At 37.3% G+C, this 61,423-nt stretch overlaps 2 protein-coding genes across 4 annotated transcripts; one reads left to right on the top strand and one right to left on the bottom strand.

The window, feature by feature from the left end:
- The first annotated feature begins 1,583 nt into the window (after window positions 1-1,583).
- On the top strand, window positions 1,584-47,222 carry tspan2a (tetraspanin 2a). The gene is made up of 8 exons (XM_088640061.1): window positions 1,584-1,810; window positions 22,027-22,129; window positions 37,837-37,934; window positions 38,445-38,519; window positions 39,478-39,564; window positions 40,851-40,919; window positions 43,190-43,273; window positions 44,244-47,222. Exons 1-8 carry the CDS (start codon window positions 1,742-1,744, stop codon window positions 44,307-44,309), a joined length of 651 nt encoding a protein of 216 aa, XP_088496187.1. The 5' UTR covers window positions 1,584-1,741; the 3' UTR covers window positions 44,310-47,222.
- Window positions 47,223-49,378: 2,156 nt separating this feature from the next.
- slc25a55a (solute carrier family 25 member 55a) lies at window positions 49,379-57,527 on the bottom strand. 3 transcript variants are annotated; one of them, XM_088640058.1, is made up of 10 exons: window positions 57,368-57,527; window positions 55,159-55,282; window positions 54,701-54,826; window positions 54,209-54,264; window positions 52,543-52,633; window positions 52,160-52,278; window positions 51,847-52,039; window positions 51,602-51,756; window positions 51,188-51,263; window positions 49,379-51,075 (listed from the first exon to the last, which is right to left on the bottom strand). In XM_088640058.1, the coding sequence occupies exons 2-10, from the start codon at window positions 55,176-55,178 to the stop codon at window positions 50,916-50,918; spliced, it is 996 nt and encodes a 331-aa protein (XP_088496184.1). In that variant the 5' UTR covers window positions 55,179-55,282; window positions 57,368-57,527; the 3' UTR covers window positions 49,379-50,915. The 3 variants fall into 3 exon arrangements, with proteins under 3 accessions (XP_088496184.1, XP_088496185.1, XP_088496186.1); XM_088640059.1 differs by lacking the exons at window positions 55,159-55,282; window positions 57,368-57,527 and adding an exon at window positions 53,251-53,341 and having other exon boundaries at window positions 54,701-54,785; XM_088640060.1 differs by lacking the exons at window positions 54,209-54,264; window positions 54,701-54,826; window positions 55,159-55,282; window positions 57,368-57,527 and adding an exon at window positions 53,251-53,425.
- Between the last annotated feature and the right edge of the window lie 3,896 nt (window positions 57,528-61,423).

Below are 61,423 nucleotides of genomic sequence, written 5' to 3' on the forward strand. Positions count from 1 at the left end.
CAAAAAGAAAACAAATCCACAAAACACCAAGGTAACTTCCAATAATACTATCGGGCTGTCATTTATTAGTGTGGTGACTGTATACTGTTCTGTAACACAAGTGCACCTTTGTTTTGACCAAAATACAGATTCCTGCAGGTGGGGGGAAGTCAGGGAGTTTCCAGGAGCCATACTACAAATACAAATACGGTATAGGAGAACTATTTTAAATAACTGAGCAGAAAATTACTAAAAAAAAAATCTTTCTTTACTTGCTATACAATATTTGATATAGAAATGTACAGATAATTGTAATTATCAGACATGCATCTTTGTCCCCTTTGACTAACAGGACTTGGGCACACTTGGGAAAGCGGTGCTTCTATAATTCCACTTTGTGACCAAGGCCTCATTTTCTCAGAGTTATATAAGCCACCACTAGCCAAAACATCTGATTCTACAAGGTTCTTAAAATGTTTTTTTCCAGTAATTGATGGAATGGAATTATTTGGCTCTGACTATGCAAAAGAATACAGTACATGGCACAGAGTTGCTCTGCACATAACGTCTACTTTCTATTACCCTGAGAACCAAAACTCAGGACAGTCCAGAACTGTCCCACATAAACTGGAAGAGGGGAATGAGGTTTCTCTTGCACAAACAATCTGGGTCTAAAGGCCAGCAGAACAGAGTTCAGCTTGTTTCGTGTGCTGGAAACCATACACATTATCATTATTAATTCTGCAGTTTTTTTTTGTAGTTGTTTGTAGTTGTTGAAGCATTTTGAAGCAAATAAAGATAAATGTTACAAGGTTTACCCAGTGTTTATTAGTTGATATAAGGGTAGGAAAATACATTTAAAAGGTACACTGTGAATATTCTCTTGGCTGCAGTATGTTGTGAAACGTCAGTATAATGAGGAACTATTTTCCCGTAACCTCTTCTGACATCTTAATTTTGTTCTTATCATAATTTTACTACCATAATTTTATGCAATTTTCTATTGCATAATTTTACTACAGTACATTGTTTATCCTAAAGTATTGTTTTTAATTTCTTTGAAACACCATGAATATTATGGTACTCATGTGCTCAATAGAACTCAATATAAACACGTCAAACCGTATACGGTATAACTATGGTAAAAGTGAGAAAATTCAAAGGGAATTTTCACAAAGCTGTGAAAAACCAAATCCTGTTGCCCCCAATATTATCTGAATAATGGCTATCGTGATGTGTTCATTATCATTTTACGAAAATAAAAATCTTAGTGGAGATGAGAGGTTTCATTAGGTCAAAATAATTAAAACACACGCATGAAACAAGAGGCTTAGATTGATGTTTCTTAAAAAAACTCAATGTGTGGTCATTTTGTGAAATAGTAGCCACTAAATTGAACCCTACAGTAGCAATGTAATAAAGAATGTTTTCTTTGTTAAAGCTAAACAAACTCATATGACATTTATTTTATGTCGCGTAGTCCACACTCGCAAGCATTTGTACACGAAGACACGAGTAATGCATGTAGTCCATTTGCGCTGTACGTCTGAAACCCCCCAGACAGACTCCTTTACAAATGGGCGGTCTGGAAATACTCTGTAAAAATCCTTAGGTCGTTCCTATTGCAGAAATTAGCCGTGCTAGGTCCCTGTGCTTTCCTTTACTGTGCTGTATTTCCAAAGGGGACCTGGGAGAGTGCAAAAACTGAAAATATACATTTTTCTTTTCAAGCGTATAGCCTCTGAGAAGGAAAACATACAAAATGGGCAAAGTAAAAGGCGGAATGATATGTGTCAAATATCTGCTCTTTATGTTCAACTTTACGTTTTGGGTAAGTGATTGCCTTCATTGTGTGCGTTTTAGTCAGTATCAGTACTAGTTAAACACCTGTGTTTACTGAACTGCCAGATTTGCCTTTTTTTGGAAACGCATCTTTTTGAGTCTGGGAGGCAAGTGCATGCTTACGTAAGTTGAAAGCGCAAAGTATTTTATTTTCCATTTAGTTATATACAGTGTAGTCTCATCTGTTTTACGGGCTATGTTTTTATTCACCATATTTCAATTTTTCACATTTTCCGTAATTAAAATGTAAGACATTTTCAGCTTCTCTTGGGGCTGATTCGTCCGCAGTGTAAAGGGTGGATGGGATGGAGGTTGTGTTTTGGCTGTGCGGGCTCAAATCAGATTTTCCACTGAGGAACATCCGCCCCCTTTTCCCTCTTGTAGCGTGTTTTCAAAAGAAGGGTTGTTTCAGTCTGTAGCATGAAAAGAAGTCTCGGCTCTTGGCTGGTTACTTTCTGCACTGCCACAATACGTTTGCAGCTTTTCTGTCTAATGCCACTCGCTGTGAGCATTTGGATTGAAACTGTACGGGTGATTAAAACCGTACACAAGGCTATCCTGGAAACACACACCTGAAACTGAGTGCAACATTTTCGCTTTAAAAAACCCTCAACTTAAAGTATGTCATTTGGAATGTAATGGTAACAGGTGGTTGAAAAATGGAACTTTTGTTTTTATTATTTACACCATTGAATAATAATTAATAATAAACCAATTTAATAGTTAAGTGCACGAAACGTTTTGTAGCTAATGCCCCTTTTAACTATGAATCGAGTAGTTGTTGATCCTTAGGAGATTAACGGTGTAGCCTATGCCTTCATGTTCGAAGTCGAACTACTCATTGCTTGTCTTCATGTTGAAGTGCACACTCTGTACTTCCTGAGTAAGAAGACTTTGAAATCGTTTTATCTTGATGTCAAAGGGCCCCTCGCTTATCAGCGGTTATATCACGCAACAGTTTGGAAGGTGTCCCATGTTCTCGAAGCTTATAAAAATAACTTTTCAAGTTTGACCAGTTTTGTGTACACGAGGTACCAGTCAAAAGCAGGAAATTAGGTTCATACATTCTATAAATTGTTCTCAGTGTGCTTTTTAAATACACATGATTAATTCAGAATAATAGCAGGGTCCTAGGGATTTGCCTAAGGTTGTCTTTATGCGCTTTATTATGTTTAACGCACTGGGAGCTGTGTCGAAGTTCATTGACAAGAATACCGTAAGAGAAAGCAGTGGACTTGTTACAAATAAGCGTTAAATAAACAATAAATAAGACAAAACATGCAATTTTAAGAATTACACAATTGTCCCTTTGTGCTTTGACCATTGGCGTATATAAATACAGTAAGTGAAAGCATTTTTGTTCTTGAGCTACAGTGTGGTACAGAAGTAGTTTTTGTGTGTAGGAGGCGAGCATTTGTCCACGGTGATGCAATTTTGCTTCAAAAAGAGATTGCATCCCCAAATTTCTAAAATCTGTTTAGTTATGAGCCATTAGTAGGATTGATGTTTCTAAATTTGATGCATCTAATGGAATCTAATATGTTATATTGCAACTGAGTTGAATGAAAGGTCTGAAATAATGAACCTTTGGATTTTAGAAGGCTCTTTTATCTTGGTCAAGGGGCCTGTGCTGATGCTTGCTTTTCTTGGGTGACTGCTCCTTTTTGGGACAGAAATGTAGCTTTACATTCTCTGCCCTGCCTCTGCTGTGCATCCTTAGAGAACTGGAATCTTCCTCATAGGCTTCAGCAAATGATTCCCCTTGACTTTGGTTGCAGTCTGCGTTTATGTGACACTGCCATATTGTATCTGGTATGGAAGCCATGAGGTGGTTTCAAGTACATGCAATGGTTTTATGGAACCGGAAACAGCATTGGAGCAGCTGTGCAGATACTGTCATTATGTACTGTACTTAGATCTTGTATATCTGTGGTTTTCATGTGAATACTTATTCATCATTTACGTATGAGACCACATACACAGATGTAGTGATATTTTAAAGGACTTAATATCATGAAGTTTCCAGAACTGTTCAAACTGCTGCTGAATTGTACTGCAAATACAGCATATAGCATTCTTTATATGACACAAAAAACATGTACAGTAATATGTTAGATGAAATCTCTTTAAATATGAATTGTTGCTCTTTGTGGATGACGGGTTATGGATGTAATTTACAAAAGTTATTTTGTGCTCAAATAGCATTAGGCAGTTCAAGATTTCTATTCCACAAGAATATGAAGGCAAAGATAAATATAAATGTGCCATATACATAAAAAGTGTTCATCATTTGTGAAAATGAAAATTCCCCCTGGGAGCATTTTGTACAGCAAGGCATCTTTGTTATGAATCAGCCTAGACGCTTAAAGCATTAGTTTAAGACGAGTCATAGAAAAATAAATCTTACTCAGCTGTGTAACCCAGTGTCTGGTGTTTTGCCTGCAGTTCTGTGGCTCCTGATTAGTGGCCAGTAGCAGACAGCAGTCATTTTTCCACTCCGGTTCACAAAAACTGTTTAAGAGCTGCGTGGGCTGAAGGAGGCTGATATGGGCTCTGCATGACTTGGCCCTGGCACCCCAGAGAGAGACAACAGCTGGCAGAGCACAGCAGAAATGAAGTGCTGGGATGATCCTGACCTAGATGTATGAAGATCAGGATTGCTGTCTATGACAATGATCGTTGTATGACGTCTTGCTTGTAGGATTATCATGCCTCTGCACACACATGCCAGATTGCTGTCACGTTGTTTGGTTTGTGATCTGAAATATATCAACCCTTTACTTCTGTTGCTCTTTGAAGCTTCTCTGTCATAGCCACTGTTTTTTTTTAGCTCAGGTTGCCAATACACTGTAATAACTCTGTCTGTTTTTAATATATGTCCCTGTTTTTTTCTCATTTTTCATCCCTCAATGTGTTTCACTTATCCATCTTGCATACAGGGCTGGAGACTCATTCATTAACTCCTCCTGTCACCTCTGGTGATACAGTACGAGTTCAGACCCAATCTAGTTCGCAAGTGGCAACAGTCCACATCAGTAAAGTAGGGTGTCTGACCTCGTTGCTGTGCTCTGATTTTGAATATAATGCACAGTGCTTCAGAAACCCAGCACATTAGGAGCTTGTCAGTAATCTTTTAGCTGGAGTTGTGGTATACCACAAAGTGGCTCACTTCCATCATTGGGTGTCTTATTTCATTTTTCCAACCTACATCTCAGTACTCAGCTTTCTTACGATCTCCTGAGAAAAGCAGCTATTAGGAGACTTTTTAAAATGGTGTCTTGGTCTTCTGAAGCCTTCATTAGCAGACTCCCATAGGGCCCCTAACTGTCTGATCACTAATTGCAGTGGGAGGCAGAGTGAGTGTGCTGAATGCTAGAGGCGTTGCTGTGGAATACAAGAGGATGTGTTTCATCATCTGCTTCCATTAGAGCTATCTCATACCTAGCCTACATTAAAACATTAATGTCAAAAGTCAGAAGTGAAGATGATTTTTGTTTTCTATTCAGACTTGACAATCCCATTTGATCAATTCCAAGGCAGCTAATAGTAAATTTGACAGTGCAGGCAAAAATTGAATCTTTACATGTCATTTCTGTACTTGTGACTAATCTGATAGTCAAGTTCACAACCTGAAACATTGAGGGACCTCTGTATAAATCTGATTCTATGATAAGATTGTAAGATACAGTACAGTAAATAAATGTCAGCCGATAAAACAATGTTCTGAAATTCATCTTCTAACAGTTACTTGAGTAAGAATTCATACATTTTTTGTGTTTGAGATTAATTCCTTATTATGGAGTGTCTTGATTACAAAGATGATTCATATGAGGTGGGCATGTACTGTACCAAACCTCCTTCCCTCAGAGCTGTGTACAGACTGAGAAGCTTACCACTTTTACCACAAAGCTAAATTATAACAGGGAATCTTGATAAAAAATCACATTCTTTTCTTCCCGTGCTGTACTGTTAAATTATTTTTAATAGTATATGCTACACAGATTAAACTAAATATGGCTCTAAAATGGTTTTGTTACACAACAGTTCAGTTCTGAGCGCACAGCTTCAGTCTGCATCAGGTCTGAGCTTCTCATTCTCAGCCCTCGCTGTTTCCAATGCCCAAACGTCATTGTCCCAGACTTTCAGTGCCCCGGCTTTCTTCCTCAATCTTTTCCAAACACACTCTGGTCTCGGGCGTTCTTCCCTAGTGCCCAGGATGACGGGACTCTGCCCAGCTCCTGTCTTCACCATGGCTGTCTCCCACCTACATCGTAGAGCCATCACTCCCCTCTCGGTGTCACGATTATAGTCCCCCCTCCTTAAGGGTGCTCCAGCCCTTTCACTTTAGACTTAATTCTGTGCACCTGACCCCTTTTCCCAGCCCACCTTAAAAGCCAGGCGCTGACGTTCATCCTGGCTCTGCATCTGGTTTCCGCACCGTGCGAGTCTGGGACCTGGAAGCGCCTGGTCCCGTTAAGGTTTTAACCTCTGTTCCTGTTCCTTGTCCACCGGTTCTGACCCGGTTCGTGTTTTTAATTCCTTGTTTGGATGGATCACCTGGCTATGGACTTTCTTGTTTTTGGATTCTTTCTGGATTACTTTTGGATTGTTTGCCTCGGCCACACCTCCCCCGTGCACCAGCGCACTTTGGACACGCCCCCCTGTTTTCAGCCCCGTATTCCTGCATGACTTTTTCCTAGTGTTTCCCCACTTCTTCGGATTGTGTCGTCCGCATAGGGTCCGGAAAGAACTGTTTGTTACACTCGGTTCCCGTTCTGCAGCTCCAGCTTTTGTCTCAGGCCAGTGCCCATCTGAATCACTGGATCCATTACACACCTCTTGAGCTCTGTCGAATTGTCAACTGCAAAATTAGATTTCCTTTTTGTTTAACCCATATGTTAGATGTATACTGTATGTGATTTATTATATTGTCATATCATCAAAACAACATAAGCTAAGACATTGTTCTGTCCTTACAGTCTGATAAAATCATATGCTTTTCTTATGCTAAATAAATAGGTTTACAAAACGTTATCAGTTTCAGTATTTGCTTTGTGGAATGATTTTTTTAAAATCTAATTCGCAGAAGTTATTCAATTCAGATTTTCATAATGTGGTAATTATGCACATTTGTAGTAGTTAAATGATGAAATACAAACTGCTGTGGGAGTCTGGAATAAGATACCTGGCTATTTTATTGAAGCTGATGCTCTGGTATACTTCAAAAAGTGGTTGGATGGCATTGTTGGCTTAATAATCTACTACCAAATAAAGGTGCAACAGGTCCCCCCCTCTAAATATAGAAACCGTTATTTTCTCAAGTTAAAAAATGCAGGAAATTGTATATTGTAGTTAATTGGATGTTGTTTTCAAACAGGTGCCTTTCTGACAAGAGTAATCCCTTGATTTAATTAAACTATGGTAATATAACTAAGAAAGAGGAACTATGTTAACGTGTGCAGTCATTTATAAATTTAAGACTTCCTGTGTATGTGTGCAGAGATAGACAGCTTGGTAGACGTTTTCGTCTGCTGTAAATTGAAGACTGGGTTTTGGTATTGACTGTGAGTCGATCATAATTCTCTTTGTCTTGACAAAAGTCCCTTCTTACTTATTCTAGTTCACTTGTTTTTCATTGAGTGTGAAAAGAAAATAAAAATTGATTAATTTGAGTGTAGAGTAAGATTTTGCCCATACCTATACCCAGAATATTACAAATGTCCAAGTTGTTTATGAAACAATGTTATCTTTTGTCTGAAACACAGTGCTTTGCAATGACAGGTCGAGATCGGTAAATAGTGGGAAAAATATCAGCCAAAATTTACTAGCCAATGTCCAGATCTACAGCCCTACAACAGAGGCTGATTATGTTGGGCACTCATTTCACACCACAAGACTCACAAACAATGAGTAATTCAAAGCATGGGCTCTGACCTAGTTAACTGACTCACACTTATCTTCTTTTATTGAGTTAAAAATGTTATTTTCTACTTGCTCTAAAAGACGCGAATACATTCCCTTTCAATATAAATTGCTCACTCTTCTTGTCATATTGAGACCTTATGCCAGATCTGTGCCGCTCTGTGCCTTTGTTTACCTCAGTGCTGATGGGACCACTTTATCTTTAAAATTCTTTATGCCTTCATGTCATACTGCTGTAACCTCACCCGAGCTCTGCTGAGAGCTCGATTTCTTCCCTTCTCCTTATCTGGTTGGGTGGCCTTCCTCGCCGTTTTAATTCTCCATTTTTCGTCTCTACTTTCCTGTGCAAACAAATATATTTTCCTCAGCTTGTACTACCCCATCTCATGCAACAAATTAGAAATCAACCTCATCCTCAGTGCTGAGGGGTGCTGTTTGTGCCCTAGCTTGTTTAGCAAACTGCACGATGAATTACATGCCACATACAGCAATACTACCATTTTAAAGTGATATTTGCAGACGAATGACAGGAGGGGTCGTGGAATAATTGGGACTGCATAGAAAAACAAAGCAGCACCCTACAGCAGTCTTGCAGAGAAGGCCACCTTTCCCATAGCACCGAAGGAGGCCCGACCAGCATTGCTTTGACTTCTATAACCAAATAAGGGTGTAAAAATCACAAAGTGTGACTGCACTTGGCACATGCATATCCTGCTGTTCGCAAGTTAGCTCTTGTAAAACCAAGCGATGCCACAAATAACATTTCAGCCAGCAGTTTAAAAATAATGCTAAAAGCAAAGGGTCAGTTCTGTTTAACTGAAAGCTGTATCCTAATTGGGAAAGATTTATGGTTAGTATACAGCTCTACATTATAGACAAATATGCTATGACGCTTGGCGGCTGAATTTAGTCCCCAGCTCTGTCCCAAAAATGTTCTCAGTTATGACAAACCCAGTCTAACACCTGATGTGCTCTAAAGTACTGGACTACATTGGACTGGCTCTTGCTATAGATGAAGAATATTAGTACTGTGCTTAGTGGAAGAATGAATTGGATTGAAAAGCTCCCAAATGCACTGTTCCAAAATAGTAATCTTACTATTGCTGAACTAATATTATCACTACATAATTTAAATATCCTCCTTCTGTAAATTCTAATATGCAGTTAAAAGCTTTATTAAACTACAATACAAAAAGTTCAGGTGGGTAGCAATAAAATACAATACAATAAGTTTACAGTATGTCTCATGTATTCATAATTAAGGAAGGTGTCATCAATATTATAAAGAGTAGTATGCAATAGTATGTTTTGAGATACCATGCTCACCAGTATTGTATAAGAGAGATTAACAGATTGGATAATTTATTATATTGTAAATGTAATAATATTTCACACAGCAAAGTCATATTTTTCATAAATAACTAAAGTCCAGAAAACATCTGTAGATTGGATGGGTACTACCTTGTGAGTTCTATTAACAGTGTACCGTATGAATAACATCCCTTGTTCACTTTACAAGAAACTGGATTTGTCCAGCATTTGGACACAGGGCCTCTTGCAAGTGGGAATCAGATTTCATGTGTTCAAATTGGAAAACCGAAAATAATTTCATTTTCTTTTAAAATGTTTTTATTCATGAGAAAATACAGTTGATTTTTCCATCCATATGGGATAACAGCTATTTTCTTAGAGGGTTGCAGTGATCTAGAGCCCAGCCTGGCAGGCACAGGCTGTAAGGCAGGATGACAGGTGGCATACACATGAATAGGAAAGCAATATAGTGATGCCAGGTAACTGGGATGGCATGTTTTTGGACTAAGGGAAGAAACCAGGTACCCGGAGAATGTCCAGACAAACACGAGAGAACATGCAGACTTCAAACAAAGTCAAATTCAGATCCAGGTCCCTGGAGCTGGCCACATTACCTGTGTTCTTGTTTTCTGGTATTCAGTTTCGAAATTAAAACTTTTGGTGGAATCACACAGCCAAAACAGTTACAATGGACAATCTGAGATGCGAATGATGGAGTGGTGAAATAGTGAAATTGACACCACAGACTGTGAGTGTCTGGTGGCTACTGGATATTTAGTCTCACAAATGCACAATGCAGAAGTGACTGTGATATTATGGAAGGAAAACCATTGGCATTAAATGAATTCTTGCTTCTAATCTAATTGACAATTCCTGAAAAACATTTTTAAAAAGGGAGACTCTGTGGGGTTTTTTTCACCTACCCATAAATCTGTCTGATCAGGTATTGTTTCTGGCATGATCAAAAGAGAACTGGACACGCAGGTTTTTAAAGTACAGTAAAAAACCCATTGACTTTCACATGTTGATTATTGCTGCAAAAAAGGGAATTAGCTCTAAATATTTGAAAATGCAGAACACATCTGACCTGTTTTGCATTTACAAATATTTCAAACTTGCCATTTATTTGCGTTTCCGTGGGGGAAAAAAAGCTCACTAATCTGCCATTTCTAACCAATCAGAGCAGTCTTGAGTGGGCAATGATAACCATCAGGCAATGATGGTGAAACAGCTGACTGGTGGGAATTTTAGTTGTTCTCTGTAATTAGTCACTATGTTGTATATTGCAGTTAAGAGTCTGTCTGTTCCTGTGCAGCAGGGCAATCACCACTGCTACTGTGGTAAACACTCAAGAGCACAAAAGAGTTAGATTTCCCATACATTCCACTTCTCTTTGCTCACATTTGTTAAACGTTTTTTTAGGAAAGAAAGAAAATTATTCCACGTTAAGCTGGGGGCATTTTGTATGGTGTACATTTGGGTTCTGACAGTTGTTTTTCATGTTGGCTATCAGTGCCATGCCCCAAATAGTTTAAGACCTACTGTACAATGACTCGGAATGCCACAGTGGTTTATTTTTAAATGAAACATTTTGCATACAACTACTTTCTGCACTGAATTTGTTAGGGAACAAATGATGGCACATCTATTGAACCAAACCTAGAGAGTAGAAAATGTATCATCCATGCCTGTGAATCAGTGCACTGTCAACTATAACTGACCCTTTAAAACCCAAATTAAACTAAGATTAAACAAAGAACTCATATAACAGTAAATAGAAAAGTCAATTATTAATAGTAGCCCTCTTGCTGATAATGGAAAAAAACCATTTCAAAGTGTTTTTTTATGAAAGGTAATAATTAAAAGAAAAGGTAGAAATATTTTGTTCACAGATACATTTCAGAGCTACACTGTGAGGAAAACCCTGCACTCTTAAATATGTTTAAAAAGGAATGACAATTGTTATAAATCCTCTGTACAGAAAACAATACATGTCTTTTTGTAAAAGAAATAATTGTAATGCAACAATACTCCACCAAAATTACTACAGTACATCTTATAATATTTAATTATATGTATAACATATAGGTTTTCAAGACTGTAAATTAAGGGCAATTTGCTGTTGTGTATGTTAATATTAACATACACAACATATCTATTGACATAAATAGGGTTAACCCAAGGGGATTTTTTAAAACTCATCAGCAAGGATGGTCTCACAAATAGAAACTAAAAGGGAGTACATTTAAGACATATAGTAGGAAATGCTTCTTCACACAAAAAGTTGTTGATTCTGTATTTGTTAAAGGCTTGCCAACCAGGTTGAGACCCAAACTAACCATTTTAAGACACAGGATTTTAGTTTACCTTAGCTACTAATGCACTAAAAAACAAGAAGGGTTGAATGGCCTTCTCTCATTTCCCTCTTTTCTGTTTTTATATAATGTTACAGAAACCATAGTACTGAAAACCAAACTAAAGGATCCGTTCTGTGGCAGTGAGATTTAGAAAAGACATCTGTGTCGGCATCCTTGTTTCTTTATCTTGAGGTGTTTACTTTGAAAGGAATGAATGAGTAGTCACTGAGGACGTATGTGAAAATGTGCGTGAATAGCAAGACGGATGCGTGCACGGATGTCCGTATTATAGATTACAATGTGTGTAAACATCTCTGCCCACTTTAGATTGTGTGAGTGCGACAGCTCAGTAGTGGCTGCTTTTGTTATCATGGCCACTGAAAAAAAACGTGGTATTTTTCTGCGTAAACCACACATTTCTTTTGAAAGAGAGTTGGGAAACGTTGCTTGAATAAACTCCCAAGTTCCGTGAAAACAGAAACGTTTCAAAGCATTGATTAAATCACCCTGGTTTCAAAATGACTTCTGCGGGTGCCTGAGAATCATGTTATCTTAGGCTGCCTACAGCCAATCTGCGATGGAGTTCAAATGAATTGTGCACTCAATCAAGTTCATCTTGTTTGTGTGCTTTGCAGTAGCCTTATCCAGAGTTTTTTTTAAAGGCACCGATTGTGCCACCTTATGTGATGTGGCTAAAGAGATCGTCTCAGACCCCTATGCAAAAGAGATTCCCCTGTGTTCTCCTCAGTACTCATAATTAAAACTTTACTTGTCCTTCTGGTAACTTGAAGTTGATTTTGAAAATGTTGCTTAGATTAGCTTTGTTACTAACTTTTAGGATTTTGAATACTTGAGTCAACACATAATCAGACTCTGTTCTGGTTGAAATAATTAATTTCCTGTAAAGATCTGTGTATGAATAATAATAATAATAATAATAATAATAATAATAATAATAATAATAATAATAATAATAATAATGGCCTCCTAATAACCCCCATCTATGATGGCTTCATCACTCTGTTCTCCTCCCCACTAATAGCTGATGTGTGGTGAGCGTTCTGGCGCACTATGGCTGCCATCGCATCATCCAGGTGGGGCTGCATATTGGTGGTGGTGGAGGGGAGTCCCCATTACCTATGAAGCACTTCATAGTGGAGTGTCCAGAAAAGTGCTATAAAAGTGTAAGCAATTATTATTATTATTATTAATTATTATAATTAGTTTGGTGCTGCTGTCCTCTTTACTGCCCCTGAAGTAGCATTATTTCTGTGAAAGAATTATTTCTTTCACAACATGGTAACCAACATACAACCAAATATTCCAAATGACAGTAGGTGCAGTGAAAACGATAATTTTAACATAATTTCTGAGCTCTTAAGTATGTATCTAAGCATTCCTCTGGCATTACTATTGTTTTTCCATACATATTAAAGGGATGGATCAACATAAACTCCTAGATCATACCCCGGTATGTCTTTATCTAGCTAATTGTAGCACCTGCATGTACTGTAATACACTTTATTTGTCAGTGTTAAATGTAATGTCCCAGGAGTCTGCTTTTGTTTGAAAAGTTATTTTTTGTGAGTGCTCTTAAAGAGAAGAAAGATTTTCCCTTAATCCTATATATTGATTACATTGACCATTACATTTACATTACATCTGTTAAGTTTAATAATGTATTGTAACTCTAATAATATTTTGTAAGTAGTTACAATATTATCAGACTCCCTGTAGAACTGACATAACAAGAAAGGAAACAATTCATAATATGCTGTATTAGCCCATTAAAACTATATATTTACTGCAGCTGCATTTAATTTAATCTTTTTATTGTATTTTGTCTGCTGTATCATGTAAATTCCAAATTTATTGACATAATTTTTACATTGTGGTACATTTTAAAGCAACCACAGATTTATGAGTTACTGTTCACAATCCTTCGAATTTCTCCACTATTGAGTCATTCATTTAATTAATACTAACAGGAATGCTGATACCTGTAGATACAAAGAGAACTGAAGCGTTTGCTGCATGTACAATCATCATGATTGGATGGTAAGAAAGAGTGCTGTTGCTTTGTGCAGTGTAGTGCAGAGTTTAATGTGATCGATAAGCATGGGAGTCCCAGCTGTGTCTCTCCACTACAGAAGAGCTTAAACGCCAATTCAGGGTCTCAGGACATCGATAATCTTACACAAAGGGCTGGGTACAGCAGGTGGCATGCACCGACTCGACGAAGCTTCCTGCTGCGTATCGCATTTTGTACCACATGGACACCATAGGACTGCCCCTCACCCCCTCATGGAACTTGTTTGTCCTCTCCTGCCATCCCATGGGGCTATGAACAGACATGTTTGTGCTTCAGGCAGAGTATTTGATTTCATTCCCTCTGTGTTCTGCTGTCTGCATTAATCCCCTGGTCCCTGCGTAGAGTCTGCGTCCATTCCTTGCTAAACTACCTTCGTATAAGAAGTAAATACTGTAGTTGCAAATCACACTTTATTACGTACTGGGTTTGTTGGAACTTATTTTTTTTAAAAAACAATGGATTTTTATTGTCTGCTGATTGGTATTTATTTTTCATTTATCGCTAACCACAATGTTTCAGCATTCAACAGCAGCTGGTTTTCAGATTTCCAAGGAGAAACAGACTTTGTAGATGAGATTTATCTTTGAGTTAGACTTAAAATCGGCCTGTGAAGTCTTGCAGTGATTTATCTAGCTGTTTAAAGTTCTTTGTGGTATTCTGTGTCAATTGTCCGTCAGTGAAGAAAACAAGATAAAACGCTTTAAAACCCGAGTCCTTCAGTGCAACAGTACTTGTCTGTGTGTTGTGGGACATTCACCACAGGAGCAGGAAAAGTCAGTTTCAGTGTTAGTACTACCCCTTGATATGTGATTACTTCTGCTGTTAACACTTTGTAGAAGGAAATTAGTTGCTGCAGCTGTTAAAGCAAGTCAGCTTTTATTTGTCTAAACATACAGTTTGATAAAAACTAAAATAACATATCCCACCAACAACTCAAATACCTTCCACACTGTGGTTAAGCAGTAATATTGTAGTGCTGCATATGTGCAATATCTACAACATATACTGTACAGTATATGTCCTACTTCAAACGCAATCCAAATAGTGCGCTGCAGGTTTAGGTCAGATTGTGCTGCGGAGCTGTGATGGCTTTCTTTGGCTAGTTGCTCCTTTCTTCCTCCATCTGAAATTCTATACCGGCAGGAGAACTATTTTTTTGAGGTGTGGGGAAACAATGGGAAAAACAGAAACCTGACAGTCTGTGAAAAGAAGGATTTTTTTTTTCTTTATGAAAGGCTCATAAAACTCCTGCTTGTTTCCTGTTTCCCACTGTAAAACCCATAATCGTCAGACCCGGCTTCCTCTGCACCGGGTTTTGCAGTTTTCTTCAGAAGCCACCCACCCATGCCAGAGCTATAACTTACCCATTCAACAGCCCATACAGCAGATGAGCATTGTTGGAGGAAAAGGGTGTGACAGTAATGATGGATGATAAGAAACAGGCTGGTGATTATTTTTTGCAGAATATTTCCTTCATTATCTTGTATCTGTCTTCCTGAAAGATTGTTTTGGTATAATATTTTTCCAGTGTAGCTGTATTTTTTCAGTCAGCATTTCCTGTTTTTTTTTCTACAAAAGAGATCTTTATTTGTCAGATGTGATTTATAAGAACAAAAATACATTATACATTTTGTAGGTTTTTGGTAAATAGAAACAAGATATCTGGCTTTAGTTATGCTGCATTCAGATTGTCACCTCCTCTATACTATATACAGTACAGTACCTCCTAATATGTAATAAAATTCGCCTCTTAGAGCCTCAGTGAAAAGCAGTATTGTACCACCCTGAAACTAAACAAAACTCAAAAGGGTTTAGTATTTTTTTAGTTTTTTAGTTTTGGTCGTTGGAAAAAACATTTTGGTTTCAGGCAGAGACTTCTGAGTGAAACTCATATTGCCTTATGTTTTATAAATAATGCATTGTCGAATAGAAACCCTCAATAAATGTAAAACTCAATCTGGTGGCAAAAGGTATTTTTTTCCATGAATGTAATGGAATAAATAAGGTAATAAAAAACCCACAAACTACTTAAGAACCATTGTAATTACCATGAGTGTTCTGGGTTGCTTATTACTAGTTTTATTGCTATGCAAGGCTATATTTCTTTCATGAAATCAAAGGCATATAAAGTGATTTATTGGACATTCAACATATTTTATGATTAAAGTACTCCATTACGTAAACAATGAACTTCTCTACCGTAGTTCAAATCACATCAGAAGGGGCATTTGGGCTATCTGACTTGTTTGTTGCGATTAACCAATTGATCTTAGTGTTTCATCTAGGATCATCTACAGCAACATGCTTGCTTGTTCCAAACCCTAGAACTCTTTGGTGAAAGAACTACCTCTTGTTCTAAATGTGTTCCAAAAATAAAGTTTAATGCTCTTCCATGAAGTCTGGACTGTGTCCTCTGGTTCATGTTTCACTGTTGATTCTTAAGAAGTCCATTGGTTTGACGAAGAGCGTTTGAGAGTTTTGAATACTTGAATTAGGTTCCCTTGCAGATTTCTCTGTTCAAAACGAAAATAGTTCAGTTCTTTTAGTCAGAACATTTCTTTAAGCCCATTTATTCTTTTAATTTTTTTTTTCTTTAAGGATCTGTTTTCTTTAGAGTGATGCTAGAGCAGTAATATCTTTTATTCAGCCATTTGTTTGGTTTTTAGTAGCTAATCGATCCAAGTTTAATTATACTTAATTATACAAATATGCTATTTGTTTGCCTTTTTTATTACTTTCACACATTATCTTAAGGAGGGAAATGTGCCATCTTAAATAGCTTTTTAAGCTCACTTTCCCTTATCATCCATGATCTTGACTATATTACTGATAATAATTACATCTAGACCATTGCCATAATTAATAAACTCAAAAGGTCCTATTTGGTTCCTGGGGTACACCACTAATCGCATCATCTTAATTTTAAATATTCACCCCTTATCTGTACTCTGTGTTTGCTGTCTACTAAACAGATATCAATGCAAATACCTTTATTACTTTGGATGCCTACTGAACTGAAGCTTCAAGTTAAGTTCATTTTCATGTGGAACTTTATATTTCACTAACAGTCTCAATCCCTCAATCCCAAAGCATTTTTGTGATTATTCCAATGTGTAAAAGAAATCATTTTAAAAAATCAAAGACAAAAGTTAACCATGTAAAGGACATTTTTTGTTATAAAAAGTCTTATTAAACTTTGTTTTTGTAAGTTTTGATTTTATGCAGATCACTAATAAGTGAAACTTTATCAAAGGCCTTTCAGATTGAGACCATAAACTCATTGCTGTTTAAATTCATTACTGCTGTTACTTGTTGAAAGAACTCAGAGCACGTTTTGTAATGCACATGCACGTCTAACACACTTTTCTCCTGGATTCTTATTACCATATAGATAAAACATTGAAAGTAATTATGGGTAATCCACTAGTATAATATTAACTGTTGCTGTTGTTGTTTCCATAACCCATAATGTTTTGGGCATCTATTAGATGTTTGTTAAAGGCCAAAGAATACATCAGTTTATTTTTAAAATAACAATATGAATATTGTTATTTACAATATAATAACAATATCCATATTTTTTTAAAACTATACTAACAATATCAATATTGTTATTGATAATATAATAACAAAAGCCATATTATTATTTACAGTATATATAAAGAAATTGTTCATATTCTCACCTCATCACCTGGAGATTGACTCATCTTAACTATTGCCAGTACCTGTAATACTGCTGCTTCTTCTATGATGCTTTTTATTTCTACTGAATGAGAGATTTCCCTTGACAGGAAAGAGAGACGTAATTCTTGGTTAATTAAACTTTTTAAAATGAGATAATAAATAACATCTGAGTTGGGGAGGGTCATCGTTGGTGGTGCTGTTTAGTGTGGGTGGTTTCTGAATGTACTGAGAAAAATTCCAGTAGTGAACTACAGGTGCAGAGCCTCTCCTGTCTCATCCCCTCTGGACCTGAACAGTACAAATCACAGGAGGTCAATACCTTAGCAAGCGGATCTGTTTCATGGATTTATTCTGCCTAAGGAAATAAACAAAACAACACTGCTTAATCTGCTTACTGATCATATGTGACTATACATACTGTTTAAAACCTACATTGGTCCATTAAGGCTCTTTTCATAACAATAATAGCGTTAGTCTCCTTGAAGGCATACTGTATTTAGGGATAATTTAGAGCTGAATAATAACATGGAGCACTCAGAACTGGGACTGGTGTCTATAAATAAACTTTTCTGTACCACAGAATACTTGGTCCTACCCTCCATAAGTAGTCATTCAACTAGCAGAAATCATACTGGACAACAGATGTTGACAGACCACAAAATGCTGAACTACAGAGATTCAGTCTGCAATTGATTATGAAAAGCTGTGTTTACTTGTTTTTTGGACAATGAGAAATGACTTGCAGAAAGTGGTTCATTGGGTTTCAAATAAACTATTAAAATAGTTTACAGAAGTTCACAACCGAGACTTTGTACTTCCTTGAAAATGTGCTCTTTGACAAGGTTTATGGTCTCTTACGATAAGCCTGTTATTTAAATATGTTAATAGGGGGTTATCCTGATAGAGCCTGTTGCAAAAATGTTCAAGCTGGCCTTCTAAAATAATCCAGCCTTCCCCACTACCCTGCAAAACCCTATCTGAAGTCATTTCTCACTGTAAGAAGTAGCTGAAAATCACAAATTAGTTCCTTTTAATTCATTTTCTGATCTTTAATAATAATAATAATAATAATAATAATAATAATAATAATAATAAATAATTGCTTGCACTTATATAGCGCTTTTCTGGACACTCCACTCAAAGTGCTTTACAGGTAATGGGGACACCTCTCCTCCACCACCAATGTGCAGCATCCACCTGGATGATGCGACGGCAGCCATAGTGCGCCAGAACGCTCACCACACATCAGCTATCAGTGGGGAGGAGAGCAGAGTAATGAAGCCAATTCATAGAATTTTGTCTTAACAAACAGTAAAGATAGTTCATGTGTTTGCAAAACATATTGCCCTATAAATAGCAGAAACCTGTGTAAGCTACACTTTCACACATATTACTGTTTCCCTTTGCTTTTTTCACAGGAGCACATCACTTGTCTTGTATGTACAGAACCTGAATCATTCAAAGGCGCTTCTTAAGGAATCTGTGTGATGTCTATGTGCCTGTGGCACAGAGCATTGCCTACTGGATAGCTCTTTAATTTACAGGTCCACGGTGAAAGAAGGCACTGATCACTGATATCTTTGTCTGGAGAGATGTTCATTGCTGCTGTCGTCCTTTTACAAGCGGTGTGATCAAAGACAATGATCCCTTGTTTTGGAGAAAGAAACAGGCAGAGATATTGTTTTTTAGAATGCTAAGCAGCAGGGCAAAATAAAGCATGAAATAAGAGACAGTGTCAGGGGGGAGTGATGTCAGGGAAAGTGACATAATGGATTTTGTAGCAGAGTGAATATTATAACCCTTCAGTTAGAGGACTTGATGCTTGTGGTACTGGTACGGCCTGCTACTGAGGGCTGGAAGGCAGGACAAACTCAAGAAGCGACAGGAGTAATGACAATTGACACAAACAACTGATTCCTTGGCTCTGGAATGTTATTGACGGAGGCTGAGAAGTGTGCTGAATAATCCCGTATTTCTCTTACGGCGTGAAATATCATTACCTGCCTTATGAAATGTTAACAAAGCCTCCTTTAAATCCAAACATATTAAGAAATAAATTGTGAAGTGGCACCTAGACCATTGGGCAGAAAACTGGGGACATGACTAGAGACATCATCAAGCCTGTTTTTTTGGGCTCACAATACATCAGCATTTATAGGATTTACAGTTACAGTAGCACCCATTGATATGTACTGTATGGTACCTGTGAACAAGTGCTTTCTAAAATGAAATAGTTGTCTGCACAGTATAAAATTCATTATTTGGCATATTTTTGTTTGACCGATCTGTCACTGTGACAGATAAGGCTCCATTAATGCTATGACACACACATGTAGAGCACTAATACACTGTGTGACTGCAGTTTTGCTATCAGGATCTATTTTTTATCCATGCAGGAGACTGCCTCCTCTCCATGTACTGTAGCTCCCAGCTTCCTCCTTTGAATTGCTTTTCTTATTAAAAGAGGGGCTGCCAGGATGTGAAAGGAACATGTTCTCCCTTTTAGATTTCCAGAAATTCTTCTGTTTTGACGAATGATGGAAACCTTGGCTTATAAATAGCCCAAAGCAAAAACAGATCTCCCAGCTGCGGGTTTGACAAAAAAACAAACAAACAAACAAACAAACAAACAAACAAACAAACAAACAAGAATGGATATACTGTATTGTGTTAATGGCTTTCAAACAGAAAACATGAAATGTCGAAGAAAAAACTGCAGATAAAGGGATCAATCAATAAATAATACAAGTACCCTGGAACTGGCAAGTCCTACACAGCTTTCAGGTCTGATCTTGTGAGGACTCGGGTGTCCACTTTTTGATGAGATAGTGTTGTTGGAATATTTGAAGACTTTCTTACACCCTGGGGAAAAAAACAAAACATGTTCTCGCACAAGGAAGTGCACAAAGAAGTGGTTTCCATCTGCATTTTTAATGTGCTGTGCTTCCTGTCATGAGTTGTATTATTAATTTTTGGGGGTTTCAGAGTAGGTTCCATCTAATACCTGTTAGATGGTTTTACGGTAATAGGGGCATGAAGGAGTCTACGCAAGCAGTGTAAAACTGACTCTCTGGGGCTCTGGGGGTGCTTTGTGGCAGCTAGTTCTTCAATTCTAAAATGATACTTCTGGGAACCAAAATAGCAGTCAGTTGCTAAACAAGGTGTGTTTGGTTAAGTGGACGGAACTTCCTGCAACAAAATGGGACTAGGATCCACCAACCTCCTTAGGAAAAGCTATCATAAAGAATCTAGTTACATGTTGAAGGAAGTCACTGTTGTGTGTCATTGTTTTGTTAACTTCTACGTTGCGTGGAGTTAAATGTTTAGCCTTTCTCAAGCAGATATTTCTGGCTTTATGTATGACTGTAGCTCCAAGATTGAGTTTGATATTTCTGGATTTTGGTTTCCTTGTTTTGCAGTTCAACATTTTACTCATCATTTACTCATCAGCTTTTTATTATTTTTTTGTTTGGTATTAAATAAAGCCTTGATTTAAATAAAAGAAAGACTCTGATTACATATTGCAGTATTTCCTGAGGTTCGTAGTGGTTTGGCATTCTGATTAACACAATCCATGAAGTTATGGAGGAATAATATAACATCTGAATATTTCACACCTGTGATGTTGTGTTAAAAATAAGTGTGTATTATTTTTAACACGTGCCAAGTGCCAAGAATCAACACTACCATTAGCAGTTTTGCACAAAAATGTAAAATACAATTTTTATAAAATTGTGTGGTATAAGACTGCCAACAAATTTATAAAAATTGTATTTTAAATATATTTTTTTGTAATTTTATAAAATATATTTAAAAAATAATTTCATAAGAATAAAAATAATTGTATGCTTTTTTGTAATTTTATTTTAAAAAGTATGGGGGTATTGAAAAATCTTGTTCTCATCTGTCAGTCCCGAAAAGTATATTTGAATAAAAGACATGCATGTATCAGAGTTTTGTACAAACAAGTTTAATAAGTTCAGTTCATGGATGAGTCATATACTGTAAATAAAAAACATGTAATTCAGTGGAATGCAGGTTATGTGGTTGATTTGTTGGACCATAAACAGATGAACAATGGGTGTTTTGGTAGGTGGGATGTGTTAGAGTGTGACTAAAACAAAAAAAAATATTTGTTTGCATATTACAATTAGAAAAAACATGTCTCCAGTGGTAACATAAAGGCCCCCTTCCACTGTATCTGCATGGATGCTCTCCATCAATGTCTTCTCACTGATTCCACATACTGAACTCCACATGCATAGAGAGTTTGTTATTCATTGATATTTGTAATTAATATAAATATAAATCAAGAGTTTAAATAGAAGAAAAAGTTAAGTTTCTTCTATTATAATATTGTGTACCCTTTTGGTTTCCATGCTCTGGATTTGGTAAAGTGAAGAGTGGCCACTGACCAGGTACAGTATATTTCCAGGCTTAAAGGTCACATGGTAACATGTTAAAATGGCATGGATCTCTTTAGTCTCAAACAGAAAAGACTGAGGTCTTGATTTCAGAATCCTCAAAGACATTGCTGATGTCAGTCCAATGGCTGAAAAATGAACCAGTGAGCACTGAAGCGGAGATAAAGGGAAAGTATTGATAAGAATTGGAGGCACTTTTTATACAAAGGATTATGAGAGTCTGGAAGAAGCCTTATCCAGCCATGTTGTTAAAGATAATACTCTGATTTTATTTATGAAATGGCTAGATGATCAGGATGAACTGATTATAGGAATTAAGAAACAAGCTAGATAGACCGAATATGTAACATTATCATTTGAAACCTTTCTTATTTAATGATTGTCTCTCTGATTGCTTTCTGTCTCTGTTACACAGCTGTCAGGCTCCTTGGTGCTAGCAATTGGATTGTGGCTGCGGTTTGACTCTAACACCACTTCTATTTTTGAATTGGAGAACTCCCCTTACAGCTACTATGTTGGTAAGTTATGGCACCTTCTGGGTAAAGGCTTCTGTGCCTTTTACAACCACATGGCAGACATGGGGAAAAGGACTGATGGGGGGAAAACAGTTAATTTAATGAGCAGGTTAAACTTCAATGTTTTCCTTTAAAATGACAAAACTCAAAATTAAGAAGAAAATGCTGATTGCTCCTGTAATCCTGGTGATTAAAGAGAAGGGTATCCATCAACAGGTGCTATATCCCTGCCTACAAGGACTAAAGCCTTGTACAAATGCCACCAAATGTTGACCAAATGTTGGTCAGATTGTGATGCCCTGTTACCACCCAATCTTTTTTTGATGATGTAGGGGTTACCAAGCAACCCAAGAATTTTAGTGACTATTTTTCTCGTTCAGAAAACCAGGGTAACAGGAGTAGCTCAATGATCCCTCCCATTTAAAAGGGTAGCTATTACCCAGTGAAATGGTAATATATGCAGTATCAGTGCTGTCTCATAGTGGGCCTGGCAGGAAATTGTGGTACAATTGTAACCATAACCCAAATGCCTAGGACCACATCTGGGTGGCAGAACCTCGAATAAGGTATTTGGGGGGCCAGCTAGCCACAGTGCAAATGTCAGAGTACATGAAAAGTGACCCACATTGTGACTGTGCCTCTGATGCATCACAAGCCCTGCTAGAGGACAATGGCCTACATGGCCTACAATGGCCAGAGTGGAAAAGGTGCCATTTTGACAGGACCTGGTACTACACTCTAGATCTGTAACAGCCAAACTGTAAGTCAGTAAGTGAGTTGCCTGAGTACGATCTATATACTGTAACTGCTCAAGACACTAACAGGGCATAGCGTGTTCAGATGCTGGTTCTCGTCTGAGGTTAAGGGATGTGGTGGAGGAATACCATTAATGACACCTTTTTATTTACATGAAGTCCAGGAAGGACACTGTGTTATGGAGTAATTTAGTAGTAATCTAGTGATTGAGATTCCAGTCTCGATTCTAGATAAATGAACAACGGTGCCCTGCACTGAGAGAATGTGGAGTTCATTAATGCATTTTGCTGAAGCAGTAGCCAACAAAATCAAAGTTCAGAAATCTGCCAAGGTGACAGTGGTGCAGGAGTGAGGGAGTCGACCATGAAATCAAGGTATCAAGTTGTTCTCTGTAGACACAAACAGCTAGCACCCTTAAGGAACATGGTAGCCAAAAATTAAGCCCCAAGGGATTCTGATACAACATGCCCCCCAGAGTGAGTACCGACGTTCCAGGAGAGACTGCAAGAGAGAGACTCCAGGATCACGGCAAACAATCGGTAGACTGGGTATTGACTACAGCTGCCTTGTAAAAGATGTTCTAGCACTCTGGACATCAACGTAACAGTAATGGCTAGAAGCCAGCAAACATACGCTCTGTCAAATAGCTGCCAGATTATGGTACTTGGGTGTCACTGCAACAGCAGATCTGTTTAAGCAGGATATAGCCAAACTGCTGCAGTTCTGCGGGTCCTGGGAGGCCAATGAGCAGGACTACCATCCACTGTTTCCTGACCTACTCTAGGAAGTGTGGAAGGAAGGGTTGTAGAGGGATGGTGTAGAGCCAAAGTGCGGCTGATTATGCACAAGGGCGCCAATACTCAGTAGGCTGTCCGGATCACTTATTGAGAATGAAAAAAGGCAATGTGTTGAGCATTGCCTTCATAGTGAACCATGATGTTAACCCTTCCAGACAGATTACCATCTAGAGTATCTGGATTGCCAAAACAAGGCTAGTGGTGAATGGGAGATTTGGCACCTGATCAACCTCCTGTCCTCCTACCATTAAATAGCAGCCAATGTGTTGTCACGTAAGGAGTGCATAACACAATACATGACTGCAGGTACTGAGGTGCAAACGTCTCATTAACCTCAGCTCACCGTGCCAAAGAATGCATGGAAAGACCAAAGTGCACAGTGACACAGAAGGTTTAAATGGTGATCACAGAGTTGCAGTCATGCACAAAGTGCAGCTTGGTACAGCAACAGTCCAACAGCGGTGGGCAGTCATCACACACACAAACTGAAAGCCTGTTCCCTCCCTTCCTCCTGTTCCTAATAATTTTCCACTTTTTTGTTTCACTTGGAAGAAAAGGGCGGGAAGGGAAAAAGGCCAGTGAGTGCACCATGATAAGCAGAGAAAGAGGACCAACATCCCTCTTGGAATAAAAAAAATAGAACATAAGGAAAATAAAGTTATAGTTCTCAAAAGCCTGTAGAAAAACACAGGCAAGTATAGGTAGTGGAAGGAGTGAAATGTATTCCTCAACCAAAGTCAAAGAGCAAAATAATGCTCTTTCTTTATCAGGAGAAATAGAATTAAGGAGGGAGGATGAAAAATACATTCCATGACCAAAAATGGCTTAAAGAACTGTAGGTGGTAAAAATACATAGATAAATGTGAACTATCCCTTAAACAATTAAAGGTAGCTTTGAAGTCAGATGTTGTGTTGCTATTTTTCTTTGTGTTCCTGGAAAAAGGAAAAAGCCAGCTTGCATCTGGACACACACACACACCCTTGAAGAGGTGGACAGAGTTACAGATAGCTGTGTTATTCAACCGTGTGAGGGAACCAGACTTTATTTGTAGTTTAACAAAGAGTATATCCTTTGTGTTTCAGCTGAGGCGACATACAGGAGGTGGAAAATCTATATAACAGACAACAAATGAATTTTATAGCATACTGATGATGAAAACAGCATTTGCACAGCACAGTGAAAAAAAGTTGTGTGGTCTATTACTGGAATATGTTAAACGTCAAAAACAAAAACAGGTTAACTGACACTCTTTTAGAAATAAAAACAATGGGTTTAAATAATCCTTTGAGTTGGAGATTGTTAAATGTAACATACTCTAGCTTTTATAGCCAGACTGGAGGTTTAGTTCAATGACAGCTCCCATTTGAAGCTCATTTCTATTCAATGTGGGCCCCTATTCCCAACCACAGGCTTAGATTCATCTTTCTTGAAAGTAATCAAGAACTTCATTTACTCTTCCATATTAATCCAGTTTTAGAGCTTTTTAAAAATCTAAGTGGAAAATCCTCAAAGTTGGGTATTTTTAGTTACCACTTGGGAGCTTTTCCGAGCATTGTACTATAGATTTGTTCGGAGTAGAAAGCAGAAATTTCAGGAGAAAAAGCTGAGACAAAGTGTGCCTGTGCTGTCAGACTGACCTTTTTAGTGTCTCACTAGCAAAGTGTGAGTCTTGTCTTAGTGGGTGTTTACGCCTGGGTGTGTTGAAAAACAGGAAGCAAGGCTGTGGATATAAATACAGCAGGGAAACCAGAAATCGACATGTCTGCCGCACTGCCAACATAATCTTTGGTGAGATTTAGTAAGTTTCAGGCATGCTCAAGTCCTGTCAATACAAGGTTTCATACTACACTGTATTCCTTAATATAGAGATATTAGATGCTATCTAAATAATATTTTATTGTCTTTTTGCATTCTGGGTGTTGTCTGTTCCCCCTAGCCTTGTGTCATCAGAAACTTTAAACAGTCACTGGTATCCTGATCTGTGTGATTTATATAGAAAAGAACAATAGTCAAAACATCAATCCCTGTGGAATCACACTTCTTAAGTACTCCAAGTTTGATGCAGTAAGGTAATAAAGAGATTAATGTTCCTGCCCTTCCTTTTTTATAGCAAAAAAATGAGCTCATACAATGTTTTATTATTTGATAGTGATGTCAAAGTTAGGAAATGTTATTTAAATACTGTATATCGTTTGTTGATCTTGTAGCTTTTCTCTTCTCCTGGCCCTAGACTTTGGTAGCCTTTTTGTCTATGAAAATTTGGAAGAGTTAGGCGTGTTACTCAGCGAATTGGCATTTCTATCACGCAGAAAACTGAACGTTCAAAGCTGAGACTGAGTGAATTCCGGGTATAGTAGCTGGAACATTATAGCTGGAAACATTTAATTGGGCAGCACATCCTCTGTGGCCTTTTGTGTCAGGTCGAGAGAAAGGCTTGGTATCTTTTCTATAAATATCCGTACTGCAACATGGTGCAATTATTTCACTTTCTTGTTTTTCAACTAACATTCGTAGCATTGTCCTGGGTTAAGAGAAATTTAACTTCTCTTTTGGGTAGCCTGGGCGTAACAGTCACTTTCCATTACACACTTGACTCTGACTTTGTTGATCTTATCTCTCATGTTTGTCATTTCTCCTGTCTCTCTATTGTAATGCATAAACTGTAGATGACATAATATGTCAATTTCTGTCTCTTCATATGACCACAAATGGCACTTTTGTCAGTTCAAACCACATGAAGACTGTGCATTAGTTTGGAGTTTATAACAGAAGTTTGGGAGAAAGGTTAGATCTTAGTCTTGCACACGTCCTCTGGCCTGGGTATACACTGTATTTGCACCCTGGACTTCCTGTCACTTCCTATTCACCCTTTCAGCAATACTCTAGCTCACTCCTCGCAAGAGTTAGGAGGGTTTGGGGTTTTATTCCTTTAGCTAGTTGAATCACACCAAATACTTTATACATATTTTGTCTCTCTATTCCAATCATTGTGATTTAACAAAACCACTTTAATTAATGAGGGCGTGTCAAACTCATGTGACATTTGTTTCCCTTCTTTTTAACAGGGGTTAGTCAGTCAGTCTAGGTATGCTGTTCCAATTGTGTCAGAAATAGCCTAATAAGACAATAAGAATACTGTAGTATCATCAAACCAGCACCAGGACTTTTAATTGTCTACATGAATGATGGCACTGAACCCTGCTTGATTAATATTATTCAGGAAACAGGAAGGAGATCTGTGGTTTCCAGTTTTTGATTGAGGGTGTGCAACTCAATTAAGAGCAGCGTGGCTTCAGTGGTTTGTATAGTGGCTATCAAAAGTATTCACCCCCCTTGGACATTTCCATTTTATATATAAAATACATTTAGGATATATGATAATTTTGTTTTCACTTTGACATTATAGCGTCATTATAGACATTATATTCATTGAAAATCCAAATTAAATACATTATGATTCCATATTATACCACAGTAAAATGTGACAAAGTTCAAGGGGAGTGAATACTTTGATAGCCACAGTAGGTAGCACAATAACTAAGAGAATAAATCACTTGGCTGCTAACATTGACCCAAGAGGATCAATTGGATTGGTTAGTTTAGAGGAATAATATCAAAACAAGTATCCTGCTTTTGTGTAAATGACTACTGTTTGTTTGTATATTGTCTTGATGCACTGTTTGCACTTTGTGTTTTTACACTTGTTTTACAATCGAGAGACTTTCTGAAAGTAAGAATTCCATTGTACCAGTACATGTACCAGTTACATATGGCAATAAAGTTCAAGTTCAAGTTCATTTTCATTTGTAGTGAAACATGCATTTCTAGGTAGTATTTTGGACATATTTCTCTCCAGAAGGAAAGACAGGCCATTCACACCTAATATTGTACAGCTTATCATGCATTAGACAATGATAAGATATCCTACTAGAATCGTACTCCGTTGAGCCCCTGAGCAAGGCCCTTAACCCCAGCTGCTCCAGGGGTGCCATATAAATGGCTGACCCTGCGCTTTGACCCCAAGCTTGTCTCTCCCTGTCTGTGTGCCTGTGTGTCTCGTGGAGAGCAAGTTGGGGTATGCGAAAAGACAAATTCCTAATGCAAGAAATTGTATATGGCTAATAAAGTGATCTTACCTTATCTTCAAAATACATTTTGAAATATATTAAAAGTGTAAGCTTAACTCAGAGTGTGGAGTCTGGATCTCCAAATCAGACTGTTATGACCTGGAGAATACTGCGTTTGTCAGACAGAGTGAGGTCCCAGTAAAGTCAAACAGGCTCAGGAGAGCTGGGAATGTGCTGGGCTGATGAGCAGAGCAGGGGATGAGCTGGGCAGGCAGGCAGAAGGTGAACGGAACAGGGAAAGCAGCCGGGCCGAACGGGACAGGAAAATCATTGAGCGGCTGTGCAGTCCAGCAACTCTGGTTGTTTCCTAAGGACATGTAGCAACTATGAGAGAGATAGGGATCCAGCTGGCCATCAGACTCTGTCTTGTGGTTATGGAGTCGATTGATTCAAGCAGAGTCCTTGTCTTACTCACAGGCTGGTTAATGCAAGGAGCACTTCCATAAACAAGTAGAAAGCCAGACAGATAGAGCCTCTGACTGTGGACATGTTAGGGCTTAAGTAGTACCCTTGTAATTACTTGTTAAGTGGGGAAAGGTGGCACAGACAGCCACTCCAATCGAGTTTTGACGCAATTGAGAGGTGTTTGGCTCGTGCGTGCGAACACAGCCTGTTGCTGTGGAAACCAGGGGCTGCTAGCTCTGGCTCTCCCGGATATAACACATACTAATTCAAATACAAAATAATTTAAATTAATTAAGGTAGTGTGAAATGCTCCAGTTCCCCTGCGACACTGAATTGGATGAAAATTGATGGAAAAAAAATGTGATTTTATCAAAAACATCTCCCTGTTTCTAAGGGTGTCCCTCAGGGTTTTACTCTGGTCCCTGCACTTTTTCCATCTATATTAACATAATTTCAGTTCATTTTTAATCCTACCTATACGCCAACAACATAACACATGTTATAATTGTCCAGATCCACTTCATGATCTATATTAACCAATTTAAATTTTCTTAATTTCAATAAAATTCAGTTGGGTTTCTGAGAACTATATCTCCTGATAAACTTTGATAAACCTAACAATGTGCATATCAAAGCTGGAACAAGTCATGCTCTAGAAATATCTAGGTATTTGTCTTGATATGGCTTTAACAAAACTGTACAGTACTGATAGATTTCAAACTCCAGTCAAGTTTAAACTTGGTTTCCTTTATCGCATCAAATCTTGTTTTATGCATTCCTCTAGGCATAGTCTGCTTCAGATTTCTATGCTCAAAATCTTGGAATACACTGATGTTTACAGAATGGCCTCAAAATCTGTTCTTGGGAAACTTGATGTCTTATACTATTCTAATATTCTGCTATAAGATATCAATATCATCATTGTGAAATTCATTCTTTGATTACACCTCTCTTGTTTTATTTATTATACTAGTCAAATATGTCACTGATTAATAAACTGGTAGATTTGTGGATCTTTATTTGGAAAAACACTTTCCAGCGTTAAAAATGTGTTGCACCATCCACCAATTTAAGATATAGTATTTAATCAAACATAACTTCCCCAGAGCAGCTACTATTTCAGTTTGCTACTGTGAGAGACTGGCAGAATGTGCAGAGCAAGATGAAAACTCCTGTGTTTTCCGTTGTATAAATAAATCTTTTCTGCCCAACTCTTTTTTTTTATTGATCATACTTTCAGCTGTCTTATCTGGTTAAGTAAAGGATTATTTATTTAATCTTAAACATTAACATCTTTCACAGGCTCTTGGAGGAAGTGATAAAGCATGTTAGTCAAGGCAGTGTAACTAGAAACCGAAAAATGAATTTATGATGGGGCAGGAGTAAAGGTGAAAGATCGTCTGAGGCCCTGTCTCATGTTGTCAAGTCAACATGATAAATATTGTCTGGGACTGGCAGAACCTGAGGCCGTGACAGCAGAAATTGCCCTTGCTGCACTTTGTTTACTTTCTCTTTCTCTCTTTCTTTTCCTCGGAGGAAGGCTTCTCATGTTTCAAACGTCTGTGAAGAAATTGGGGAATGGAAAACTGACAGCATTCTTGAAGCTTCTTAGTCAGTTACTACCAGTATCGTGAGCGGATTGTAACAAAGGGATAACTAGAATCCCTTTGTTACAATGCATCCTAAGTTTTCAGTCCATTGCTCAAAAGGTTTCTGAAATGGAACAGCTGATGTTATAATGTTAGGTGACATTTTGCCAAGCAGGTGGATGTGTAAAGTTTCTCTGCAGCTAGTTTCTGCTATAGGGCATTTGTATTGACATGAGAACAAACTAGTGGTTTTCAGATAATTGGTCAAACCATCCATGAACAAAAGCAGTTTACATAAGAGGCTGCATTTTGCCAAACACTTTAAGACCCTCTACATCCAAGAAAATTATCACACTTGCTGGTTGTCAAGTGAATCAAGAAAATACAGACCAAGTGAAAGTCAACAGCATTAAGTCTTGTTTTCTTCCCTCAGAAAGGAAGGACATTAGATAATACTAAAGCATATAACTTTATATCTTTAGACAAGATACCTCATAAAGGGTTGATTCTTAGATTAAAATGTCTTAATAAACCTAAAAAGCCTACCCCCAATATATGTCTGCACATGGATTGAGAACTGATGTTCAAAAAGGAAACAGTGCCATACAAGGATCACATGCTGAAGTTTGGTAGGTATAACAATGACAAGTTCATCTCACGCAGCTGTTCCTAAACACCATCATTACATAAATTACCTATAATGTATATTGAACACAAACACCTCCTTCAGCATTCATCTCAAGCATTTCTCTTCAGCCCCTTCTCCATCTCCATCTTCTCCATCTCTTTGAATGGGATTTGAACCTTCTCATCCTACGGCCAGGAGGCTACCCATTAACCAAGCAGATTAAGCCAAATCTTTCCCGCCAAATTTTCTGAATGTTCACAAAGCATCAGATCCTTGGATGTTGTTGTGAACTGGTTTTTCTGTATCCATTTGCAATTGCTTTTCACTACGCTCATTCCAAATTTCAAAATTGTAGCTTCTGAAACCTAACGGTGCATCAGTGTGGCAGAGGTAATGAGTGATGTTTTGCTTTGCTGCTTCTGGAAACCCGCCAGCAGTCCTGAAAAGGCTTATAAAAGTCTCCAAGCCTTTTTTAGGAGTCATTGTTTCCCTGACAAAACAGGTCAAGTAAATAATGCAACATAAAAAGGAAGATAATTTAGATTAATTCCTCCTTTAAAATAATTCAGTGTGCTTAACTTTTGCTGTGTAAAAATCTATCCATCTATTTTCTAACCACTTCAAATAGAGGGTCACAGGAGAGCCACAGCCTGTCCCAATAACCAAGGGACAGAAGACAAGATACATCCAGGACAGGATGACTGTCCATCGCAGGGCACAGAGAAATCTATCCATTTCAGAAACTGAAAAATAAAATTGAAGGAGTATCACATGTTAGGTGATTGTACAACGGTGGATGACAGTGTATAGCACAAGACTACTTTGCCTGCCGCCTTCCAGTCCAATTCCAGCCCAATGTCCCTGCAGCCAGCACTATAATTGTTAAATTGATCCAGCTAATTATCAATTAAAGAAATTAGGAGCTAGTATTTGCAAAATCCTTTAATGCAGTGGGTTAAAGGGCAGCATGTTAAATAACACTGGCATAACGTAGGTTTAAATAAAGGTCTTCACCTATTTTGATTTCAGACGTCAACTTATCTTTTCCTGGCGCTGGACCAAATGCAAGACAGTGATGTTTTGCTTTTAATTGTTTTTTTTTTAAATCTTTCTAAACTTCTTGGTTAAATTGTAAGATTTGTATTTTTTGTTTCACAGAAGCTTTTCTCGATCAGTAACTTGCTGTGGATGGCTCAGTTTTCCACTCCAAGGGGACTTCAATTTCAAGTCCACAAACAACAGCTTTCCTCATGTGTGTTAATTATGCAAAGCTACACCTCCCTTGGCTCTACCCTGCACAACAGGGCAGAGCCAGTGTCACAGTGACACTGCCTGACTCGAGAAACAAAGAGTCTGGACAGCTCCCCACAGTAAAAAAAGAGTTCCAATTAAAACAAAGCTGTGTCTCATTGTTAAATTCTAAGCAACAGATGAGAGCTGTTGTTCATACATAAGACCTCTGCTCACTCCTTTTCCCTTTCAGCTTGCCTTGATTACAGTATCTTTGTCTTGTGCAATTCCTGGATTGAGTGTGGGGCAGTCCTATATATTGGAGAGTAATATGAAAAAATACTTTTTTGACATCATAGGATTCTGGTGAGCTGTACAGATACACAGATGCAGAGATCAGCCTTTTAAAGAGCCATTTTAGGTAAAGAACATCTCCACTCCTCCAAGCATGAATTGTAAGCTAATGGAAAGTCATAAATAGCTTTTAAAGCACCAACTGCGTTCACAGATGTACAGTATGTTCTAAGAAGTTACAGGAGCCATTCGACAGAAGCAAACTGATTGCTTGTACCACATCTTTTTAATGTTAGTCTAAATGAGATTTATGTCATGATCCTCTGCTGCTGCAGGATTTCCAAAGACAAATTACCTTGTGTCCCCATACACTGCTGTTTCTCAGCACTGTCAAGCAAAGTGATAGAAAATGTTTTATGAAGGAGGTTAGAACAGGGATCTGTGTTGGCACATGAGTACTTCCAAACTAGGAAGCAGAGAGAAAGAGTAAAACACACGTTTTGGGATTTACAGAGAGGGACAGAAAAGAGGTGAGGATGGATTGGAGGAAGTTTTAAAGGTACAACCTTGAACTGAAACTGTAAATGAATGGGGAGATTAAAAAATAGTTTTTAATTCAGTGCTGGTGGAAAATGTCCACCCAGTATAAAATATTTTTTTAACTTCTGATGTACAGTAATAAACCTTTCTGGCAGAGGTGTCTTTGAATTTCTGTGAAAGACACAGTCAGAAAGGTCAGTGTGATCATAGTTGGAAGTAAAATGGTGGAGTATTAGTTTGGAACACGTGATCTTCGCTTTTCTGAAATGTTCCTTGAAATAGCAAAAGAATTAGCCTCCTGTTTCCTGAAAAAAGGCAAATCATTGAGTAACTGCACATGATTTGGGTGATCCTGTAGTGGACAGATACACTATATATGCATGCTGTTTGAGATGTATATTCTGGAGATAAAAAGTTTACTATTGTCTCACAAACTGCCTGGGCTGGCTGGCAGCTACAGGGCTTACATGTGTCTCATGGGTTAGATGTTGTGAGGATGCTTTTAGCTCAGGTGAGGGATTGGACAGTGGTGTGCGTAGGACAATCCCCATCAATGAAAAAGGACTTAGTTGGGTAAGTCAGTCTCAAGGCTGCATTAACAACAAAGACTGAAAGGAAGAGGCTCTCCTGTATGTTACCTCTCTGTTTGGGTGAGAGCTGTAAAGGTGATAACTGTAAAAAGTGAGCTGTGGGGTTTGTAAGACACAGAGGTTTGTATTCCTGGGTAGTTGACAGAAATATTTTTGTCTACAAAAGGCAGAGTATTAATAGGTACATCAACAGGGCATTTGACAGATAGATGGAAGGTGGTTTTCACCTGTGTAGAAGTCTGGTTCTACCTTCTTCATACAGTATATAAAGTTCTTGGTACCCACGGCCAACACCACTGACACCACTGACATGGTGGCAGAAAATAATCATTGAGAGAAAATTCAGGGTAACAAGAAATACAGTTGCTTTGATGTGGGTGGATTGAATGTGTCTGAAAACTGTGAGACCATTATGATGGGGAATGTCGGCTGAACAGAGATGTGATTAAGATTAAGAATTATGGAACCCAAGAATCAAAGCCTTCAAACAGCTGGAGAGTGTGGTTGGTGTCCTTTATGTATGAAGAAAAGTCCTCAAAAGTTTTTGTTATTAAATTGTCAAGGAAAGCAGAGATGTGCATAAAATAATAATAATAAACTCTATTTTATATAGCGCCTTTAAAGGTGGCTTCTCAAGGCGCTTTACAGGATGACAATAACAATAAATAAGAAGATTTCACAAGATAAGACACAATTACAATTACAACAATACAACAATAATAATAGAGGAGACCGTGGAAGGTGGTAATAAGAAGAGCAGATAGGTGAAGAATGGAACCAGTTAAGTAAAGGCTTTTCTGAAGAAGAAGGTTTTGAGTCTGGATTTGAAGGAGTTTAGAGAAGGTGACTCTCTGATATCCTTGGGCAAAGAGTTCCAGAGCTTGGGGGCATAACAGGAGAAGGCCCTGTCACCCATACAATGTAGACGGGCTTGGGGGACAGTAAGGAGGGCAGAATTTGAAGAGTGGAGGTTGCGAGGTGGGGAGTAGGGCGAGTATAGTTGCGTGGTACAGGCACACATACAGTACTATAGTTGGGCAGGAGACTGAACTCAGATGCCTGTGAGTATTCAGCAATTAGACATCTGGCCTCAGGAGGGAATGTTGCTAGCACTGTTGGTAAGGAAGGAAACTGTGTATGCAGCCTTCTGTTAGTAGTTGATGGATTCATCCTTTGAAAGGGCACAGTATGCAAAAGAGTTCATATTAATTAAGAATATTTGTAAATATATGCGTATCCACTACATATACAGTATTTAATAATATAACCTGTGTTTATACCTTTTGGTGCAGTTCAGTCAATAAAATAATAATCTCTGAGTGTCTCAGTTGGTAGGCTCTCGTCCAAGAGCAGGTTAAGCGATATTATCTCGGGTTCGAGATTGGGTGAGGTCACTAGCCGACTGTGACTGAGATTCCCCAGAAAGTTAGGGTGGGGTGAGTCAGTTAGAGATCTCTCAGTGGTGCTGTCGGCGAAGGAGATGTCTTCAGCCTCTAGGGGCTGTGGTGCCTGTGTTGTGTTAAAAGATGAGTGGCTCAGAGGTGGGCGGGTCAGAGGAGTCTGCTCACTCCTCCTCATTCTCTCTTGTGTGAGACTGAGGTTTATAGCTGCGAGATAAGATGTGATGTGCAAAAAATGACAATGACATTTTAAAATATGTATATTGTGATAGTATATAAAATGCCAGAAGGCATTAACTTGTACAGTATATAATTTTTTGTCCACTCTTTTCAGAAGAATAAAATACATTCATTACTCTTTTTTGACTTTCATAACCATTTGGAGTCATTCTCTGTTGTAAATACAGTATATAATCAGAAAACCTGTTTAAATTTTTCTTTGCACAGCATTATCTTAGTAACATCTTAACTCTAGACCCTTAATCCATTCTGGATGTGAATTGAAAACTTTGGTCACGTTTTTCTTTGTTGATTTTTTTTATTAGCTTGAAGACAACCCTTTCATATTGATCTTGAATCATTGGTTATTTGTCATTACTTGTCTTAATTATCTTCTCAGTTTGGCAGCTAACTGCTAGTCATACCTTGCTGCAGTCCTCACACCAGCATGTTGCAAAAGAGAGCAGCTGAAACAGGTGTTAGAGGTGTTGTTAGAGAAGCTTGTCATTTTACACGCGGCAGTATCACAGTGCCTTACAGGAGAGCTAGAATCCTGTGGTGTGGCATTACAGTTCTTCATGATAACTGCCAGTTAAAAGGTGCTGGGAGATTCTCAGAGGGTCACTGCTGAATATCAAACTGAGAATAGTTTAACCAAGAAAAGCCTGACTGACAAACTCTTCCTGTCCACTGAGACTGCACTGGATAGTCCTTATAGTTTCAGTCTTTTATACGTAGTCTGGTATTGCCAAGGTACTCTGTCTTTACTGTATCCTGCCTTTTTTAGATTTCCAGTGTCTGCCTGTACTGAAGTATATTTCTTTGTAGGGTTTTCAAGCCGCTGAGCATGATTCTACTCCAGTTCAGTTAAGAGTGAGTGCTGGAGCATAGAAAATCAAACCTTTACAGGAGCATTTTGGTGGCAGGAGAAAGGAAACGTTTATTTATAACATCCGTGTTTAGTCATGAATGCAGTTTGCAAAACGTGCTGTCTGAAGACTCTGCACCTGCAGTGACCTACTGTAGTTCACTTGCTGAATTTAACACTCTGGCCACAGAATTATTATTTTTAAATTAAAACTGAACACAAACTTCCTGGATAGATTGTTGTTATAAAAACCCCTGGTGCAGTATCTTTATAGTATATATATTTATACTGGCTGAAATTGCTGACATTCTTATTGAAACATGAAGAAAGTGTAAAACAATGCCATCAAATCCAGAATCACATTTTTCTTGATTTTTTTTTTCTGAAATAATTTCCTTCTTCATTTAAACTTACTTTCTACATTCCAGCTGGTCCCACTTTACAAACAGCTCTATGGACTAGAGATTTGTATTTTCACCTTTTCTGTTTGCCCTTCTCACAAGTCTGAGCATAAAACCCACAGTCCAGATTTCCCTAATGAGACAACAGCATAAGAAGCATGCGGGTGCATGCAGGTTACTTGAGTGAGTGCACTGTAGGCACAGCTTGATTGAGCTGAATATACAGACTGGCTTTTTGAAAAGGACTTGCATCATATTTAAATGTTGATTGAGGTTAAACGCAGCATACATCAAATAAAAACAACATGTAATAAAATCTAACTTTTTATATAAACATAACCAGCAAAAAGTCCTTGTCAGCTCTCCAGTCTTTTTATGTTGTGTTCTATCATTGTCACCTGGCTTCTCTCTACATGGAATTCAGATGTTTGTTTTAATCAGATTTTCTTTTGTACAAATGTAAAGTAATATGTGTGTAGTCATGTTGTTGTATGTAGTGATTATGAAGCAGTTACTGTTTTTACAACCGCATTTACATGCCATTACTGGTGGTTTTTACCAGAGATGACATGCCTGCTTAAAACTAAGCTGAGACAAGTTAAAAAAACAAGTAGTTTTTTAAGCAAATTCAGCTGCACATACAATAACTTTTAATCCTGAGAAGATTTTAAGTATTGTAAATTACTGTTAAACCTTGTACAAGATTGCTACCTTGTGGTCTTAGGGTGAACTGCAAACTAGTAACTCTTAACTTTTAACAACACTTTATACCACATATAAAACTCATATGCCAAAGAACAAGAACCCAGTCTGCTACTAAAATGATATTTTACAACTCAATTATTATTTGATGTCGAAATTAGATTAATACTTAGGAGGCCAGAAAACATATCGTATGCAAGATTATCTTTGCATTGCAGTAGTGTGTGATGTAATATATTCATGATAGTTTTCTAACCTACTTTGTCATCTACTCTTCATTGAAGCTGTATATGGTAACTGAAGCAATAATTGCATTATCAAACCTGACTCATTTTGGCCTATGGAATGTTACATTACTTGTGTATTTAGAACAGGAACTGAAATTGATTATGGGACTATTCATTTTAAACTTTTAAATCATTGTGTTCTTTTCAGTTTCATTCAGAAAAGATATTTGTATGTTAGAAGTTGGTTATATTTTGATGCCAAGATAAACAGGGCGGTGATGGACTGGGGTCCTGTCCAGGGTGTATCCCACCTTTGCCTGGCAGGCTAGGCTCCAGCTCCCCCTGCGATCCTGCACTTGAAAAAGGGGGTTTAGGAAATGGATGGGTAGAGGGAAATAAATTAAAGTAATATCTTCAGATGTTGCAATCATGTCTAAAGACAGAAAAGAATGACATGGTCTTAGAAGATGAATGACATTTAAAATCTATGCAGATAAATGGCAGTTGGAAAGGACTTTGTGTCCTTTGGAGCTCTGACAGTGGTCTAGTTTGTATAAAGATAAAGACAATCAGATGGAAATGAAGAGTAGCTGCCTTCATCCTAGGTTAATGTGCTGCAGGGTCTACTGAGAGATATGGGCCTCCACCAAGGTAATATTCCAGTTATTCATAGCATCTGTATAGTAATAGTTCATTTTAGATGTTTCAAACAAACAATGTGATCTGGTTGAATTTAATCTGGTGATTACCCTTAAGAGTCTCAAAAGAACCCCAGAAGGGCCAATAATGGTACATAGAAGTACTGTTGGACCACAAATTAAGGCTTTATCAAACTACAGAAAAGCAGGATCAATTGGGCAACTCAAGATGGGGACAGTTAAAAAGGGAAGTCCATGCCTCACTGTAAGTCTTGCTGTTCCCCATCGTTCTCTGCAGGTGTGTACATCCTGATCGGAGCTGGAGGACTGATGATGCTGGTGGGATTTTTCGGATGCTGTGGTGCTGTAAGAGAGTCACAATGCTTGTTGGGATCGGTGAGTAAGAGCACCCTGAGAACTGGCCTTGTGGTACTTCAGATTATCAAGTGCTATTGATTCAGTGCCTTACAAATAGTGGTTTTAACTGAACGTTAGTGATAAATAACAGTGCTTTGATAAGCAATAGTTTTCTGGTATACTGTCTCTAGGTTATGTTTGCAGCAGAAACACAAAAATGTAGGATGCGTTTCCCTTAACATTGTGTGACTGGACCTACAGTATGAGTTTACATTGCTAAGGCTGAGGTAGTAAAACATCCACAAATTCCTGCAACTGCAAATCAAATCTACGTTATACAATCAATAACTTATTTTATTTATTTGCATTGGCTTACATTAGAAAACATGAGGATATTGAATGTCTGCTTCTATTATATAGCAATTAAGAGGAAATATGAGCAACAGCAATTTGACAATAGCTGAATAGAATAGAATAATGTTCTCAGTTTATAAAACTTAATATGACATACTTTTTCAGTCCAGTCTCTCTCTTCCTTCTCCATTACAGTTTTTCGCCTGTCTCTTGGTTATCTTTGCGGCAGAAATAGCAGCTGGCGTGTTTGGATTCATGAACAAAAACAAGGTACAGTTCCAGAGAAGTTATAGGAGTCTGTCAAAATAGCAGCTTTGAGCCACTTTAGATGTCGGTGATGGGCTAGGAAAAACAAAGCAACTTTTCTCTTCAAAGGAATAACAGTAGTGCATCTTTTCTACCTCCTCTCCCTTTACCTTACCTCTGCTTCCCTAGTTCATTCCACATAATGTCTGTCATTTCCAAAGCCAGGCTGTATTTTCGTTGATTTACAGTATTTTGGTGTGACTAAAAATGACCAAACCCCTGAAATGAAAATTATGAATGCAATTTAAACTTGAAACCAGAATGTTGTATTTTAAAATTATTTATCAATTGCAGCTGTGAATGTATGTCTAAGATTTAACTGGTATAGCAATTGATTTTGTCCCTTGTGGCCTAATCTTGTGAGCTCTTAGAAAGTAAGTGAGGGTGAGCCTGGTCAGTACTGGGGTGAAAGACCGCTAAGGAAAACGGAGTTGCTGCTGCAAGTGGTGCTTTTTGGCCAGTAGGTGTCACCCTTCCCTCTGGCCCCAAAATTCCACCACAGTGTGGTAGCCTGGAGGTGATGTCCTTCGGATGAGACATTAAGTCAAAGTTCCTGATTATTTGGTCATGAAAGATCCCATGCGTGGCACTTTTCAAAAGAAAGGTGTTGGCCCTACTCCAGGCTTCCTCATCCTAGCCGGCCTTAATTCATTTGTTAAATGATTCTCTCTTTACCTGACCTGCTGATATACTGTAGAAAGGTCACCATGTGTCATTCTGGGGGGTGCTGCTAATCAGTGGTGGATAAGTGGGTCCCTTAGTGTACTGTATGTGAAGTACCCTGTGAGACTCTTTTGGATGAAAAACGCTACATAAATATAAATAGTTCTTATTGCTTGGATACGTGGTTTTATCATTCTGGAATTATTATTGTGTTTTCTTGAAATCCTGGGAATTCATTACAATCTTTTAACTATTTCAGATCATTGAAGAGATTAAGAGTGTGTACACTGCAGCGGCAAACGACAATCAAAGTGATAACAGCACCCTGATAGTTTTTCATGAAGCTGTAAGTATTTATCTGCGTAATATTATTTTAATTCTATAAAAACTGTAACTGTTACTGTTAAAACTTTTACTGAAGAGAAATTACAGTACTACATAATATGTACAAAGTAATACGTAATACAGTACTGAATGTAATGTAATGTAATACAAACATATTAAGAGCATTACCTAGATTTTCACTGTTGTAAATTTAATTTTGATCTTTCATGTGTTGTTGTTTTTTTTGCTTTTATTTCTGTTGTTTTTTTTTAACCAAAACAATTTCAACAGAATTAGGACAATAAGATTATAAGAATATTTTGGTAATGGGACATCATTACATTTTTAAATCTTAAAGTATACAAATAGCATGCCTGAGAAATATTGTTTAATTTAAGCAAATTTCTCATTTATTTATATTCTTCCACATTGTCTTACAGCTTCTATCATAGGCAGCCTAATATACAGAGTATTTTTATTTATAGTAGTTCAAGTAGGTAGCTGTGACAGCATGCGTAGGCTGCAAAAGAATAAGTAAAGGTTTATTCCATGCTGAAAAGAGAAGAAAGGAAAGACAACGTTTTGGCTGTGGAGCCTTCTTTTCAGCATGGAATAAATCTTTAACTTGTTCGTTTGTACAGTATTTATACAGTAGATTGATCCCAGCTGTGTTAAAGATAATGTCCCTGCCATATATTTAACAAAGATTGAAATTTTATATCCACTAAAAAAAACATTCAGCCCCTCAGGTGTGTGGTTGTAGAAATCTGAATGTGATATCATGTAAGAAATACATGACTTGGAAAAATGTGTGTACAATTAGCTCCACTTTCTCTGTCTCAAAATAAAGTTAATAGTAGTTAAAAATATTAAAATATTTAAAAAGAATTTATCAGGGACTGTGTAATGAATCTGAAATGTTGCTAAATAGACTATAAATTAATTATTTTGCAGGTGACAGATATCTGCAGTTATTCCTTAAAAAAGTACTAACTGCAGTAGCTTTATGAGTGAGACAGAATTTAGTGGCTCAGAAAAATGTGAAAAGGTTTCAAAATAAAAGCTTCAAAATTAAAGGTTTAAAAAAAGTGTTCATCATTCAGCCTTTTTTCAGACATTTCTAGAGGTTCCCTGAAATAGTTGCACCATAATTAGCATATTTTGGAATGTACAGGTGGAACTGATGCAGTATGATGTAATTGTGTTAAGACATGAGTCTGTAATTCTGTTGTAATTCTGTATTTTTTAATTTATTTAATAAAATAATTATGTACAAATGTCTGTTTTATATTGCTTAATCTTTTCCAGCTCCAGTGCTGTGGTACCATTGAGAAAAAACCCCAGATGTGTAGCAGTGAATCAGAATCAAAGTTGAAGGTAATTTTTTTATGTTTATCTTTTGTTCCAGTTCTGCATATGAGCTTGTGAATGAAACTTACTGTCATACCATGAGATATATGAACTAATATTACCAGGCATAGAGTTGCAAATTGTATCTAGTAGGGAAAGGAGCCAGTGGTAGCAATGTTACAGTCATCATCTAGAAAGGGAGTGTAATTTCAGTAATTTGACGTTTAATACTATTACGTCTGTCAATAGTTGTTTGAGCAGTAGTGCTACAAGTATGTCCTTAAAACAGAACTTTCATAGAGTGACTACATCTTGGTGAGAATGTCAGAGGATATAAAATACATTTTAATCAGTAATTCGGATTGTGGTTTTCTGGTGAAATTATTTTCCAAATAAGTCTTCAGGTGAATGTTGTTTTTAATAATCAGATAGAACTGTTTAATTAAAATATCAGGCGATCTTTCACATGTAATCAAGAAGGATTATCTGTTTAAGTCTGAAATTGGGTTTCTTAAAAGAAAACAAAAGCACAGGTGGTTTGACTTAATTCCTCAGTGTGAAAAAAATCTTTACTTGAAATACTAAGTAGTTTTGACATGATTTTGTAGTGTAATTTGCTTAGTTTAAAAAAAATGTAAAATCTGCCAAGTATTCTTACAGTATGTGTCTACACTCATTTTTTGAAAAACAGTACAACTAGAACAAATAATAAAATTGTTTCAGAAATATAGACTATATTTTTTAGACATTTAAGTAAAACAAAAGTTTAAAAAAATTAAATGTGTGATGACCGGGAGAAAAACCAGACACCTTAAAACAAAACTGGGATTCTGAAAATGGACTGAGACTGACAGCAAACTGGTGGATGTTTTTAAATTCATTGTTAATTACACGGAAACAACACTTTTATTAATTATTTTTTTATATTTCAAAATATATTCCATTTCTATCTTTATTACTTATTAATATCACCCTACATAACCAGCTATTCACCCTTAGAGTGGAAGGGTCAGTGCAAAATAGGGCTACAGGTTAGTATTCAGCACATAAAAGATAACTTTAAAATATAAAATTAGAATATAAAATTAAAATTAGGGCTCATGCTGTCCCAGAACATGCACATTCCCGGACCAGGTATCCAACTTTCCACTAACCAGATATACTGTGTATTAACCAAGAACCTGTTTTCCATTGCCATAATCTCCTCCAAGTCAGCTTGAGGTTTTTATTTTTCTTCTTCAGGGAACCCTTGCCAAAAAAAGATTAAAGCAGTAACCAAGCAAAGAAGGTTTCTCACTCCCTGAGCAATTCTCTGTAGAATTAGATAGGGTTCCTAAGCCTGGGCTCTAGTCTCTATATCTTTCCTAACCTTGGTGTACTGTACAGTGGCTGTAACCTCTTCAGCTTCTTCCCTGCGATAGCTGTAATTGTGTTACTCAGTCCTAACTCACAGGAACTAACCTCCAAGGTTACTTAGATGTCCGGGCTTCCTTCTGGGTGTTCCTCAGCTAGCTCTTGAGTACCAGGGCTTTAGTTCCTACAAACCAGATTCAAGAAGCTTCCCTTACCAACCTCCTTGCGCCACACACAGACTTGCACACTGCAGCATGGCTAACTAACCCTTCGCTCACAGACTTCAAGCTTCAGGACTCCACACCAAAATGTGCTGTGCTGACTGCACCTGAATTGCATTCACGTGTTCTCACACACAGTTTTCTATTCCAGTAATAATTATTTGTTATGAAATGCTTCTGCTCAGCTCTTGTGTGAAATTTTGTGTTCGTCCTAAACTTTACCTATGCACACATTTTCTCAGTCTCACTACTTTCTGTTTACTTGTGTAATTTTGTAGCTTGTAGGCCTTATCGATGCACACTCACCTCGCACAGTTATTAGCCTACAATAATTATACAAATCTATTTGTACAGTCAACAATTCATATTAATTCACATTCATATATAAGAAGTTGCCAATATAGAAACTTCGAAATCTGAATCTTGAAGTGCTGAATAAAATTAAATGTGTGACTGATGAAAACAACAGAATTATTTAAAACTAAAATCAACAACAATCTCCTGCCCAGAAACTTTTGACTGTGACTGTAAGCTCTTAATTTACATATTAATGTTCCCTGTTAATTAATGTCAATTTCAATTGCTAAGATTGGAAAGAGGTTGTTTGTTTTTTTCGAAGGAGTTTCGTTTTTTTTCTGCCCCCAAACTATTTGCTTTATGTGTAAACTGTACAAGTAGTGTCTCTTCCAGAGTGAAACTCAGAGCCTGATCTGTATGTTTTAGGACTGTCCCACAGAAATAGAGAACTTTTTCAATGCCAAACTCTACATCATCGGATATGTTGGGATCGGAATTGCTGGAGTGATGGTAAGAATGTTCTCGTGAGACTCACAGGACAGGTACCATTTAAAAAAGGGTGGAGTAATTCTATTACATTTACAGATCTCATGTAGCATCTGTTGGTAAAATAAGTTATATCTGGTAGCCTAACTAACACAACTAATATCTGTACGATCCTGCAGAAAATGTTAGCACTTCTGTCCCCTTTTATTAATTCTGTTTGTCAATATATGTGGTAACAAAAAAGAGCAAGTGAATGTGAATGAGGTACAGAGACAACAAGAACACTTGGAAAAGATGTTCATCGGTTTTAATCTCACTGCACTGATACCAAGGCACAGATAAAAATAGAAAGAATTCTCTTGATGTTACTGTTGGAAATGCCACAATGTGAAGTCACTAAGGCATTCAAGCTCCAAGCTTTCAACATTACTACTCCAGCTGCAGTTGGGCTGCTGATTTTTTCACAGACCAGTCTTGACCACATTTCCTGTTTGGCCTCGTTCACAGTCCAGTTTTGAACATATTACAGTGATGGGGAAATGTTCACGTATTCAGTTTATGCACACTCGCATTTACTCTGGCTCTGCCACCAGATATCTTTATATATTCCATATCTGGAATTCCTTTAAAAAATTAGAAAAACAGTGTCTTTGCCGATTTGATTTAATGTGATAACACTTTAATTTTAGGTTGGAAATGATATTTATAAGGATTTTCTAAAAGAAATACAGTAATGGAGTGACCTGACTGAAAACTAGACTATATTGAAATGTTAATAGCAAATAGCTATAACTTTAATAATAGCAAAATAGCAAAACTTTAATACTGACCGTAGCCTGAACAATACCCCTAACCCTGGGGTTATTTGCTGAAGGTTTTGTTCTAACTGGCGGTCTGTTAAGTGACACTATTTGCTGAAATTGTTCCTCAAACACGTGAAATGAGGTAAGAAGGCATTCAATAATTTGTGAACTGTTTCTGTTTTTTTCCCTAGATCATTGGAATGGTTTTCAGCATGGTACTGTGTTGTGCGATACGGAACTCAAGGGAAGTGATCTAGCCTCACTCACACCCCAGCCCCACACCTATGGCCTGTGCTGGACTCAAGAGCCTCTGTAACAAACTTTTCCAAATTGACTGTCCGGTGTAGCTAGCTGGAGAACTGGGGAGCCTTCTCATCCTCTATGGCACAATAAAGTCAATGAGGGCTTCCAAACAAAACACTTCTTATTGTCTCTTATTACTGGATGGTTTCACGAGACAGGCATAGCCCATGCTCTTTTGGAATAAAATACTCCAGATTTCGTCCACCTTCCTTATCACTGTAAGTTACCCATATTATTCACTGCCTCCAAAAACACTCATCTTATGTTGGCAAGAATAATGTTGTCTGCAGGACCACACATTACACAACCTCTTTGACAAACTACCACAGCATTCACACAAAAATTTAATTTACTCAATGTAAGGACGTATATAGGTAGGTGGCACCAGTTTGTAAACAGGTGCTGAAACGTTTTAAACATACAGTACACAATATTCATATTAAAATATATTCAGATAGTTCACCAAGTCCTCCTGTAGAGCTCCTAATCTGTGCCTTAGAAAAGTGAAGAAATTCAAAGTGAATGACCTCCAAAATAAGGTGTTTAATTTCTGAAGTGTGATATCTGCAATGTGGAACAAGCCATCAGAGAACATAATGTGCATTCATGCCAATGGAGAATGCTGAATTCTATTCAGACTTGAAACACTGTACAGTAGAGTGTAGGCCTGTTTGGCTTCTCTGTTTGTTTTAAATCTCATCCGCCTGCTCCAAATACCAGACTAAATTCTTTGTATAATCCCTGTGTGTTTTTTGTGGACGGTGGACAGGCTAGTGCCAAGAACCAGCCCAGTTAGACAAAAGGCCCCCTGTTCTCCAGCTAACCTTCCACAGGCAGCCAGAGGCCTCTCCTCACAGCAGATATGCATTGATGGTGCCCTCACTTCGGTCCTTCACAAGAGTTGCCCAGCCTAGTGGAAAAGCATGCTGCCAGAATGGGTTTCATAACATCACTGAAGGACTTGGGTCTCGTGATGACAGCTTATCTGAGTCAATTTGAAAAAGCAACAAATCTCTGACATTATTATGAGCATGTTGAGAATTCAGAAGTTTCACATGAACCGTGTCGTGGAGTGTTTTAAAGAAGGAATTTAGAGGAGAGTTATATTTTGCAGATTTCTTTTTTGTAATAAAAGGGTTGTGCCTCAACTGAAGGCGTTATATCACATCAGTACATGGACATGTTAGTACACTTATAGATCACTTACAGTAGGTTAACCAGCATTGTGGTGGAGTTATTCCTTTAGTGTTTTTAGATCCACAGCTACAAACTGCGAGTCACGCCATCCTACACAAGTTGGCTCTTTTCTGTAACAGTCCAAAAGGTATCTTTGAACAATAGTCACCTCAATGGAGGAATGTTCCTCTATGCAGGAAAGCTAAGAAATGTTTGAAATTTCTCGTGATTCAATTAAGAGCTCAAAACTTCCTGGTTTCTGTGCCTTTCAAAAAAAAAGCCGCTGTTTCTAGGGGGAAAAAACAGCATTTCTTATTCGGATGACTCCTTCATCTAATCAATGTCTGTTCTTGTGAGTGTTGAGATTTCATCTGGGCCCAATGAAGATCGGTGTATTTTGTGTGAATTTGTGTTTTTTCTTGTTAGTTCGTAAAATAGTTGAAATGGAATGTACTGTTGACCTAACCTAGAGGCAGCTTATGTTGAGCATAGACTGTGTTTGATAATGTAAAAAGTTTTGATTGTCAGCATGTCTTTTGAAAATGTACCTTTTACTGAATCTAAGTGATTTCCTCTATTTTACACAATCCTTTTAAATTATAGAAATATTACCAAAAAGTTCAAATAACATCAGTTTGGCCTATCGCCCTACAGACATCACAAAGTATTCTTCTGGTGAAAAGTGTAACTGAAATTGCTGTGTCATTTTCCCACTGAAAACCTTCATAAGTAAAGCAATTTTTGTGGCATAAATTTGCTTTCATCAAGACAGAAAGTACTACAGGGAGGAACTTAATGTTCCTGTATTGATTGGGAGTAGAATCTAGAATAATAAAGTACAGCCAATAATGCAGCATAGGCATTTATAACTTTAGACTGTAGCCAAGTCTTGATGTAAGTTTTTATGTACCTTATTTCAAGTCTGCAGTGGTAATTAAGTCTACATTCTGCAATTGAAAACAAATAGATCAAAAGAACATTTATGAGAGAGGTGGTCATTTGGCCCATCAAGCCTGTTTGGTAGTTAATAACTCATTGATCCAAGGACCTCATCCAGCCGTGTCTTAAAAGCAGCCAAAGTATTGGCTTCAAAAGCTTTGCTGTGTAGCTCACTCCAGAGTCCCTCCTGTTCTAAGTGCACCTCCACATGGTTTTCGCTTGCGCCCTCTAGTTTGTATTGGGTTCAGGCCGACCTTGTCAAAGCTCTCGAGGAAAATTGCTCAGTGTTCTGTCGGGTACAAGTGAATTTCACGCTGGTGCATGAGAAAGCTGAGAGGTGTGCATCGATAATTACAGCATCAACAGAGTTGCTGTATATGGTATTTCTGCAGCAAGTTAAAAGAATTAATGAAGTCCCATTTGTATTAGCTAAATAAATATTTTTTGTAGAAATGTTTAAAATATAAATTAATCATACAGAAACTTGCATTCATTTTTGCCTGTGAGTGTCTTTAGTTAGAGTGAAAATTCTTCTTGAGGTATAAGGTAAGTTTTATACCATCATTCCTTGATAAATGCATGTTCTGGGTTGGAAGAATAAAGTAATCTGAGATGTGAAGTACTGTATGCAAGCAGAAAAAATCTTACTGTTGATTTCATTAAATTATTTGATGGCTCATTTATCTGAAAATTCAATTGGAATTCAAGCTTCTCAGGAAGATGTGCAAAAAGTAATAAACTTTTTAAACATTTCTCATTGTTTCTTTTTTTTTGGGGGGGGGGATTGCAAAGATACAGCTTGTGGTCCATTTTTAGTTGAGCCTGTTTGTAGAGGCAAGAAGTGTGTGTGCATGGGATAGCCCTTCTTCAGATTTCCAGCTGGAGATTGAGCTCTGTAGCCTGGCTTCACATGCAAGCGAATTACTTGTTGATGTAATCTAGTGCGCCAAGTGTCAGTGCAATACAGCTTGAGTATTGCAAGCTGGCTTCACAAGTCCTTTTTTGTTGGATGTCTGCCCACAGGACTCGAATTTTTGAGTTGTGGCCATCTCTCAGCTGTAAAGGAATCTCTGCTGCAGCCTTCTAGAATCCTAGAGTGACAAAATTCTCTTGCCACCCTTCATCCACTCTCCGAGGCTGGTATGGATTTTTGCAGAAGTAAACATGGGTTGATTCCGTTTTGAAACATGCTCACGGATGCATTCTACATATGAACATAGAAAAGTTCATTAAAAGGAAGTGCTCATAGTTAATATGTTCAGCAAACTATTTCTTAAAAGAACCCAGGGTATCAGCTTCAAGAACATGGCTGGGCAGCTGGCTCCAGACTGACACAACCCTTTGTATAAAAGAGGCCCTATAGTTTCTGCTTTATCTGACACTTTTACCGAAGTATAGCAATGCCTCACCCAGGATTAAAAGCAACAGCATTCTTGTTACAAGTCCACCACCCCACTACTCATTCCATTAGAGTCCTCCGATTTGTGTTTCACTGTTAATTCTCAAGATGTTCATCAGGACGACAAAATCAATGCCTTCATGTGCCCTCAAAGTCATCTCTGTTGAAGACTAAAAAGATTCAGTTCTAGTAGTCTTACCAGTGTACCTGGTCTACTTAACTTGCTGTTACTACCAAAACTTATTTTACCATTTATGCCAAAATTTGAGTTATTACTACATATAAGAATGTAGTGGTCCTCATATAGATCCAATTGGTACATTCAAACATTCTTGTAATCTGTATAACCGTAATTAAATGTCACAGAAAAAAATGCACCAAAAAGGAGTATTATGAAACAGAAAGGTAAATTAATACAGCAGGCAGGGGTGAAACTATTGGTGGTTATTTAAAGTACAGCCTATAAACCCCTATCAGATGACTACTCACTAGCATCCGGTAAGCCTTTTGCTGTGATTTGTGGCAAACAGCTGTGAATGCCAGCCATGCAGTAAGACTTAAGCAATCCTTGATGAGATTGCTGAGTTGCTTAAGGATTAGATTGCCTTCGTGTATGGTTAACTCAGACAGGCATCTCTGGGGAAAAAAAAAATTCTCTTGCAGAGCACATGTTGTAAATTTTGGTCATACTAGAATTCTTAAAAATGATATAAATTCTCAAGTATTCATAATGAAATCTAAATGCTTGTTTGATAACTACAACGTAAGCATTTGGGATATTTTTAAATAAACATTAACAGCTTAAAAATATCTTTATACGCATCATGTTTAGAAAGTTGCATTTTTGTAAGCCATAACCAAATACAACAGGCTTTTTAGTCATCGAGTCAAAACTTTAATTGTAAAAAAAACAATCTACAAACTGCCTGATCCTGATCTCGATAGCTAATGCATAAAACATACAATCCAATAAGCTGGTATGATGCAGTAAATTTAAATTCCACTGGTCCAAGGACCTGGGTGGATACATGTTAAAATATCCACAGAAAACAATTTTGCTCCTTGTGAATTTACTATTAAGCTGCCACAGTAAAGGCCTGGCATTTGCTTTTCAATAGTTCTACAATTATGCTCGTGTTAAATAAGACTGGCATTAAGACATACTGATCTCACCTTGGGAGATTCACAGAATTGAACCATGGCTTTCTGAAACCATGATAGCAAGCAGTAGTAACATGAAGCACTGCCAGGAAATGTTAACTTTTAAAACTTAATGTGGAGTTACAGGTTACCCATGTTACCTTTTAAAATAAATAAGGAAAAGTTTTAAAAGGAATGTACTACCTTTACATTAATGTAGTATACTAAATACACTAATCAATTATGACTCAATTGTAGAATTTTCTACACACGGATGACAAACGCTGAGAGTTTTAAAAAGGTCATATAACTTAATTATAGTAAAGCGATTACAAGTTTGCTGAAATGTTTGCATTAAGAGACATCCTGTATACAAAAGTATGCGTAAAGTTTATTGTTAAGCAGAAAAGAGATTATACAAACATAAAAGCTGAATATATGACAAGTTAAGTTCCAAGTATGGAAATATATAATTTATAGATCCACTCTTACAAATACCTGGTTCAGTTTTACACTTGTCCAAAGGAGCACAATTTTTTGGCTGAAAATGACAATGATCTTCAGTGTTTTAAATTACTGAAACTTCAGAACTGAAACTTCAGTTTCAGTACAACAGGTCCACAAACTAATTTAGCTAGGAAATCAGATTAAAAAGAAACTGCACTTTTGTTATTGCTATTTAAGCGGCAACTTAAAAACCACACTTACATTTTTTTTAAACAATGAAAATGTAAGCCAGTCTTACACTCAATGTGCACAACCCTCAGACCAATAAAACCATCCAATTCAGTTTTAACCAGAATGTATTTTACATCTATAACTTTCATGTAACTGCCATAGAAAAAAAAAAAGGACTCCCCCCCCCCCCCAACAAAACAATCAGATGCAGCACCAACAAAAATCATGTTCCCAGTTGATCCTGTGGTCAGTTCCAATGTACAGGGCTGATATGAAAATGCCCAGCAAAATGAATAAATCTGAACACTAAAAATGGATTAGAGAAATGACCCTTATCCACTTCTAATCCATGAAAAAGGATTTCAAGGACAAGCAATATGGCAAAATAATTCTAAAGAATTATCCATCTTTATAAAACTAAATTTTATAACTTAAAAATGGGTTATTGTTCAAGTCATCCATTAAAATACTGATCCCAGGAATAAAAAGGCTACAAAAATGTTCTGTAACCACAAACTATTCTCCTAAATAAATGGATTAGTAATTACACAGGAATTCACTTGTTTGCAAATGTCCCAACCTCAAGCAGAATGGAGGCTTACAAGAATATCCAAATCTCTAGTTTCCATCTCTCCAAACATCTATAATGTTATAAAACCATTTTTGTGAAAGAAATGATTGTCGTGTTTCAACTGACAGTTAGTGTATAAAAACAGATTTAGAAAAATTTAGAAATGGAGGCATTTTTAAATACTTCATCCAGTGCAATCTGCACCACCCTTTGAACAGAGTTACAGCAGTTTCAAGTGCCGAAGTAATACTCTGCCATAGATCCAGACTTCGAAAGACACATCTGCTGGTCATGGTGCAAGACTGCATTTATAGAGAAAAGTTTCTCTCCCTCATAGAGGGAAAATTACAACACTGGTACCAAGAAGGTACTGCTAATATTACCCATTCAACTGATCCTCTAGAAGGGTACAAAATAGCTTGTTATAAGCCAGAAACCCAAGTCATCCTCACTAGATGTCAGACATTTTAAAAACCTTTATAAGAGGGTAACACAGTTCAACACTTGGGTCCAACAGCATTTTAACCTTCTAAACCCACATTTTAATGCAAATGCGAATATTTAGACAGATCCAGATCTGACATTGTCTTTTGGTTTAATATTTGTGTAGGCTCCTTTTTGAAGGTGTGACAGAGTTGAATCTTGAAAAAAAAGCATTTAAGATGAGTACAAGTTGAATGGTGTGTAACCAAGAATGAACTCTCCAACTCCCACGGAGTACATCACTTGTGCAATGCCAAACAGAGGAGCGATCACCAGCGCCCTGCAGCCTGCGCCCTTCAGGAATGCAGAGGGTCCTTCTTTTCGCAAAATTTTACTTTGAAGAAAAGAAAAAATGTGTTTTTTTTTACAGTAAGGTTACTGTACAATACATTTATAAACGTTCATCTACAGCAATAAATGTATACCATTTAAAATTGTCATCTCACCTAACACAGTCAATGACTCCATTGTAACTCTCTTCATTTGCTCCTTTGTTCAGAGACTGTAACCGAGTCTTAACCACTGTGAATGGGAAAGAAAATATTCATGTATTTGACACTTTATTTCACAGTATGACAAGACATTTAATCCAAACCTAAGTTTTACTCGTAATAGATAATGTCCGCAATGCTACTTAAGGCGTCTTTAAATAAGAGACTAGAATTCACAGTTTTGACAAATTCACATGAGTTCCACTTAAAGCCAGCAGCCCCCCCCCAAGATGAGGGCTAAAAACTTATATCTTAAGGCAATTAGCATTGTTGCTACAGTTATAATTCAGGCTCCAATTAATGACTTAAAGCAAAGTAAAACAAAAAACACCATCTTAAAAATAATACATGCTCAGAAAAAAAACTCACCATCACATGGGTTAACTGCAACAGCAGCTGTGGAGCCAGCAATACAGCCAGCAAGGAAAGAATGGTAGAAAGGAGCATTCTCTTCCGGAGATGGCTGACCCAGTCGGTTAATGTGTGCAAACAGCGGGAAGTAAACGACGGAGAAGGGAACATCTCTGAAATAATAAAAAAGTAGGGTTCATTGTTAAGTAACTACTTTTCTGAAATTTCATAATTTTAAAAAACACAACGTGCAAAAACCTCACCTCATTAAGGTGGCCCCCAGTCCTTTATATAGGCCCTGGATACCCTGGGTTCGTAGCAGCTCCTGTGCTATCTGGGTGGCTGATACCTTCCTTACCAGCGGGGCTGGACCAACATTGTAGGAGCGGCTCAGTAATGTGTTTGTTGCTCCCAGCTTTGTGGAGGGTACCACCGTTTTCTTTCTTTGTTGAGCAGCTACAAAATGAAGCATTGGAAAAACAAAATATGGAAAATTACAAAGGAAGCACTTTGCACAGCAAAACATCTCAGTGTATTCTATTTATTTAAAAGTCGCCAAGAAAATGAACTTCTCACCCAGTCTTCCAGCATCTTGAAGTTGGATCTTCAGCATTTCCATTGGTGTAGTAATAATAACTTGGCAGGTCCCTGCACCACACCCAGCCAACATCTCCTTGAATACAGTGAGACCTTTCCTGCAATAGAAAAACTTAAAACTGATCTCTGCCGCTTCCCAAAAAACTGTTGGTAACTTTATTTGTGTGTATCACTCTTAGCATTCCGTGACTTTAATCCCATAATAGCATCAAAAATACCTGCAAAAACTACCATTTGGAGCATTAACTGCACCCATATAAAGACTTGTCACAACTTGTTGAAAGTTGTTGTTTCACAACTTGTTGAAACCAGGAATGAATAAACTCTGCTGCACAACGAATTACCAGAAGACAGGGACTTACCCATCTTTGCTTAGCAGATGACGGAAGAAATCATTGGCAGCAAGTTTAATTGCCTTCTCAGGTGTAACCAAGGTCAGATTAACTGCAGCACCTAAAAGAAAAAATGACCTATTGAGTACTCAATTTTCAGATATTTTAAAAAATCCCTAAATTAATCCACAGATGTAGCCAAACCATAGCCCCTTCAGTAACATACTGTTGCATCCAAAGAGTAGCTTTTATGGATGAATACAACAGCACACATGTAAAAAAGCAGGAATGTTTTAAACGGCAAAAGCAAAACGCCCAATTTTATGGATGCAATGCACGAATAATCAATGATGGGGGATTCAGGTTTATAAATAATCAGTTCACAAAAGACCAAGTAAAATATTTACAGAAAGGAAGAAACATGTAGTTTTTAAAGTTTCCATTTACAGAAAGATAGAAAAATACCAAAGGTTAGAAGCAAGCAAAGGAGAAGAAAAATCCAGTAAAGTCTCTTATCTGATGCTACACTATGGTGTCAAGTAACTTGCAAAAACTTCCCCTTATTACATTAGCCACTGCTAAAATAAACATTTTAAGTAGATTACTACTATTAAGATTTTTTCAAAAGAAACATGAGAGTTAGTAGACAGGGACAGAAGATGAGAGAAAAGATGGTCTCTGGCTATAGAAGGAATACAAAAAGCAAATTGTACAAAACAAAATATTGAGCCTATTTACAATTGAGAGGTATTGTATGAACCATTAATGATTTGCCTCCAGCGTGGCTGCGCCATATCGGCTAGCCCTCAAAATCCACGGGGACCCGTGTCTGCAATATGAAAAACACAGATGCAAACAAACAGCATTCCTCAACGAAGCGGATACCAATAACACTGGTTCCACTGTGAACTCATAGAAGGTACAATGATCAGAAAGACCCTAGTAGTTCAATCTAAAACAGGCTTCACTCATTGTCACATACTGAATGCTTTGCATCACTACAATTGTCGTACTAAAAAATGCTTAGCATAAATTCTGAATTATGATAATGCCTGTAATGCAGATTTCCATGGGAAACAGCTTGGGGATATACAGAAAGACTGAAGATCACTACAATTAAACTGCACAAGCAAGTTACTAGGTTTGAACCATAAGGCTTTTGTTTTACTTCCCCAGGCACAAATGCCTGCCCTAAGGTGCAATTTCTAAATAACAGAACCCTAACAGGCCAAAGTGCCAACATAAATAATGAAAGATTTCTGTCAGAAACATCTGAAATCTGCTCCTTTGTCATGCATCAAGATAAGTGACATTTTCAAAAGACAAATGCCACTGTCATACTAAGGTTAACACACAGGACTACAACAGGTTTTTCTTAAAATTTACCAAGCAAATTATCTTGAAGGGAAGGGTACTTTGCATTTACACAGCCTATTGTTTGAGCTGTTCAGCTGCCCTGTGTTACAGGCTTTTAAAACAGGAAATAAAGAAAAAAAATGAGTAAACTAAGAAGAAATGTGCTGGCTCTTAGAAGGGCTTTGAATATGATTCCAGTGCTGCCTACCCAGTTTAGCCTAATCAGACATCTCCAGACTCACAAATAAAAATCAAGGAAGGTAAATCTCCCCAAACATAAGGGATGCCAAAAGACTAGGATATTATTCTTATCACAGCTCACTGAAACTTGACGTCTTACCTCTATACATCCCAAAATAGCCCTCAGATCGAACAGTCTTAACAAGGCAATCCATCCTAAGAGGGAAAAATGGAAATTGGAAAAACTGTTATGACAATAGAAATGCTCAGATTATCCTTCTAAAGCACTCTTACCAAGGTTTAAAAGCATGAAACACAGAATAAAAGGTTTAAACTCATCACATGACAAATCTGACAGAACAGGAACAGGGTACATAAAAGATCAGGTTTAAAGGGGAGCTGGCCAATCAATGGGTGTATTAGAAAGACGATAAACTGTTTTACAGATTATAGCTCCATGAGATAAAATATATTTTGAAAGTTTGAAAGTTTAAAGTAATCTTACTGCATTCACAAATAAGACACTGCCATAATAATGACTAACCAAAACCCTTGGTAGATGCAATCTAGCAATTGTGTATACAACACAAGTAGTAGGAGACTTATGTTAATCACTGGCAGAAATCTGTTTATTCTGCATCTGAAGACTTACATGTTCTTGTACACCTGCTGACCACTCCTCTGGTTCTGCAGTCTGGTCTTTGCCAAGTCAATGGGAAACACGCAAGTTACCCCCACAATGCCAGCAATACCACCATTGATGAGCTTGGCAGGAAGGCTGTAGAAGTTCAAAACAACTAATTACAATTCAATATGCAACATTAAATTCTAAATCAGTTAAGATCTGCATATTTGAAGTTGTTTCCAAAACATCACTCACAGACAACAGATAAACATAGATATATAAAAGTAAGCAATCTGTGCTCCAATCATTTTAACAGCTAGAGATGGAGTATTTGAAGTATCAAGCTAATCTTTGTGAGAAGCTAGTCATTGTTAAACTTTCGAACTGCACAGTTTCGGTCTTTACACTCATTTATGTAAAATAACATAAGTATGCAAGGTTGACAAAAGAGATAAGGAACGAGAATAAAAAAGGGGCCCACATACCTGATCTGCTGCTGGGACATCTTGGCTTATCAGGACAAATGACAAATGTAGAAGTATAAATTCAAGAGGGCTTTGGTCACAAAGTTGGAGTGTTGCTGGGTGTGAGGAGTTCCCAATGGTGACTCTGGGGAGGAGTGAAGAAGGGTTACGAAACCGGGAATAAGTTTAGAGTCTTGCACACGGTACTAAAGCCTCTCTATAGACTCAGCCTATTGGCATCCAGCTTGGAACATCTCTCCACCCACCCACACCCAGTGTATCCTGATCTCAGGATCCCATTTTAGCAGGGCTCATCAGCAAGTACACACAAACTATCCCCACCGATTGGCTCGACGAGCCTGAAACACGAGTCCTGAGCATGACCAAAGACCCACTGACAACAAATTCCTGATGGAAGGTTTTATCAGAGAATCTAACAGCATGTCACTTAGGAATACAATTTTAAAGGTACACCCATTCTTTAGTCATGTAAAAAAAGACAAACAATAGAACCAATTTTCACACCAAACTTTCTTTAGCTGTTAAGCGTGCACCTCATATCTATCCCTTAAAATAAACTGGAATAACCTCACCTGTCTCCTTGCTCAGGGAAGACAAGAGAAAAGAGCAGACTATAAACATTAGCAGTCTGTTTCTTTGATGCGATTCAGAAACAGCTGACAAAGGACAACTATCAAACCCCTAGGCATGGCTCTCGATGTCATGGGTTATAATTAAGATTCTTCACTGTACCAGTCTAAAAACTATGGTTAGGAATAACATTTTGCAAAACCTAAGAAAGGTTGAAGTAAGATGTTGGTAAGGTTTAGCCTTAAAAGCTAAGCTTATAAAGATTTAAAGATAAAATGTTTCTTTCTACCTTAACTAAATCTAACCACACTTCAACTTCAGGATGAAAATTAAAAAATAAATAAAATCAGGTCTGCATCATGAACAGTTAAATGAGTAGAGAAAAAAATGAATTTTCCCCCAACCAGCTGAAGGTTATTTGGTGCTCTGGAATTACAAAGCTACCAGAAACTGAAATTTCACCTTGACGTAACATTAGCGAGTTCCAAGAACGATCTCAAAAGAACCTGTTCTAACCCAAGAGCCTCCCATCAAACAACCAATCAGCAGGTCGCTATTAACCATATGATTGCATCAGCTAAACTCAGACTTAAGGAAAAGGCTGGTGCCCCATTTCTACCCGGAAAATAATTATCTAAATCAGATTACAAAATAGGACTGATTTTTACAAAGCAGCTATACCAAACGAAAGACACGGAAGCATGTAAAAATGGACATTTAGACTATTCTGTATTCTCCAGATAGCTTCCAAATAGCATAGACTTGTTACGCCTTCTACTAGTGAATTAACCCTAGTATTAAGAAACGTTGGCAAAGCTAAGCATATTTCTAGAGTTACACGGAAGTCGAATCAACCCCAGAAGGAGCGACTCGCACCTTCCTTAATTGATCAGAGGAAATGTAATCTCTGGGAATAAAATTAAGCAATCTTATAAAGGCTCTCACTATTAAGAAGACGTTAAACAAATCAGTGAACAAGACGGCGTGAACATGTCTTTAGAGGGAAGTCAATACTGCCTGCTAACCTGGCGCCTATTCTAGAATACTATTAATATCGAAGATCCCAAGGAAACATTTCATAAACCGTCTGTAGCTGCAATTATTCAGCCAAGTGCAGGTCCCTAAAATAAAACTAAGCAAATTCCAAAACACAGAGATTTATCTGCCCAGTACGCGAGTCTTTTTATATTTCTGAAAACTTTGCTGAACTGCTGCAGGCGCCGATAACGATAGCGGAAGTCCCATGGCGCTGTATGGAAATAACAGTATAGTTTGCTTTTTAAAAAAAAATCTTAATATTTATTTTGACGTAGTTACCCGATATTTACGGGGAAAATTAAACAGTAGAAAAACAAGCCCGCCTTTACAAAAGTAACGCGCCCGCCACTGGCAACCACTTCCACCAAATCCCCGTTCAGTACTACAGTACCGGAAACCGTTACTTTAAAATTAATTTAACTCTTTTTTTAAAATAATACAAGCTTATTTTAACATATTCTGACAAATCATGTTTTCTACTTTTAAAAAAATCTTAGCCGCCTTTTTATTTGTGATAACTAAATTTCGGGCGGTATTAATTATTACAGTTGTACACACAGATATATAAAAAAAGCTGGAATTATGTTATTTGACGACTTACCAAAAAGCGAATCTGGGAATTAAATAAATATATATAAATACACAAACTAATATGCGGTTAGGCACCTCTTCGCTGCTGCTTTACTAAATGAATACAATCCTTCTAGAAAATTCCGTTCATACGACAGTGGGGAGGTCGGAACACGGAAGACAATAACCCAATCCTGAGGCTGAAGTCATGAGTGTGTATTCTACTATTGGCCAGAGCTAAACAGACGGCTCATCTGCTTCCTCAATGAATGGAGTAGATGTGGCATTTCTAGAACATGACTCCTGCTGTGTGACTCGTACAGTCACGAGGGGTTATCTACAGAAGTTCAAGTACGAAATTAGTACTTTCGGTACTGTAGATCAGCGGCAGCTAAACGTTTTTTAAGCTCTTGTCCCGTTTGTTTTTTGTTGTGATTTAAATTTTCTTAAGCCTCATTTTGGCCAAACACTACACGGTTTTCAAGCTGTAGAAGAAGTGAAAAACCTCCCTGTCCCCTTTCAAGTGACTAATAAACCAAAGTTTACGTTGTTATTCGACTGTGCACAAACCTTAATGGCCATCTATGCGTTTACCAGCGAACTTTCATTTCCTTGGAGGCTGCATTGCAGGTGCCTAAAGAAAAGGCCCCAGTAATTTTTTTTAACTTTAACATGAACTCCTGTAATGACGTTTTTGTGTCAAGCCAGGAAATAACCAACTATTCACTTTCTCCATTTTGTAACCATTGATGTATTCGTTTGTCTACCACATGTGTGTGCTGGTATTTTCTCTGAAGAAATGTCTAAATGGGTGGAGTTGTGCAGTGTTAATGGTAATTACTTCAGATCCTCCAAAATCAAAGGCTCAAAGGTGTCCTGACAAATGCCCCCCTGCAAGAAAAAAAATGGATTACATGGAGCCTGAGATGGGAACCAATGTGAATTATTCACTGGTACATTTTTAGATGAGGGCATTGTAACTACATATTGTAGGTAGATTTATAATTAGTAGTAGGATGATCAATTGTCTCATCTCAAAACTATGGAAAATCGAATCAGCTGTATTATTCCTGTGGTCTGTCCTTGCTTGTCAAAGCATGTCACTCTTTTGAAATACTTAGGAATGTATATGGTAAAAAAAACAACTAAATCAGATAAAAGGAGAGCTTGTACCTAACATGTACCAACATTTCTCAAGGTTAACGTAATTTGATACAGGTGAATACTGTCTTGTGTTATTTTACAAACAAACTGTTTTACTTTAAATGACTTACATGGCAAGTGTGTAATTTCAATGCTTTTGTTAGCAACCCATCTGAACAAATATGGTCAAACTCGTTCATTGTTTTCATTCCTAATAAGTAACTTAGCAACCATTCCATTGACGTAGAGAGTATTGTACCTACAGTACAGTACATGCATTGCACTATGGTAGACAGAGATATGTAAAACATTCAGTATTTTTCTATACAGGTACCACCAAAATGAAAAATTATGTTATGTAACTGAACTATTTAAATCACAAATGGCATTTATTGTTGAAAAAGGAATGAGCTGACTGACTACTATAGATTCATCTAGCATATTGCAATGATCCTAAAGCCTCTTGAAGACTTCTTCCAGATATATTAACATGACAGTTGTATACAGTAGTTTCTCACAATCTGTATAAACTCCTAGCATTTCATTGTCAATAAATTCACCAGCACCAGCAGTAGCATTGAGGTTTGCTAGTATTTTCTATCATGACAGCTGCACCATACTCATACTGAAAGATAGTACAAGACAAAGGGATTGTACTGAAATAAACAGATGTTGAATGCTTCCAAAATCAGTTTCTATTATTATCAGCTGTGTCATTAGTAGAATGTCAGCAGTGCCATTTCACAGGAGTCACAGAACCTTTTTGTTGCATGGGCTTTACATTTACAAGGGAAGAAGTTTTATTTTTAAAGTAATGTAAGATGAATTAAAAAAAAAGCTCCAGTAGAGACAAAGGCCTTCACAACGGTGACTTGTATGAGTCAATGTAAAACTAGTAACTGCATGGTCAGTTCAAGAAATGTTCCATGTTCATAATCTCCTATTTGCTATAATGTATTTCCACGATCCACTCTTACAAAATAAATGCATGTTCTTACAAAACACCATTAACCTAATGAAACTTCTTATGCTTTGTCAGAAAGACTGAACAGGCACATTACATTGTAATATGATTGCATTTTTCTTTTTTGAATATTGTGATTTTGAGTTTCACAATTCAATACATCTGCCCTTTCTGTTTACAAGTCAAAATTGTGCCATTTCTACATACTGTATGTACTGTATATGCAATTTAATTCTTTCTACTGTATGCCTAATTTAAATTAATCTTCTGATGTTCTGAAGCTCCCAGTTTTTAAAAATACACAGTAGATGTGTCTCTTTATATGATATTTGTGTAAAACAACATCTGTGCTTTTTAATAATACAAATAGTGTAAAATAGTGCCTTTCTTTTTAATGTCATTAAACATTTGTATATCCTTTCATATTTGCCTATTCATCAATTCTGAAGCCATAATTTAGATTTTCTGTTTGTGTTTTTCATTGTAGACATTTGCTTGACTCACTATCCAGTATAATGCAATTGTGGAGTAACTGAAATGCAATTTACAAATAGGTATATCATTATTAAATGAAACATAAATCATAATACACATAAAAGCATCCCTTAGCATGTTAGAAAATGCATGCCTTTTCCAAGTCAGGTCTTATGACTGAAGTGAAAATGGGGATGTGACTGCCAGTATTCAATTGAAATCCAAATTTGAATACATTAATGCTGCTAAACTAAAAGGAGAATCAATTATGTATGATGAGACATAGCTCTTCAGACCTTAAGTCATTATTTGGTTTGATCATAAAAACATAAGCAGATATGATCATTAAAAAAAGGAAGCAGAGGCCATAATAAATAATATTATTATTATATTAATAAAATTAATAAAATTCTTCGTTAATCGAAAACTCTGTGGAGAATACAATGCTATATACTGTACCAGACATGATGTCAACATCATGGTGTAGTTTAAAACTAGGGCTCCTCAACCTGTATTATAAGTGCAGGGCTCTCAGTAAGGAATAAAAGCATATCCCTAGATCAAGTATAAGTATCTGTTCCAATCAGTTTTTGTTTGATTGTTTTTCCCTCTAGAGAAGGGGAATTCTTTTCATTACTTTTTATTATTTTTCCCCTTCTAGGAAATACACACTACCTTGTAACATCGACTAAGCTGTACTACTACGTTGTTTGTTTTGCTCTTCCTATTTAATTTCAGTGTGGAATTGCCCTATATTTGTTTCTGAAGAAGTAAAGTTAGTTTTGTAATAAACAATAAGAGAGGCGATGAGTCGAGAGAAACAGGTTGTGAACAAAGTGTTCTAAATGTGCTTGTGTCTTAATTACTGTCAGAACTTTTACTATTCGCACTCTTGTGACTTTGGCTCAGCGCATATTTGGAGTAGTCCCTTCCCCTCCTGGCTATTTGAGGAGTTGTGAGTGACTTGATAAAAGCAGGTTTGGCCTAGAAAGGGCTTTGTTCTTCCTGTAAACTGGGTACTGGACTGTAGCAGTGGTTTAATCTAAGACCCTGCTAAAATAACATTGAGGTATTAGTGCAAATTCCATTTTAGAGCAAGCAATTTGGCTTTCAATTCTTCAGAATCCAGGTAAGCACTTTTGAGGACAACTATTATGTTAAGATTTTAGTAGGTAAGAGGCATTTTACTAGATTTGGTCCTGTATCCTTAAAATACTTCAATTCATCACCTCATTCTTTCACTATTGGAAATCGTGGAAAAACATATCTGGAAGAACAGAATAGACTACTGTATATAATTAGAAGTGGAATATCATATCAGTGTGGAAGCATATTTCTACAGCCCACTTTCCTATAGTTTACCATACAATATAATGTACAATACAATATCGTTATCAATTACAGAGTGAACTTAAAGCACACATTTATTGGGGTTGCAACTATTTATACTCTCTACTTTACCACGCTCATGGTGAGTATATCAGTGCCAAGAATACTCCTGAGGTT

This window comes from Lepisosteus platostomus, chromosome 7, assembly GCF_059453375.1.
Source record: "Lepisosteus platostomus isolate fLepPlt1 chromosome 7, fLepPlt1.hap1, whole genome shotgun sequence".
Taxonomy (NCBI): Eukaryota; Metazoa; Chordata; class Actinopteri; order Semionotiformes; family Lepisosteidae; genus Lepisosteus; species Lepisosteus platostomus.

Excerpts from the sequence above, each read along its gene's own strand:
- slc25a55a (XM_088640058.1), bottom strand. The coding sequence starts at position 55,178 with ATGTCCCAGCAGCAGATCAG. Across the intron at positions 52,634-54,208 it reads CTATTTTGGGATGTATAGAG|GTGCTGCAGTTAATCTGACC; the intron begins GTAAGACGTCAA and ends TTTTTCTTTTAG. Across the intron at positions 51,757-51,846 it reads CTGGGGGCCACCTTAATGAG|AGATGTTCCCTTCTCCGTCG; the intron begins GTGAGGTTTTTG and ends TTATTATTTCAG.
- tspan2a (XM_088640061.1), top strand. The coding sequence starts at position 1,742 with ATGGGCAAAGTAAAAGGCGGAATGATATGTGTCAAATATCTGCTCTTT. Across the intron at positions 22,130-37,836 it reads CCCTTACAGCTACTATGTTG|GTGTGTACATCCTGATCGGA; the intron begins GTAAGTTATGGC and ends CGTTCTCTGCAG. Across the intron at positions 40,920-43,189 it reads AATCAGAATCAAAGTTGAAG|GACTGTCCCACAGAAATAGA; the intron begins GTAATTTTTTTA and ends TGTATGTTTTAG.